The sequence below is a fragment of the Puntigrus tetrazona genome, chromosome 25 (assembly GCF_018831695.1).
Source record: "Puntigrus tetrazona isolate hp1 chromosome 25, ASM1883169v1, whole genome shotgun sequence".
NCBI lineage: Eukaryota > Metazoa > Chordata > Actinopteri > Cypriniformes > Cyprinidae > Puntigrus > Puntigrus tetrazona.
In genome coordinates this window covers 10,239,353-10,311,441 of record NC_056723.1, presented here as the reverse complement: position 1 = coordinate 10,311,441, position 72,089 = coordinate 10,239,353, and the positions used below count along the sequence as shown (strand labels likewise).

At 39.2% G+C, this 72,089-nt stretch overlaps 3 protein-coding genes and 1 long non-coding RNA gene across 4 annotated transcripts in view; 3 read left to right on the top strand and 1 right to left on the bottom strand.

Moving 5' to 3' along the window:
* The window catches only part of LOC122330469, a 10,892-nt gene extending 4,838 nt beyond the window's left edge, over window positions 1–6,054 (top strand). The window contains exon 3 of the long non-coding RNA XR_006248019.1: window positions 5,134–6,054. This is a non-coding gene — a long non-coding RNA (uncharacterized LOC122330469). The remainder of the gene's footprint in view (window positions 1–5,133) is intronic.
* An 18,393-nt stretch (window positions 6,055–24,447) lies between these two features.
* On the bottom strand, window positions 24,448–26,511 carry kbtbd13b (kelch repeat and BTB domain containing 13b). The gene has a single exon (XM_043227504.1). The coding sequence runs from the start codon at window positions 25,984–25,986 to the stop codon at window positions 24,631–24,633; it is 1,356 nt and encodes a 451-aa protein (XP_043083439.1). The 5' UTR covers window positions 25,987–26,511; the 3' UTR covers window positions 24,448–24,630.
* A 12,045-nt stretch (window positions 26,512–38,556) lies between these two features.
* On the top strand, window positions 38,557–42,528 carry pim3 (Pim-3 proto-oncogene, serine/threonine kinase). The gene is made up of 6 exons (XM_043228771.1): window positions 38,557–38,982; window positions 39,231–39,340; window positions 39,434–39,484; window positions 39,567–39,930; window positions 40,980–41,156; window positions 41,378–42,528. Exons 1-6 carry the CDS (start codon window positions 38,895–38,897, stop codon window positions 41,545–41,547), a joined length of 960 nt encoding a protein of 319 aa, XP_043084706.1. The 5' UTR covers window positions 38,557–38,894; the 3' UTR covers window positions 41,548–42,528.
* A 1,705-nt stretch (window positions 42,529–44,233) lies between these two features.
* Window positions 44,234–55,649, top strand: brd1b (bromodomain containing 1b). Its single transcript, XM_043227995.1, is given in 14 exon segments — window positions 44,234–44,575; window positions 46,766–48,130; window positions 48,216–48,372; window positions 48,494–48,625; window positions 48,836–48,964; window positions 49,305–49,617; window positions 49,738–49,998; window positions 50,272–50,745; window positions 50,828–50,957; window positions 51,037–51,167; window positions 52,519–52,628; window positions 52,972–53,126; window positions 54,249–54,402; window positions 54,404–55,649. Coding segments are annotated over 13 exon segments (3,756 nt in total). The 5' UTR covers window positions 44,234–44,575; window positions 46,766–46,784; the 3' UTR covers window positions 54,668–55,649.
* The last annotated feature ends 16,440 nt before the right edge of the window (window positions 55,650–72,089 follow it).

The following is a 72,089-nucleotide window of genomic DNA, read 5'->3' as shown; positions in this document are numbered from 1 at the left end:
CTCCAATCCAAGTAATATCATCAACAACATTGTCTCTTATTGTAATCGTCTAAAATGCATGTGCAGGTTACTTTATTTCCTGAACAAGTGTGCACCAGAGTCTGTGTTGCTTTCACATTCAAGCAAATTTATTCGAGTGCAGCCGAACTGAGACCACCGACTTCAGGTAGTCTTGGGTTCGGTACCCTGGTTTACACTGGCTTTCACATGACAGCTTTCATACTAGCCAAACGTACCGAACTCTGACAACAATCAAACCTGGGTGTGCACCAAACATGCTAACATGTGAAAGTGCTTAAAGACATCCTTTTTGTAGTGAATCATGTTACAGACTTGATGTCAATTAACTTAATTAGTTGCTAGACATTCTCCCAGCTGTCTTTCTTCCCTTTGTTGTCCCATTGCCAACGTTTTTTGAGAAGGCATCATTTGAAATTAACTCATTTAGTGGATTAAAAAAATTCTCAGTTTAAACATTTATGTTCTCTATGTGCTATTGTGAATAAAATGTTGTCTCATGTGATTTGAAAGTCTTCATTTTATTCAAATGTAAAAAATTATTAAATTTTATTATTTATTACATTTATTAAATGTCAACTTAACATTTTATGCATTACAAAGTTTAGAATAGTGTTTGGTACTTTTATCATGCAGAATATATTAAACTCTACCACTTAATTTCATCTAGTATTGTACATGTAAAAAAATTTTGCACCGCAAAATTAAAATGTTAAAAAAACAATTTACTAAACACTACAAAGACAGATTGCACTTTTCCCAGTCTGTACTCCAAGTATGCGTGAATCTTTTAATCAATCCTTTAATCAATTTTTCTGCATTTGCTTCTTTCTTGCATGTAAGACCTACTCATTGCCCTGGAGTATTGACACCAAGTCAGGATAATTAGTGAGCAACAGGGAAGAGGGGGGATTGACAGCCCCACATTCACTCCTACAGCTTAATTATCTCACCAGAGAAAAGCCCGGTGTCCCCAGCCACTTTCACCCCCCTCAAAACACATGGAAATCCACACACACACACGCATTTATGCAATCGTACACTCTTAGAAGGCCGCGTTATGCTCATGCTGTGCTATTGCACACCTATGACATCATAGTGTCATAACAGTGTTACAGGGAAACGAGGCTTCTGCATACAATCATAATGATGTAAGGCCTGATTAATGGCAGTGCCCCATATGTCTTTGGAATAATCATCATTACATCAGCATGGGATATCATGTTTCCAGCAGGGTCAGATCTGTTTATGCAATAAGGCCACAGATTTAGGTCCCGAAACAACGATGTGTTCCCCTGAGCACCTTCTAACATCACTATATTCTTACAAAAACTAGACATGTTATATTTCATATTTTGACTAAAAGGCAGAAGAAAAGCATAAACTGTTTAAAGAGCCTACTTTAGGGCAATTTGCTTGCACTAGATTTTGTAGATTTTTTTTCTAATGAAGCATAAACACAGGCAGATGCATAAAAAAACATTTTATTGTTTATTGAAAATAAGGGAAATATCAAAACACAATATTTATAAATGTTAAATATATTTAAAATATTATAATGTATACAGAATTTTGACAATTTTGTTATTTAAATGATTGTTTTAAATATAATTTGTAATATGAAGAACAACAATACAAATCTGCATCCATATTAAATCATATGTTGACATTTCAATCATAACACCTGCAAATTTTCTGAAACATTTTAAAGAGCATGCATCAGCTGAAGTTTGACCTTTTTACACAAAAATGTAGCAACATATATTGTCAAATATTTCTTTGAATGCCCTTGCTGAACCCGTCTCTGCAACATTTTTTGGGCTTTTCATTACATTTCCAATTCCAAGCGATGATGGAAAAAAACAAGGTCAATAATCTGAACACCCAGTCCTCCTCGAGTAGCATTAAATTACAGAAAAACACTGAGCAAATATTAGTTATGTAAAATCACACACTTATCTACATTTACAACGTTTCCAACAAACCTCACTCACGTTATCAAATTCTTTCCATTGAAAACTGCAAGACGAGAGGAAACTGATAATGTGGGAAAACACAGCAATTCAAGAAGGATTCCTCACCGCGAGGCTCATATGCGTCTCTGTCAAAAGTAAATATTTACCTCCGATAGCTGAGAAGGACTCATGCCAGAATAAACTGACCTCATTTCTGAACAATATAGATGTCACTGGACTCATTTCCTGCATTAAGTGTGAAGATACATAACGTGTATTATGTGCACCGTTTTATAACGGAATGAAGTTTAATCGCAATGCCTGAAAATTAAATTTCCGTGAAAGTAATCATGGTATTACCATGTTTTAGCCATAATACAGCGTGTTCCAAAAGGCCTTCACCATTGAAATTCTAGTAATGAGTTCTAGTCATTTGCCGTGGTGTTCTTTTGGCAGTAAGAAGGCAATCTGTGCTGCTGTGTGTGTCTGTCCGTCTCGTTTCTGGAGTCAGAACATGATGCACCTGGTGAGTACGTTCCATTTAGTTTCTATAGCAACCCCCAAAACTATCAGCTATGAGTAAGCAGCAGCTGTCAGATTTGTAAACAGCTTCTTCTGTTCCTTAAGAGTCTGTAGCATCTTCATCATCATAATCATTACAAAAGGCAGGTGTGGCAATGGTAATCATTTTTGATTGCAGTATATGGCAACAAAAACTGTACTCAAATGTACTCTTGTTCTCTCCAGCTGGGCATGTGAGAATGAGAAAATGCTCTCCCCGTGTTTTCTGTCACGGCCGAAGCATGAAGTGATTGATTTCATGTAATTCCTTGTGTCTTTAAACTGAGATACTGACTCTCTGAGGCATGCAATGATTGCACATATTGTTTATTTCTAAATATTGATTGGATTAATAAATTGGAATATTAGTGTGATTATGCAAAAAATGTGTTTACACGTATAAGGTAAAATATATAAAGTCTCTTCTCTATATAACGTATAATATTATGATGATAGTATAACTATATTAGAATTAAAAGCCGAGGGTTGAAAATCATTTGAAAGTAAGTTTCACTTTGTCTTCTGGGAAATGTAGTTCTCTCCATTCTGTTCAAAAGTTAATTACATAGTTAACGCATAGTTGTTTTTTCCTTCTGGAGCATCAGTGAGTGTTTGAACCTTCTGTAATAGTATTATTACATATGAGTCCCTCTGTTGTCCTCAGTGTGAAAAGATGCATCTCAAAATCATGCAGTCATTGTTGGAAAGTTTTAAAATACACAAAAATGCTGAAAAACCAAAGACCTTGTGGGAGCTGAAGGGGTTTTCTGGAGAACAGAAGGCAGATAAGCTGTTCAGGACAAATCACGAAACCAGGGGTGTCAAACTCAATTCCTGGAGGGCCGGAGCCCTGCAGAGTTTAGATTCAACCCTGCTAAAACACATATACTATGTATGTCTGAAGTACTTGATTAGCTGGATCAGGTGTGTTTAATTAGGGTTGCATCTAAACTCTGCAGGGCTCCGGCCCTCCAGGAATTGAGTTTGACACCCTGCACTAAACCAAACACACACACAACTTGGGATCATTCAGATAAAAACACAGTGTTACGAACCAAGGGGATGTAAACTTTTCAAAGTGATCTTTTTTTTTTCTGTAAAATAAAAAAAGTAATGTATAAAAGAAGGATTTTATTAAATATTTCTATTTTATATAAATAAAATAACATTTAATATAATTTGAAGTATTTAAATAAGGAAAGGTACATTTATCAATTACATTTATTGAATAAAAATCTATTAGACTGATGAATTGTGCTGGTAATACAAAGAATTATTGATGTGTGTGTGTTATTATTATTATTATTATTATTATTATTATTTTTTTTTTTATTTCTGTATTTTTCTTACATAATAAAACTTCCACTGTGGCTGATTTGCCAGAAGTGCCCTGATCCGCTCACTGTGGTTAAGACTTAGTTTAAAGCAAACATTAGTGTCCAGATGAGAGCCCAGCTGTTTGTGACTCACTGCCGCCTGCCTTTCAGGGGCATTTTCACTGAACCTATGTATATGAACACGCTTCCCTGCAGCCAGCTAAAAGAGCCCTGTATAATTTACAGAGCTTGTGAAGTCACATCTGTTGCCGCTGGCAGTGGGTGGGCGCTCATGTCAGGCCGTTTCTATACTTGGTCAGCTGTTGAGCTCGATTGATCTGTTTGTCCGTGAGGCAGAGATAGGCCAATCATGCCCTTTTTAGGGCCGAGAGGGGATCCGTGACCCCCAGATCGGAGCTAAATGTCACACAACCTGCTGCAGAGCTCTATGAGAGAATGTCCAGGCCTGGTTACTCAGTTGTTTGTTATTCTCAAAAATAAAGATCGATAAAGCAAATTGCTTTACTGTCCACTGTATAGGTATCTGCCGTATAAACTAGCTTGCTAAATGAAACTGAACCTCTTAAGTGACACTGTTTATAGGTACCAACTCAACAACTGCGGCGCAAAACAGACTGCGGGAGTAACTTACTGTTAGCATGTTGCTAAGCTAAGAGTTTGATAAAAGTCCCTTCAAGTTGCACTCTGTGGCCATCTTGCTGACATCCACAGATTGTTGTTTTCTATGCAAGCACCACATTTCGAATCACGCATAAAATCTGACAACTGCATCAAAAATGTAGCTTGGAACATGCTAACAATATGTATTTTTAAGACTAACAAAATTTCTCGTTCGACTGTGGCATTATGCTGTTCCCTAAGCAATACTATAATTAGCTTCCCCCCGATAGCACACGTACATCTAGGAGACTTCTATTTGATGTCTGCATTTACATCAGCAAGACGTACTATCAGTTTGTTTGCTCGTCTGCAATATGTCTATTGGACGTCTCCTTATAGATGTCAAATATTAGTTGTTTTTAATGTTTATGATTTACAATGCATGAAAAACTAACATCTGTAAGACGTCTGCCATACGTTTGTAGACAGCAGATGCTTTCCAGATCGAGAGATCTTTAACAGACATCTTGCCGGTGTACGTGTGCTATCTGGGTAAAATACAAACTGATTCAATACATAGAAAATGTGTAGTTCGTAGACACAACACCAGCAAGGTTTACCCTTGCGATTTTCAATTTTTAACGCTGGATTTCCTTCTCTAGGTTAATGCCACCCACAGCATGTTTGTGAAAGAGGCATTCCTCGCCGTACAGCGTGGGAACAACCTGGACCATCCATCCGGAATTCCGACGGAGCATTGTCACACCAGAGCCAGCTGTTGCCATGGAGACCGCCACAAGTGTTCTAGTGCGTGTCCCTTTTTAGAAATGAGTTCTGAGGTGGGAAGTGCCTCAGGAGAGCCAATCGGTAGCTTTCACCGTGCGTTAATAGCGTTCGCTGCTCTTTGAAGCCCTGAATTAATGAGGTTGTGCAACATTTTCCCAAACCACCTGCTGGATGGTCAGATGTGTGTGAAGCTGACTGTTCACCTCTGGTATAACAGCAGTCGCTTTAGCTTAAATGTCACTGTGGGAAATCGGCATTCCGGAATCCAAGAGATGCGGGCAAAGGGTGACAGATGGCTTAAATAACAGAAACAACTGTGAGAATAAGAGCACTGGCAGCACCTTTAAACACACAGGCAAGCGTATACACACACATAACCTCTAGTCTTGCACAGTGTCAGCGGCTCACAAGCACTTCGCCCCCTCCGCGCATCTGCTTTGAAGACCGGGAACACTGTGTACCCGACTTGTGCACTGGCATCAGGGCAAATGAAGCTCCAGCCTGAGGAGATCACATGCGTTCACACATTCACACGGCACAGATCTGACTGCAGCAAATGAATGTTTTATCAGACTCCATTTCAGCTTCATGCAGTCGAACTCAAGTGCATGATTTCTATGGATTACATGATCGCATATTATTTACACAATAGCAGTCATTTATTCAGAATGGATTGATTCTCTCTAATTCCTTGTTTTCTTATTTTAGCATTCCTTTCTTAAAATAGCCTGTCTTTTCTATACATTTCAATACATCCAGTTTTGTTGACCTTCAGAGATCAGTCATTTGGCAGGTGGCCGCAGCGCAGCATTGGATTTAGATCATTTCTGAAATGATCATAAATCATTTCAGGTTTATGAAGCGTTTAAACATTGGATCGGCTACTGATGAACACCTTTGTTTTTATTTGAATTTCAAACATTTGCTGTTTCTAGGGTGTTTCTGAGGGTTTGCAGTTTCTAAGGTGTTCTTGATGGTTGCTAGGATATTGTTGCTTGGGTGTTCTGAGTAACTGCCAGTTTTGAGTGGCTGTGGTTACCCAGGTGTTTTAAGTGGCTGCCTGGTGTTGCTTTGAGGTTGCTAGGGTGTTCTGATTTGTTGCCAGGGCATTGTTATGCGATTGATGTACTTGGGTGCCAGGGCATGGATTTGCAGTTGTTAGTGTTCTGGATGGTTGTTAGGGTGTTGCTGTGCATTTTTAGAGTGATTTAAATAGTTGTCAGGGCAACTGATGCATAGCTGTTTGATGAATAGATGAATAGTTGCCAGGGTGTTGCTATGTGGTTATTTGGCTGTCCTGAATAGTTGTCAGGGTGTTGCCATGCGGTTATTTGGCTGTTCCGAGTAGTTGTCAGGGTGTTGCCATGCGGTTATTTGGCTGTTCCGAGTAGTTGACAGGGTTTTGCTATGGGGTTGTTAGGGTTTTCCAAACAGTTGACAGGGCATTGCTCTGCGGTTGTTAGGGTGTTCTAAACACAGGGCTTTGCTATGTGGTTTTAAGGGTGTTATGGATAGTTGTCAGGGCATTGTTATGTATTTCGTAGGGTGTTCCCAGTAGTTGCCAGTGGTTGTTGGGGTGTTTCACTTGAGGCATTGAAAAATTGGTTGTTAGGATGTTCCAAATAGTTGAAAGGACACTGGTATGCGGTTGTTAGGGTGTTCTGTGGTGGGTGGGCCAGCTGTTGCTGTTTGATTGGAAGAATGTTCTGACTGGTTGCCATGCCGTAATGCGGTTGCTTGCATGATTTCAGGTTGTTATTTCGATTTCTAGGGTGTTATGGGCGATTTGAAGGCGGTTGTGGTTGCCAAGGCAATACTATGTAGTTTCTATAGTCTTTTGGATGGTTGCTAGGGCATTGACATCTCCTTGCTGAGCTGTTGCTGAGGTATTTCTATGTGGTTGCCAGGCCATTAAAATGCAGTTCACCTTGTGGTTCTCTGTGGTTGCTTGGGTCTTCAGAATGGTTGCTAAGGCTTTGCCAGGTTGCTAATATTCATTTGCTATGATGTTTTGGATTTTCTTCAATTGAAGTCAAGGAGTAAATTGTGAGGTAAGTGGACATTGCAAGTCTGTTTGCTTAAACGAAAACCCCTCTTCATAAAAACTTGATTTGATGATAAGTCAAATTGCAAAATTTCATAGATTGGGTTTGCTCTAAGCTTAAAAAGTGACAGAGATTTTAAGTTTGTTCATACAAACACCATTTGCAAGCAAGCAGGTAGACATGAGGACAGGTTTGCATATGCGTTCTGATTGCAACAGAATGAAGGCATTATGTACAGGTGTGTACCCGTTCTAATGGGTTTTAATGATGTGCAACGTACCGACAGCATAATGTCACAGACAACAACATGACACAACAGATCTTGTCAGCCGTCTCTTCAAATCCCATTCCACCTTTATTCTACCCGACCTTTCAGTCCAACTCATGAAAGTCTGTCAAGCACATTTTCTCTAACCCTGCTAATTGCAGCAACTCCCAATACAATGTGAGGCAGCCCGACTCGCTCTCTCGCTGGTCATCCAGACCAAGAGACAGGCCATCCCACATCTGAATGAAATTTGATTCTAATTCAATGAAGTCTGTAAAGTAATTACATTAAGCAAGCGGCTGCCCAGCAGGGTTAGATTCATTAGCTATGTTAGCACTAGGCCGGTGCCAAAGCTGCAGTCTGGCTTTATGTATGAGCTGGCCTGTGCGACTATTTATTTTCCATGGCCGTGTGGTTTGCAATGGAACTTATCTTTCAGTTTTAGCCCGCGCACATGGACAAGCATGAATTTTCCAGGGCAAAAACGAAGGCATTCGCGAGAGTCAACATTCATTGTACGAGCGTGCACACTGAGGCTTTTGTCCACCGACTGGAAAATGCTAAAGTTTTCCTTGAGATGGATAGACAAGCCTGAATTACTCCATGCAAGTGTGAATGCATGTGGGTGAGTCAGAGCTGGACGGACGGGGGAAATGGGGATGTAATAGAGATTTTGTTGTCCACTAGGACCCAAATTGTTCTGGACCTTTGAGGCTAAGAAAACAGTTTGTGTTTCTTGAAGAAAAGAAGCCCTGTTCAGGCACAGAGTCTCTGTGTTTCTGCGCTTTTCCACTGCAACTGTGGATTCTGTAAAGAAGATAGAGCGGGAGAGGGAGAGAGTAAATAAGAAGGTGATGCAAGTATAAACTACACTTGGATAACATTCAAAGAAGATGCAACAAAGAAGGAAAGCACAGATGTAGAAAACAAAGCACAGTAAAGGTGATTAACTGCCATTGTTGTCATACAATTGTGCTTAGAAGAAGAAAAACCCCTTGCAGAATCTGTATAATAAGTAAATTAAATAAAAACGTAAATAAAAATACAGTAAATAAAACAATTGATTATGAATAAAAATCAATATATGGTTTTAATTTATTGTTATATATTTATTACAGTATTATCTATAATTCATGTTCCCAGGAAACTACAGCCATTTTTAGATTTTCAAAAAAACTCACTGTATGATTTATAAGCTTTTTGAAATGTGGGGACCAAATGTAATTATACAAATTTGTGTCCTCATGTCACACACACACGTGTGTTAATTTGTAAACAAATGTTCAATATTGTACATATTATATATTACATATTCCATAATAATTTCATAGGGCACGCAATTGTATACACGCACGTTTAAATTAAATATAATTAAAATTAATGTTTAATTAAAAAACATCAAATTCTACAAGGCTCATGAAAATAAGAGCAAAAGTGTATATGAACAATATTCAGAGAGAAGTACATCGGAATATTAGAGCAACCAAAATATATGCATGTCTGCTTCAACTGTCTTGTTCAGTTCTGCTGATTCTGTGAAATAATATTTATTGAAAATGATGCATTTTCTCGAGAGGGGAAAAAAAAAGAATTAAAGGCCTAAATAAAAAGTAGAGCAAACTGAAAGTTCCATGTGTGTCCAGCAGGGTGCTCTAGTCTCTGTTGTGTGTGTGAACGTGTAGTTTGGGAGAAAGGCGTGGCTGTGTGTGCAGGTCAGTGGGTTCGTTGTGGTGATGGGGAATGCAGCTCCGGCAGCGCCACACAGACGCTCTGTTAACTCACTCCACGGCCCCATCTCTCTCTCTCTCTCTCTCTCTCTCTCTCTCTGTCTCTCTCTCTCTCTTTCTCTGACACAAAACTGAGGGCTGCACTCTTCCTCCGCCAGTCGCAAGTCTGCAGACATCCCACTGAGCCCTGAAGGACAGGGGACAAGAAAGACAAAGAGAGACAGAGACCAGAGGTCATATATCTCCACTACGCCCATTTAAATTAGAAAGATATTTAAAGAGTGAGACACAGAGCAAGACGCATATTGATTTCAGTCATATATATTTAATCTCGTAATGTTTAGCTAGGAATAAATTATCTTGGATATAGACTTGGGCATACAGTGACCCTCATTTAGGGTATGGGTGTCAGATTAAAAAGAAACCTTGGCATTTGAATAAATGGTAATACATTTTGTGTATTGCATCCATTTGTTTTACATAATATATGTGTGTATGCTGTATATAAATACAAATGCATGCATGTATATATTTAAGAAAAATATAAGTGCAGTCAAATGATTAATTGCGTAATAGGTTTTTGTATGCACAATATATGTGTGTGTGCTGTGTATATTTATTATTTACATATAAAAACATGTGGTATATATTTTAGAATTATATGTATTTGTGTATATATTAATGTGATTTATTTTTCATATAATATATATTGTGTGTGTATGTGTATATATATATATATATATATATATATATATATATATATATATATATATATATATATTACATTTATTCTATATACTACATTTATAATACATTTTTGTGTACACACACACACACACATATATATATATATATATATATATATATATATATATATATATATATATATATATATATATATATATATATATATATATATATACAGACGTGGACAAAATTGTTGGTACCCTTTGGTCAATGAAAGAAAAAGTCACAATGGTCACAGAAATAACTGTTATCTGACAAACGTAATAATAAATAAAAGTTCTATAAATGTTAACCAATGAAAGTCAGACATTGTTTTTCAACCATGCTTCAACAGAATTATTTAAAAAAATAAACTCACGAAACAGGCATGGACAAAAATGATGGTACCCCTAGAAAACACTGAAAATAATGTGACCAAAGGGACATGTTAATTCAAGGTATGTCCACTAATTAGCATCACAGGTGTCTACAACCTTGTAATCAGCCATTGGGCCTATATATATGGCTCCAGGTAATCACTGTGTTGTTTGGTGATATGGTGTGTACCACACTCGACATGGACCAGAGGAAGCAAAGGAAAGAGTTGTCTCAAGAGATCAGAAAGAAAATTATAGACAAGCATGTTAAAGGTAAAGGCTATAAGACCATCTCCAAGCAACTAGATGTTCCTGTGACTACAGTTGCACATATTATTCAGAAGTTTAAGATCCATGGGACTGTAGCCAACCTCCTGGACGTGGCCGCAGGAGGAAAATTGATGACAAATCTAAGAGACGGATAATCCGAATGGTAAATAAAAGAGCCTAGAAAGACTTCTAAAGAGATTCAAGGTGAACTTCATGCTCAAGGAACATCAGTGTCAGATCGCACCATCCGTCGTTGTTTGAGCCAAAGTGGACTACATGGAGACGCGACCAAGGAGGACACCATTGTTGAAAACGAATCATAAAAAAGCAAGACTGGAATATGCCAAACTACATGTTGACAAGCCACAAAGCTTCTGGGAGAATGTCCTGTGGACAGATGAGACAAAAATCGAAGTTTTTGCCAAGGCACATCAGCTGTATGTTCACAGACGAAAAAATGAAGCATATCAAGAAAAGAACACTGTCCCTACTGTGAAACATGGAGGAGGCTCTGTTATGTTCTGGGGCTGCTTTGCTGCGTCTGGCACAGGGTGTCTTGAATCTGTGCAGGGTACAATGAAATCTCAAGACTATCAAGGAATTCTAGAGAGAAATGTACTAGCCAGTGTCAGAAAGCTTGGTCTCAGTCGCAGGTCATGGGTCTTGCAACAGGACAATGACCCAAAACACACCGCTAAAAACACCCAAGAATGGCTAAGAGGAAAAAATTGGACTATTGTAAAGTGGCCTTCTATGAGCCCTGACCTCAATCCTATTGAGCATCTTTGGAAGGAGCTGAAACATGCAGTCTGGAAAAGGCACCCTTCAAACCGGACACAACTGGAGCAGTTTGCTCATGAGGAGTGGGCCAAAATACCTGCTGAGAGGTGCAGAAGTCTCATTGACAGTTACAGGAAGCGTTTGATTGCAGTGATTGCCTCAAAAGGTTGCGCAACAAAATATTAAGTTAGGGGTACCATCATTTTTGTCCAGGTCTGTTTCATGAGTTTATTTTTTTAATAATTCTGTTGAAGCATGGTTGAAAAACAATGTCTGACTTTCATTGGTTAACATTTATAGAATTTTTATTTATTATTACTTTTGTCCGATTAAAGTTATTTCTGTGACCACTGTGAGTTTTTCTTTCATTGACCAAAGGGTACCAACAATTTTGTCCACGTCTGTATATATAAGTACAGCTACAGGGCAAATGCTTGTTATGACAGGAGTAGCATCACTTAAACCCAAGCTGTTGCCAGTTTTGCAGTAGTAGGCAGCAGGAAGCAAAGCGTGACTGTCTGACTGTAGTAAGAGAGTGTGACTACATTTTGAAAAAGCCAGAGAGAGAGAGGGGCGGTGTTTCTTTAAGAGTGCTGCAGTACGGCAGACAGGTGAATCGAGGACACGCTGGCACTAGATGTTCCAGAGAGAATGAGAGAGAGAGAGAGAGAGAGAGAGAGAGAGAGAGAGAGTTACACCCCATCATTTTCAGACACGAGACTCAAACCACACTACTGCACAGAGAAAAGAGGGAAAAAAGAGACAGAGGACCATAATTCTTCATTATGCAGGCTCTCCACACTTTCAGGAGGGCCCCACTATAATTACGCTCCACTTATAATTTACATAAGCCCTAAATAACCTCAGCTTTATTGATGATTTCAATGTAAATGCAAGCCTATGCAAAGGCAGAGGTGTCTACGCCAACAATAGCAACGAAGTCTAACCTGCTCTGACAGACTGCCCTTCAAAGGGTTGCTAGCATATCAAACATTACACTATATGAATAACCGTTAAGCATCAAAATGGCATTAAGTAAAGTCCAATGAGCGCTGGACTCTTTCCACATCTATTCTATCTTGATTCAGTATAGAAATGAAAATAGGTGGAGCCTGCTTGTGTGTGCTAACTTAGTTTTAGCGAGAGTATAACTAGTATTTAACAGAATGTTGTTATTAACCAACATTTAGGACAGCAATCTCCCTTCATTTTGATGCAGAGTTCATTCTGCCAGCACAGCATCATGATTTCTTATTAAATGTGAGGGTTTGTGTTTCAGCAGCAGTGCTCTATACAGTGGGAAGGGGGTGTAATGTTTGGGTCTCAGTGCTCCACTCTGACATGCGCCCTGGATATCCATTGTGTTCAATGTTGTGAGATTCCACATGCATTGTGTCACAGAGTTACATTAAAGGCCAGGGATTGGCTTCATTCCTATGATTGAATGTTTTCCACCTGAATACTGAACTCGTGCTCGTCCGGCTGAGAGAAACTCTGTTGAAAAGAAAACTGGAACTGCTTAAAGGCAGATGATTATTTAATCATTGGTTTGCTTCCATTACAGACGTGTCACAGTTACAGTAAATTACAAACTCTCTCTTTCTCTCTGTTGTTCAGTGTTCTCTCATACAAATGTAAGTGCTCAATAGTCTTATTTACAGTTAAGGGGAATTCAACAGCTGCGATCCAAAACTAAAAATCATAAATCATTTTAATATCTCACTTGTTGATTGCCAACATGATCCCGTTAGTCTTCGATGAATAGAAAGTTCAAAAGAACAGCACTTAATTACACAAACAAAACAATTAACTTTAATCTTTAATCTTACTTTTCATCAATTTAATGCATTTATAAAGGCATAGACCTTTCCGTGTCTTGAATGTGTGAGTCAGATAGCTCTCAGATTTCATCAAAAATATCTTAATTTGTGTTCCTGAGATCAACAAAGGTCTTGCAGGTTTGGCGCGACATGAGGATGAGAAATTAATGATTTTCATTTTGGAGTGAACTGTCACTTTAATGCATTATTGAAACAAATCTTTTTGACCTAAAATATTTCAACAGTAGTGTATTTTGGATGGGGGGTTGTGATGGTGGTTGGGTGGTCAACATATTCAGCTTTTTTAGAAGGATTCAATAACTTAACCAAGTTACAGTTCATGATAGTAAACTGATACTAAAGTCTAACTATATTATTTAAAAATGTAATATAGAGATTTGTGACCCTTCGTAACACTTCAATTGCTGTACTCATTTCAGTACTTTTACATTTTAAGTTCTTCCGATATGCATAATGCACTTTCCATGATGTATCCAAAATGTAAACACTTCATACGAACGAAAACTAATGAGATCAGTCCATTCTTGCAGTAGACAGAATCGACAGAATGAGATAAAATGAAGTGCAAATTGAAATGTATGTGTCTCCTACTTCCCAAGCTTTTCATTTGAGTAAAAGATCACATTAATCTTAAATACGTCTACTTCAGAGTTTCAGAAGACGCTCTGCGCTCCAATTTTATGGAGATACTGGAGTCTGTGATCAAAAGTCACAGATTTTTAATAAACACTCAAACCCTCTTGTCAAAAGTTCCATTACCAAATGATCTTTAACTCTGTGTGCTTACTATGTCAACACTTGCCGCATTCATTTTTGGCAAAAGAAACATCTGAGACAGAGACGATACTTCAATGAAATATTAACACCTAACTATTACGTCTCAAAACAAACTAACAGAGCTGTTAAGTCTCCTGAGCTTTGACTAATGAGCAACAAAATGTTCCTCTTGAAAGTGCAAATTATAAGTGACATTATCATTAATAAGTCAAAAGTAATTAGCTAGCAGCTGATGCAGCTTGACTTTAAGCACAGACGGAGTAATTCAATAGAGCCTCGCTTGAAGCCATGAAGATCGACTTTCAAAAGCCATCAGTAAGACATCTCCCTTTGAACATTCTGACAGTGTCTTCTTCTTCACTGCCAACTTTGTAGCACATCAAACACGCCAACCGTAGTATCTTAATGCAACATTTGTTTGAGCCAAACGCATTTTCAGTTACCTCAGATAGAGCCTATAAATAAAGCCTTTCTATGAGGGAAAGGCAAACAGAAATGAACACTCCGCACATTGTTGTGAAGGGTGATTGCGAACAACACCGGTCTTGTCTGCAATACTCAAGACCGTGGAGAACTTGATGGATGAGGGTTTTATTTCTAAACTCGACAGGACCTGTCAGTGTAAAACTGCTGCTTGTTCCTCTGCGGAGCTCGCCAGACATTTTGGCTCCAGGGAGGTGGCTTTGCGCCGGGCTCCCTTGGAGAGCCCAAAGATTTAAGAAAACACACCATGTGAAAAGGGCATTTTAAAATGGACCCCGACACCCACCATGTAAGCGAGTGAGGTCATCGTAGTTACCTCAGAGAAACCTTTGTTAGCGGCTGGATGGTGAGGAGAATTTCTGGAGCTCTGCCGGAGCTCTGGTCCCACTCGTCTTGTGGGAAACAAACCTCATTAAAACGCCCTACGACGTCAATTGTGCATTGTTTCGCAGCCGAACAGACTTGATATAGTTGATTTTGCTGACTTGTCATAATTTAGAACGCTGGCCAATATGATTAAAGTTGTTTACTTGGGAATCGACGTGTCAGATTGTCAATTAGCGGGATGTCTGCGAGCGAATGCCAGCGGTAAATGATTGCCGGTGATGTGCGAGGTTGCTTATTGGTACAATAACTCTCCGCCATCTCTCCGGCTTCCCCTCCCGCCCTTTCATCTGTTGCCTGTCTGGGTGAGAAAAATTCCTGGGTGATTGTTGAGGGGCCCAGTGTGTTCACAAACAAAAGGCCTCCTCTCTCTCAGGGTGGCGAAGCGCTTGGTTTCCGGCATGAGGTCATTCTGTGGGAGAGCGAGAGAGAGGAAGAGATGTCATTCAGGGCTTGAATCGGAGATTATGCTGGTTTCTTGGGATGGAGGGAGGATGAGCTGGGTTGGAGAGAGTTCGTGTGTGTCTACATGTCCCAGCTTGGCCTGGTTAGCACAGTGTTGGGAAAGCTAATTTGAACTTGCCAAGCTTCAAGCTATACTCATAATTTTAAAAATAGCTACACAGTTGGCAATGATCTGATAAAGTGAATAGCTAGCCACATTAAAGCTGATGTTGATGAAACTGCAAAAAACTGTTATTTTAGTATTTGTTTTTTATACATTTTTGATCATTTTCACTAAAATTTTGAGTTTTGCATAATGCAAGTTTGAAGGTGAGTAAATGAGTTTTTGGGTTAGACATCATGACGATTGTTTTTGAACTTTTGAAATACCTGTGTTACTGTCCACTCAAACTGACTTCTTCATTACTGTTCAGTTTATTTTAAAAACATTTTCATTTAACACCATTATGTTAGGTTTTCCATTTAAACAATTGCATTGCGTTAAACGGATGTGGTTAAACTTAATATTTTCATTTTGAAATAACATGTTTCAATTAAGTAGGCTAAAAAATAATATCAAATGCTTGTTCAATTTACTTAAGTAAATGAAATTAATCTAAAACAAGTTTTAACAACCACTTTACCTAATTTATGATACTTAAGTTGAGAGTACATAAATGAGTGTATTTTCCCTTCCCATCATGCACAAGGCTGGATGAGGAGAGTAAATGTTGAAATAAAATGTTATTTTAAGCATTTTTATAAAAAAATATTACCATTGCTAACATAACTTAAAGTTGCTTAATATAAAAAAAATGCTTTGTGCATGGATGTAACAAAACTCATATGGTTATGCCATGCGTTGTTTTGTAGTCTTTAGATTTTGTACAAATTATCTTCTTGGAAAAGTCATAAAGATAATGTTGACTGTATTTACAGGATAAGCTCAGTGAAACTGTATTATCTGTTTTGGTTGAAGGATTCAACATAAATTTTAGAATAACTGAATTTAACAGCTTAAATTCAAGATCAAAGTCAAGAAAGTAGATTCAACTAAACAACATTGAATTGAAGTTTACTGAGATCAGTATTGTTACTTAAACGCAACCCTAAAAAAGTTGAGTAAAGCCAACATATAATATTTTGAGTGTGCAATTGAAAAATAGTTGAGTTAACAGTGTAGTTACCTTTAGTTAGCCACGGCTTCATGTGAACAAAAAGACAAACAATACGGTATGCTTTGAAACCCAGACTGGATAATGCTTCCTCAGAGAGCTGAACACCTCCTGGCAAACAACCTATCAGTTTTCAGCACAAAAAATAAAACTCCTGAGACTTTTCTCACAAAAGCTTCCCATCTGACTCAACAATATGCTCATTAAAATAAGCGCCGCTCCGGTATTTGACCATCGGTGCGAGTATAGTAGGTCGATATGTACCCATAAAATCTGACTCAAGAGGATTGTCAATGGATTGTATGTCACTTCCTCCTTGTCTGTCCCAAAGCTCTTAGCCCGTTTGATATGACAGGTTATTTAACTGTAATCCTCCTGCCTTGATCTATTGCCACACCACAGCATATGTGGAGCAGGCAGCAAAGCACAAATCCTCATATGGTCTGCTATCAGCGAATTGATGGCCTTGTCTAAGGGATACAGATCATTGTGCAGCGCTATAGATGGGTGAGTGAGTTCACGGCACTCTGTCAGTGTCGCTCACAGCCCGGCGGTGCCAGGCTGAGTCAGAATGGCCTGTTCTCTTTCACTGCACGCTCAGAGCCAGCTGTGAAAGGCTGCCACTCAGTCCAGTGCTTTTTCACTGTCTCTTTACTATGTCTAGGGATGGTAAACAAAGAACAAGTAAGTTAAAGTCGTATTAGCCTAATGAACCAGACTGGTCAGGCTGAGTTTGGATGTGGTCTAGTTTTGTGGTGAAATATCCAGGCTTATGACCAAGTTCAGCCGGTTCAGCCAGTGAGGGGTTCTCCATGAACTATCTCCATTGTGTCCTTGAGCGGGACTCTTAACCCCAGGGTGCTCCAGAGAGACTGACCCAGCAATAAATCAAAGTCCTTCTGAAAGCCAGTCAGTCCACTCAGAGACCATCTTGGAAACCTTGCTCCATTTCTAGTCCTGAAAGTTCAGCAAAGATACATTTCAAAGACTTTTTATTAAATATTATCAAATGATAAAAGTTAACTCCAATATGACTTAAATACTAAAATTATCTATCTATCTATCTATCTATCTATCTATCTATCTATCTATCTATCTATCTATCTATCTATCTATCTATCTATCTGTCTGTCTGTCTGTCTGTCGATCCATCCATCCAGCCATGTGTACTGTAAATACAATCTGTCAAATTTTTTTTTAATTTTTCTTTGCAAAGTGAAGAAAATCTTTCCCAAAATAAGTAAGGTAAGAACACAACAAACTTTCCTATAGATGCATATCTCTAACTTGATGACTGAGTCGTTTGTATGCGTGAAGAAAGGTGAATAAAGAGCCTCTTTTCTGGATGAACTCCAAACTACAGAGTTGGTAATGAACACCTTATGTATGTCAAAAGACGCACTTGAATGAAGCCGCTTCCTGACCCTCCCCCTCCTATCCCGTATGCAGCGCATTCGCTCGCATTTAGAGCCATTCATGACAAATGGAGACCCCTGCACCCCACCCATGTGTCCCATGACAGCTGAATGAGCAACTTTCTGGCAAAGGTAGAGAGAAGGAAAGCATAAAATCAGTTTGACACAGGATGTTGATCAGATATCTTTACATACGTTTCAAAATAGAAACATCCATACATTACACAAAACATCCATACATACACACAAAACTGTCTCTCCCAAAGTCAAGGTAAATAATGCATGTGAAATTATATATGTGTGTGTTTATGTGTGTGTGTGTGTGTGCAAGAATAGGCATTGCTATCACTCATAAAGTCAGTGTAATATCTCAGTGAAAAAAGGGGCAATTGGCGGCTCAAATACCATCAAGCTGCTTTTGACCTCTGTTAACACGTGACTCAACCTGAGGAGTCAGAATAGGGTCAACCCAGGGTGAATTTTGGAGTAAGTGTAACAGAAGCTGTAATGACCATGTAACAGCGTGACCTGTTCTGCCCATGTCAGTGACAACGGCTTTATTTAGTTTGACCCAATTCCCTACTTTGATCCCCACTGCAGCAGCAGCATTACTACACGCAAGCTAACATCATTTAAATACTTAGCAATAGTCACTAGTTCCGATGTAAACAAACACTGGGAAAACACACTGCATTTAATCAGTATTGTGCATCCAGACAAAACAACTTTTATATACCAATTCTATTTGCAAAAAGCCATTTTCTAGCATTAACAACCGTGGAATCAGATTCATTGTTTGCCTTACAAATCTACATATTAAGCAGCTTATAATGGTCATTGTCCTGACAAATACAAACTAGCCTGGACCAAGTGACTTCATCAAAACAGGGAGACTGACAAAACTGTCTGCTTCCCCCTGAACTTCCTGTTGTGAGGCATGGACCCTAAATCCCGCTTTACCGTCCAGCACCTCTTCCTGTTTTCCACACGCCTGCTGGGAGCTTGTTATTGTCATCTATCACAGCTGGGCTCTGGTTGGACACGTTCCCTGAAAACACACACATCCAAACACATGACACTCTCCTCGCTTAGAGTACAAAAAATGAGGGCATTCTTTCCTGTTGTGAGATTTTCCTTTTCGCAACCCTGTTAAAAAAATTCTAGCCCGTCGATTAACATAATAAAAATTATACTCTGAATGGAAATGTAAATTAGATTTCCCGTTTTGCAACCCTGTTACAAAAGTTTGGGCCTGGTGATTAACATAATACTAAAAATAAATTAATAAACAATTTAATGAGCCTCAAAATTAAACAGACAAATTTTGGAAGATGAAATAAATACAACCAAAAATGGGTAGCTGCATTGCGTGTTAAGTTGAGGTAACCTGTACACTTTTGTGTCAAAATTTACCCAAGCATGGGTTTCGAGAATTTGTTGATCAGCCAAAATTTGTGACCCGAACAGAAAGCAGTTTGTTTTTAAAGTGTCTTCTGTGTGAGCTCTTGACAAATTTCAGGCACAAATACAATATAGATAAAATGACTGAAGCAATCAATGTGGAGAACTTCTATAAATATAAAAATGTATAAAAAAAAAATCTGCTAATGTTACCCTGAGTGTCACAACCAAATTAATTATTCTAATTAATTAAAAACAGTATAAATTAAATTAAATATAAAAAATACCATTTTGTCAATATAAATAACATTTCTGTATAATTATAAAAAAAAAAAAAAAAAAACTAAATACTGTATACACTTCATTCATCTCTCTTAATGGCAGATGTTCATGTCTGGGAAAAGACAGAAATACAATGCTGATATTTCTGAACACTTCCTTCCCCATAAGTGGCGACCCTGACAGATCCTCAAATAAATATTTGAAATAGTCGCATCTGGTTCTCTATCCAAAGGAAGGAGGTCAATGAGGACGCAGCCCACTTGTTTTGACACGTCGCTCGTATGTGATGATGTCAGTAACATTTGACCCTGACCAATAGCCAGCATTTCCTGCAAGCCTCAAGGCATGTGTGTCCGCTCAGATCTGTCAGTGCACACATCCTGTGCACACATCACCCAACGAAGTGGTAGTCATTCAGCACTAATCTACCATTGTTAGCTTAAAAGCCTGGATATCGTTTCCCCAAAACAAAACTGGTAAGCTCTGCTGTGTGTTCAAATCGTGTCATTAAAAAAAGAACAGGAAAGCTTGGCCATTTTATTATATCTTAAGTGGGACTTGAGCAGCAAAACAATAAACAAGCTATATGTCATTCGCAAATAAGCTTAGCAGTCCAATCAAGAGCATGAAAAGGACTTTGTTTATTCTGTTGGTTCATGTAAGGCCAATTTTTCTGACCCTTAAAAGACTTGATCCCTATATTCTTGTTTTCCGTGGGCAACAGTGCTCACTGATGCAAACAATAAAGGAAATCAAGTAGAGTAGTAGGCCTACACGCTTTGTTGCTGGAGGGGCTTATATTGAAATGCAACACTCATAAGAAGCAAAAGAGATGCAAAGGCATATTCATCAGCCATTGTAATTGCCTATTTGCTGTTAAAAAAAACAAATGCAGAAATATGTTTGTGGACATCTGGACACACAAAGAGTGTATAGAGAAGTTACCATGAATAAGTTGCAATAAGAAATATTTTATTCATCATTAATGAATGAGTCTTAGAAAACCCTTCGTACAACACTAGCATATTTAGAATGCGGTTTAGTACAAAGGTTTTTGGTGAATCACCATTAGTTTGTTTTTATGAACCTTTTCTTTAACCATAACTGTTCTTTAACAATAAAATGCAATTCAAAACATGACAAAAAAAATTACAATTCTATATGGAAACTTGCTTCATGTTTACACAGTATTTTTATGGACATTTTTTTAGTATAGCCTACTAACATCTACAAAACACCATAGATTTTTAAGTATGGTGATTTGATGCCTATCCACCTCATTTTTGTGAGACATTTGATTTATTAGATGCTCCCGAAAAAAATAACAAAGTGCAGTAAACAGTGAAAGTATTTGCACTACAAAGAGTGTTTATCATTATCACAACGAATTAAAATAATATGAGTTGAATCATACGAACTCTTCCGTGCTGCTGGTCCAGCAAACCTATCGCTTCTTTCTATCTCAGCGTTCTAAGCTCAGTCGTGTCTATAGCCCTCCTCCTCCCCAGCACCACCTGTCAAAGTCTTCCACGAGGTTCTCTTTTATCATACAGTTTTGGGGTTCAGCAGAGCGTGCGTTCTTTCTTTGCTCTGCAGCATGTTTTCTTCACTGTATTTCTTTTGGTTTTTACATTTATGTTGCTCATTATTAAAATGTGTGTTGCAAACTACTGACTGAAAATCATGTAATGACTGAAATACTAGTTTTCAAAATCAAGCAGCATAACAGGCTAAGAATAACTGGAAGCGACTGACACCGGAAGCCTCGCGCAGTTACAAATAGCTGCACACTCTCTCGCGTTTAAAAAAAGGTGGATAGACTGATTATAAGATCCTACATGTGGGCGCTCACTGAAGCGAACGGTCCGACCAAAACACATCCTTGGCACATGTCTCCCGTTACACACAACCAATTAAGCTGTTGTGGTATGCTTTTTATTTGCTCATCCCCAAATGTTTGAGGTCACAAGGTGGGCGAGTGCATGTGCTTTCAGTACACGAGGCCGCCAGACCACTGCATACCATAGCTGAGCAGCTAAGCAAAAACGTTAACGCCACAAACATGTGCATCCAGAGCTGTTATTAGAGCAAAAGAAGCAATATTCCTATAAAAACACAAACTATCATTACCGACCTGACATGTCATTTAGAAATTATTTGAATAGGTTGAGACAGTCATGCTGTCTCACCCCGGGGCTCTTCTGGCTTGGCACAAATGGTGCTATATTGAGAGACCTCATGTGCCCTATGAGATATCTAGCTGCCACCTCTGGCACATAGTGGACAGATGCAGAGATAGCGTACACTTGAGAAAAGGCTGACCTCAGATGACTGCCTTCGGAGTTAACCTCCATCGACCATGGGAATGAGTCCATGCATTGTTTAGAGAGCAATTGTGGTCTGTCAGATGTTGTTTCTCTAAAACAAAAGGGTGAACTCACAGTAAATAAGTCTCATTTGTAAGCCTGCTTTGAATCAGCAATGATCAATAGGCTGGTTTTGAATCACCCCGGGGCGAAGTGAAACTAAAACAAGATTGAAGTGACTTTAAACTTTGGAGGCAAATCGTTTACATTAGCGGAGGTCCTTACAATTGAGAGCAGCTTACAATTGATATCATTTTCTGCGGCGTCATGGGAAAGTTGTAGGTGATAACGTCAACATGATATAAAAATTCAGCCTAAATGTATGTTATTGATCTTATTGTGAACAATCAGCATGACCTTCTGCTGACAGACTTCTCCAATCATTGTTTCCACTTAAACCCCACCCTTTTCTTTTCTTAACCAATCACCCACTGCACAGAAACAAGACTCCACCCTACATTTCTGTTTTTCAGTAATCTGTTTCCCTCAGAAGTTTGTTTCTGCCATAAATAAAAAGTAAAAAGGTAAATACTTGGTAATTTAAGTCACTTTTTGGTAGTGCTTTATTCTACAATCTTGTTCCTCATGTACATACTATTGTAGTAATTACAGTAACTAGGTTTGAATGATGAATTCAGATTCATTAATTCAAATTCAAACCTGGTCTCCAAACCTAACCCTTGTAGTTACTTCATATTACCAGTACTGTCTTGGATAAGTACATGTAAGTACATGTACTGTAAAATTAATATTTTTTCCCTCACAAACTTGCAAAGCTAAGTAGAAAATTTAGGATTTTAGAAAAATCTTAACTGTCTTTTATTCCCTGCTGGATAAAAACTCAGAATTCAGAGGAAAAAATCTAACTGCAAGATGTTAACTTACAATTCTGAGACAAATGAATTGTGAGAAATAAACAGAATTACTAGAAAAAAATAGTATTGTTTTCTCAAAAATGCTAACTGATTTTAAGCACAGTTCTAGGCAAGAAAATTTTTTTTTGTTTTTTGGAAAAAAGTCAAAATAGATCCATTTTTGGTGGGCCTCAGTTATCTTTAATTTTCTTAAAAACATAACCTTTATTTTGTAGATATTTCAAATCAGCAATATTAGTTTTTTATCAAACCAAGCGTGTACGTTTGGCATTGTCAAATGCTAATTTTAGATTCAGTCAACAAGACTTTTATTTTATTCATACAGTAATAGTAAGATGTCGAAATGCTACAAATCACCAACCTAATAATAAGTAAGGAGTAATAATAAGGTTCACGTTGTGAAAAACTGTGCCAGTTGTATGTGTGACACTGCTCCAGCTGTACTGACATTTCATCCCATCGAGTTCCTAGCATGGTTTGGATGAGGCGCTACAGGCTGGTGAAAACGTTTCTGTCCTGAGGTGACCCACATGATGTTATTTTCAGTCTAAACGTATTTAGCTCTTACCCATGGAGCTCATTCTACTTGGCAGTTGAATTTCTTGCTCATTGGCAGTTTTTCTATTCGTCCCAATAACTAAGGACCTCTGTGTCACTGCAGTAGATAAAAAGACCTGAAATTGTTCATTGTTACACCCTCCTTTTATGGTCCACCATCCATTATTTTTATTTTTATTTTTAAAAATGATTGCACTAAATAGTCAGAGGAAAATACTTTTGCATACTGTGCAATGGGTGCTTATGCAACTGAGTAATTTAATCCTATTAAGCCTTGCAGAGTCTTGAGTAACTCCACAATAATAGTTGTCTCAATCAAAACAAACAGAAATTAATATTTTATTAGAACATCACATAAGGAAATGGTCTAAGCAGATTATAAGAATCCAGTCTGCGTGGTGTAAGTAAAAATTTAAAATGATTTAAAATTGAGTAAAGGACATTGCTCTTAAAGAGCTCAAAGTTTCTCTTGTCTATTGAATGAAAGTGTCACCTTGGGTAGTTTTAAGAGCATGACACAAGCAAAATGTCACATGGATCTGACAAGCATCTGAATTCTGCCCTTTCAATCTTGGCAACTGCACAATCATGCTCTGAAAGAACTGTACCTAAATGCATTTCAAGATGCAAGGTGACTTTGTGCCATATAACATTTCATAAACCTGTCTAAACATGCTAAAACGAGATACAGCAATAATAACTTGTGATATGAGATGATTACTGAAAAGTATAAGATATTATAAACAAAAAAATAATAATTTACAACAAGAGATGATGGAAACCACTCAAATTGTTCTGGGCTAAAATTTTTATCATTCTTTGAGAAAATGTTGTAGTTCTTTTGTAGAACAAGATAGAGATGAGTAAATAATGGTGGAATTATCATTTTTGTGTGAAATATCCATTTAAATTGCTTTAATTGAAATCTATTAATGATTTACCAAAAAATAAAAATAAATAAAATAAATACATAAAAAGTAAAAATACAACCCCAAATATAAACCTCTACAATGCAGTAATAAAATAGAAATTAAATAAAAAGATTAAATTAGATTAAATGAAAGCGACTCTTACACCTTTTTGTGTTGTGAAGGCCATTCTAAAATTGTTCTAAAAATTCATGGCCACTAATTAGTCTGAAAAACTAGCCACAAATATCGCTAGTAAGGTTACTTCCATTTAAGATACTGTCACTTCTTTCCTCTCCTTAGGAATCCTGAGTAGAAACGTCCACACAGATCCATTCCTAGGAAAACCCTTCATCTGCTTACACGGTTTCCACATGTCCCCTGCGATGGCGTACTCCAGAGTTGCGGTACGGTTCAGCGTGAACACAGAGTCTCCTCTCACTACAGAAGTGAACAGTGCTCCTCTGCTGTTCCCATAGTGCCCAGGCATTGATGTCCACTGTCCAGTGGTGATGTTGTAGCAGTCCATCAAACAACGCAGGAAGTCATCTTGAGGACCATTGCGAATAACATAGAGGTTGTCCCTGTGGCCCACCATGCAGTGTCCGTAGCTTTGGTGCTTCAGAAGTGTACTCACCAAAACCCACACATCCTGGTTTCGGATGTATTCGTAGATTTCGTTAGTCTCCATTGGCTTCCACAGACACACAAAAATTCGGCTCATGGCTTTTGTGCATGCGACCCCAGCGACCGGTCGAGGCAGAGGTGCTGCAAAGCTCCACTCCTTTGTGAGAACATTATATATCTCAACCAAGGACATGGTGATTTTTCCAGACTCTCCTCCAATGACATAGAGGCATCCTTCTATACCAGTTAGGGTGAAGTTGTACCTTGGCTGTCTGGGACCTGGCAGCAAACTCCATGTGTTGGTGACGACATCATAACAAAAGCTAGCATCGACAGGTATCTTGTTAACACCGTGCACACCTCCAACAACATAGAGTCGGTTGTCCAAAACAGTCAAACCAGCTAGAGAGGTGCTGGCCTCCATTGGCAAGGCAGTGAGGACCTTCCATTCTTCATCATCCTCATCAAGGTAACATACTGTCCTTGTAGCGGCAAGAGGAAGCTCATCCACAGAACACGTGGAGTGTGAACCCACAGCCACAAATGCACTAGGAACCAGAGCCTCTACATGTTCAATCAGCTCATGAGGAAGTTTCTTCAAGTCCTCTTGCAGGTCACGATACATATTGCGGATGAACTGTGCCGAGCTCTCACAGAGTTCCAACAAGCCATAGGTGGCTGAGGCTTGGTACATAAGCAGGCAGTTGTCAGAGTTGAGAAGATCCCGAAGATGCCTCGCAAGAGGTTCAGCCTGGAAGAAAGCAGCACATTCAACGGCTTCCCAAATCTCTTCTCCATTTAGAATAGGTCTCTCACCACTGGCCACGGCGAGCATGATTATAAAGCCTTGAGCCTTGAGGTTCCTCACGTGAATCTCTTCTTGATGGCACTCTACCATTCCTGATCTGTAAAGAGCCCTGAAGTATTCGCATTCTCTTTGCAGCAGAGACTTGTTTGTTTCAAAGACACTGTCTCCAACTCTTACCTTGACAGTATCCATGTCTCGCAGCCTGCTTGATCATTGGTCCTGTGCTCTTTGTTTATAAATACTCACAGTTGTTTAAAACACAAGACATTTAGTTTTGGTGAGCAATTGTCTACAAAATATCCATCAAAACTCTAACCTTACCCTGGCATTTACACTGAAATGTCCCTCGCGTTTCAGCTAACAAAACTGTCCTCCCTCCAGCTGGCGCATGATGTGCTGGGGTCCGGTTTTGTTACTAAGATAGCACTGCCTATAGATAGTAGCAGTGCCTCATGACAGACATTAAACAGAAATAAGCTTGAGTGAGGAATAACATACTTATTCATAACACATTTAAGGTCAATAATATGAATAGTGCTACATCTGTGATTAATTGTGCTGATTAGTTGTGGCAGTGTCCAATAATTTAGTTCATTCGAGCTGCTTGATCAAGTTTTTGAGGCATTTGAGAAGAGCTTTCTAAGACGCAGCTTGTGCTATATACGTGAAGGACACCTCAAATTGTGTAACATGCAATTGGATATTTAAAGGGAAAGTTTACCCTAAAATAAATTTGCTGTTATTTTACTGCCAAACAAGATTTAGTTGCCTTTTTTCTTCAATATAACAGTAAAGAATTTTTTTTCTCCCTAAAACTGTGGTCCTTGGGATTCTTAAAATGCAAGTCAGTGGCTGCCTGTTTTTAAAAATCTAGGGACACAAAATTAATACCCCTGGCTCCTTAAAAAATATTCAGGTCTTATGAAGTGAAGCAATTGGTATGTGCAAGAAACTGAACATTTATTTAAAACTGTTTGCACCCATCCTTTTAAAAACATTGGATGGACGACAAAATAAATGTAAATCTCTACATAAATCTCACAGATTTTTGCTGAAGGAGTGACATATATCAATGGTGTGCCATATCCATTTTTTCCAAAATGCATATATTTAAAGTGGACTAAGAAAAGCTGAAAAGAAAACATACAGTTTGTTATGGGTCATCAAGTGAGCTGTTTCAATTTGTAGCTGATTTCTACACAGATAGCTAGCTATTTCAATATACACTGAAATGAGTCGCAGAGCTGTTTTAGAAACATTTTTTTTTTTCATTTTATTTAATTTAGTAAAGATAAAAACTGTAAAAACTAATCATATTTACCCATTTTTTGCACATTTTCAATTCAAATCAAATGAGTCATTTGATTTTGCCTCAAGTCTTGTGACTGCATTTACTCCAACGAGTTACTCACATAGTGGTCTAATTTCTGAACACAATTTACAAACTCCTTGCCTTATTTTAAGTACATTTTATTTAGTATTCCATTACCTCCTGTAAGCACGTTGTGGGTACAAGTTACTAAGTTGTTGCCTTGTGCACAAGATGTACTAATTCATTACATTGTTTTAAGTCAAAAATGAGCATGATTTACTAATGTATTACTATCATTTAAATTAATTTACTAATTTATCTCATTTGAGGTAAATTTTAAGCATGATTTTGTAATTCGTTACCTCATTGTACTGTGCACACAATGTACTAATTTGATACCTTGTTATAATTTTTGCCTAATTAATAATCTCGATGTAAAGGTTTAAAACTACAATTTTGGTACTTTGCTATTTTGAGCCCGTCTAAGGGGGATCAGCATTAATGTTTTGTTGAGATTTAGCTCTCTGTCACAGTAGATCAGACGCAGCAGAATACACCCCAACATGGGTCCACTCTCTGCTTTAATAAAAGGTAATTAACCCTCCTGCAGTGCAAGTTATGAGGTAATTGCAGGTCAGTGGTCATACTGAGAGGCTTTCATATCTCTGTGAGAGATCAACCTGGGTTACCCAGAGTGTTCAGATTCATTATCTACACACACCTAGACACAGGGGCTCGGCGGGTGCCCTAATGGCGTTACTATGGAAACCGTACCGTCTGACTCTGCCTTGTCTGTCTTGAACGTCAAGAATTCAACCCCAGTCTGCCTAAACGCTTAGAGCACTAATAGTGTCTGCGTGACTGTTGAACTTTGACACACACACACACACACACACGGGACACAGACTATAGCCACGCTCACGTGTCCTAGTCCTTCACAGCTGCTTGTAATGTGAATTTGCACTTTAAATGGCCGCACGTGATGAGGACAGTGGAAAGGCTTGAACTATGTGACCTTTTTTACTCATTCAACTATTGGTGATGAAAATGATTTATAGGATGAACAAGCCTTGACTGCAAAAGTCACGAGTAGAATCTGGGTCTAAAATTAACCACACATGCTTCAGCTAATGTAAGCTGAATGTATGATAACATATTAGTGAAACAAAGGGAGCAGCTTGATTTCTAACCATAACAAGTGAAAAGGTCAGCATGTGTTTATATTCCCCGTGCTGAGTCATGGTGAGCCATGTGCTGGACCATGTGATCCCTTTGTTTTGATCATGTGATGGCAAATCCAACGGGAGCAGGGCTAGGTAACAGTTTTCGGGCAGGATTGTGTTCAGTGTTGTAACCTCATTGTGTAAGTTAGCTATTATGAAAGCCTGCAGCAAATGTACCGGACAGATCCAGAAAATACCAATTCTGTGGTTTATTTCTCTCAGTGGAGTCACATGTACAAGACTTAAAGTGGTATTTCATACAAAAACCTTGCATTCTTTTATCATTTACTTATATGACTTACATTCTTCTTTGGGACACAAAAGAAGATATTTTGAATAATGTACTGGTTGCACTCATCCATGCAAACTGAAAAGCCATTATATTCAGAAATAAAGTCGCGTAGGTTTGGACCAACAAGTTGGTTATAAGTTTCCTTTTGGAGTGCTTTAAGTGTTGGTAACAGGGAACTATTTATAGAGCTGTGCTACTATGTAATGTTAGGTTTTATCTTTCTCTTTCCCTTACAGCTTGTTTTATCTAATAAATAATAAAGTGAGCAAGGCAACCTAAAGAAAGGGAGCTTGAAATATCTTCTTTGTGTGGGTTACAATAGCTGAGTCAGGCATCTCATTGAATCCTATAATTTTATCTGAGAGCGGAGGAAGTGAATGGAAGAGTAGGAGTGAATTGAAAGAAGTGCGTCTGACTTCTTCAGAGAAAGAGAAAGGTTGAAAAGGTCCAATCGAGCCTGTTGTGCAACCGGCCTGATGTTACACAAGCGCGCTGACTGAAGTACAAAAAAACTGAGATCAAAGAGCGACCAAAAACTCACCTCAATCAAAAACGGATCGATCACAATTAGAAACCACATCTACTACGGCGTGAAAGAAAAAAGCGTACACATCCAAAGAAAGCACAAGCTTAGAACGCTTTAAAAGGAGGTGTGTGGGAGGATATAAAGATAGGAGGTGAAATGCTCTATCAAAAGGAGAGATCGTGTGTTGTTGTTCCCTACCAAAACACATGCTGGGACCTCTGCAGGAACCAAACCACATCAAACCGTTTGATTCCCAGCTGCATAAAGGAGTTCGTGACTTCCACAGCCCACTACAAAGAGGGCAGAATGAATGCTCTGCCAATGGTAAAGAAGATGTGTACATTCAGTCCACGACAGCAAGACCTACAAAGCACATTTGGCAGGGCACTTGAAACATGACGACATGTGTTTCTGGCGTTCCATTTGAGTAACGCTGCCACCTGCTTCTTTCCGCAAGTGACCTCTGAATGCTAAGCTGCCCAAAAACTCAGATCTAGTGCTTCTGGGCTCCTACAAAAGTCAATACAGCAATTGACAGCCTCTGTACATTAGGTCTCTACGGCTAAACATTGTTTATGCAGTGTTCTTCTGAGGGTTGACTGTCTGTTCCTTATTTTGCTCGTTTGTGAAATTACACCCCTTAAACGCTCAAGAGTTAATCATTCTAGCTTTTTAATTAAAGAAACAAAGCGACAATCATGGGCCCTTGATGACTGTGCTAATTTCTCCATTGATTAGCAGAGGAACTAAACAGTGGGTCGCTTTTTAATTGCCATCTGCCTGACTAGCGTTTTGGAGTGACAAGCAGATGACAGTGGGAGATGCCCCCGGGGTCTTCACAGTAGTGGCCAAAAATCTATGCCTGCCTACCTCCCAAAAAATAGTTTCTATACATAAATCACAGACGAAATAGAGATTTTTCAAATATGAAACAACTTACTAAATAAGTATACAAACATTTCCATTATATTGTCAGACCGTAACTCTTAAGATATCGGCCCCCTCTCCCAAAATGTAAATAAATTAATGAAAATGAGCAAAACTTGCTTAAATTAAAGTTCATAATATCAAGTACATTGCCAGAACTTATCTTTCTTTTTGAAATCGTAAAAAGGTATATAAATAAATTACATTAGTGACATAATTACAAAATTTTCACTTTTGTAACAAAATGTCATGTTTTTCTACATTTAAAATAAATTAATACACATAAATACATACACTCAAAATATTGGTGCAGGATTCAGTAAAAACATTGACTCAGAAATTACATGTAAATTTATCAATAATTACAAAGAAATGGCCGGCAACACACACACAAGTATCATGTATGTTGTAAACTCTAATAATCTTACAATCTTACATATAATCTGTGGTTTAAATAATATTGCCACAACATGAGTGTTTAAAAATCGTTTGTTCCCAAATTTTTTATGAACATATTCCACTTTTAGTTGTATTAAATAAATAATAACTAAAAAATCTACCACAAATATCCATACGTGGAAGCTACCATTATTTTGTGTAATAAATAATGAATGTGGAGGTGTGTCAAAATCTGTCTAGCAGAGTAAATGTCTTGGGAAAGTAATAAAACTCGTCTTTGTTTACATGCACACTACTAGTGTCAATAGAATTGATTTCCTCCAAGTCAGGCTGACAACAATTGTTAATTGTACCACTCTGGGGAATTCAAATACGCAATTCATTCATCTTTAAAGAGATTCAGCCCCAATGGCACGCATTAAAAAAACAACAGCGCGTCCCGATACACAGGTTCTCATATATCGTTTACTACCTCTTTTGTTTACTCTCTGTGGCCATATGTTATGTGCATTATAAATATTGAGCTGTCACCACGGTGTAGTGTTTGAGGGGTGGGCTGAGGATGGGGGGTAGAAGCACTCTAGATGTGACTGTCAGATTGATTGACAGTTAAATTAAGGGCTAAAACAAAAGAATCAGCGACTCTCAGAGCATTTAATGCGAGGTGTCAGATGCTACAGACCACTGAGCATCAGTGTGTGAAAGAGCATTTTCATTGGCTGGTGTAAGTCATGTCAGTTGAAGAGGGGAGTCAATAAAAAAAACGTTCAGGATTGATTAATCTCTATGATGTAACATAAAAAGAAAAGCTGTGTTATTTGTTGCAAGATAAGACAATTATTCGGTAGGATGTTTTTGTAAACATTATTGAAATAAGTCTCTTATACTCATCTAAGAAGCATTTTTTTTCACCAAATAGAAAATTTAAAACATATCTTCTATTTGAATACATTTTTTAATGTAATTTATTTCTGTGATGTAAAAGCTAAATCTTCAGCATTATTAGTTACATGATCCACCAGAAATCATTCTAATATGATGACATCTGTAGAAACGTATTATGATTCTGACTGATATCAGATAGCCGGTAATTACAACACAAATTCCGGAAATGTTGGGACGTTTTTTTCCCCCAGATTTTAATGAAATGAAAACTAAAATCACATGAGCCAAAATTGTATTCACGATAGAACATAGAGAACATAAAACTGAGAAATTTTCCACTTAAATACACTAAATGAGCTCATATCAAAATTCTTCGGGCCCTCAGACAATTCTATCAATGACATTACTAAATGGGCCCAGGAATGCTTCCAGAAGTTAAATTTTTATTTTATTTAAATTTAAAAATGTCCCAAACTTTCCAGAATTCAGGTTGCATTGTTATGATGCTATGGTCAGTAACCGATAAAGAGCCGACATCAAAATTCTATACTATTTAGTCCAACTAAATAAAAATGTTTTGATACAGATATTGTGCAACAATAATAGATTTCATAATAAAAAAAAAACAAAACTCATCACTCTCAAAACTTGTATTTCTAATATGTTGCTGTACAATGGTTTATCTTTAGATCATCTCCTAGAAGTTGCATACAATGCATGTTTCCCCCCCCCTTGCTCTCTTCATCCTTACATACATCCATCCTTCTAGGGCAAGAGATAAAAGAAAGTGTGCTCGGAGTGGAACAGTGTTATAAGAGCAGACCGAGCTTTCTTTTGGGAGAGCTCAGAGTGACCTACATTCCTCAGCCCCCAGTCATAACACTGCAGGGTCATGTGACTACTGCCCTCAGTCAAAACAATAACATGAGGAGCAGCGGCTAAGGCTGGGGGCGGGGCTCCAGGATGCTTGCGTGCAGCAGAGACTTTGATGTCCTAACTCTTTGCAGGTGCTGAGAGAAGATGGCTGGGTGATAAACTCTCTCTTTACTTGGCAACCGCAAAAACACAACTGCTTCTTATTTTGGGGCAAAAACTAGCAAACGTCAGACAGGAAACTTTAAAGCGAACATTTTTTGGTGTCACGTTCTCATGACTCGACAGATTTCCCCATTACAGTTGGGTTGATGAAATTTATATGACACTGTTAAAGCAGCAGGGACCAAAGGAGATCTTAAAGGAACGCTTTACCATTTACTCACTCTAATGTCCAAGTTGTGTGGAACACAAAATAATATCGAGTATGTTAATGCAGCTCTTTTAAAGCGTGTCGTTTTTTAGTGGTGTATTTCAGAAGATAACAGAACAAAGAATATTAACAGATAACAGAATGACAGAATTAAGTATAAGTAATCTCTTATGACTACATGCAATTAAATTTTTAAGTGTTATCACATTTTAAAATAATGTTTTTTTATTAATATATTTTACATTTTAATTGATTCCTTTGATCAAATGTGAATTTTCTGCATCATTACTACAGTCTTAAGCTTCACATGATCCTTCAGATATTCTTCTAATATGGCGATTTGCTGCTTACAAAACATTTCTGATTATTATCAGTGTTAAAAACAGTTATGTAGCTTCAGATTTAGGTGGGAATTTTTACATTCTTAGATAAAGTTTCTTAACACTCTGTTATTTTTTGTTCAATTTATGCATCATCACTGAATTAAAAAACCTTACTTTTATTACTTATGCACGGTATTATATTAATTAATTATATTTATTTATTTATTTATTTATTTACTTCAAGGATCAAACGCTTCAAACAGTGCATTACTGGTATAACAAATGAATTGCTTTACTGTGGTGGATACCAAGCTGACTCAAGTTTCCTCATAAAGTCTTGATAATTCTCAGCTCTTTCTAAAACAGGTATTTGGATTGCACTGACAGAAAATCACAGCTCAACATGTTTCAAGGTCCAAGTGACACCATTTGCATTTTGCTTGTCTTGTGTTTGCCAACTGGCATTGGTAGGCCGTTATGGATGATGCACTCTCACAAAAAAAAGTGCCAGTATTTGGTAGAAATCAGAATGTGTGCTCACAGAAAGCTGTCTGACCTTGTGCTGACCTCTGATGTGACAAAAGGAAGTATAGGCACAGGTTGACCCTCTATAAGGTTTAATTACATTCATGCTTTAGGTGTAATACGCTGTAATGCTGCACTCTAGCATATTGTCTATTTGTTATCCTGCGATTCCCACCCATATGTCATCTGATTGGACTGTTTTCCTAGAATGCTTTAATCCATAGAGATTAAAAACCCTAATTTAATGCTCCCAGCCCACCTGTTTAAAGTGCATGCCTTTCATTTTTAGTGTGTAGTCTGATTTCTCAGTTTCTGGGAAACAAAAATGTTCCTTGAATTATGTCCTCCTGAAGTTATTCTGGTCACAGTGACTACAAAAAAAACATGAATGCATAATACAATAAATACATCTATTAAACAATTTTTAGATATATACATAGATATTAATCATGCCTGAATAATGCAATGGCTTTTAATCATCTGCATTTGGGGAGTTTTCTGAACAAATATTGGAACGCATTATGCCATTATGTGATTAATTTCATTAATTGTCATATATTAATTGAAACACATAATTAAGTATGCTTTTTATATAAATTGAGAGCTTTAGTTTCTATAAATGAATACAAATTGTCTCACTATATACATTTCAAAACAATATAAACAATTTTTATTTATTATAATATACATTATTTGGGAGAAATAATAATTATGATTCATTTCTTTAATTAATGGAATAAGCCAATCAATTAACACAATTTACAAAATGTGTATTTACATGTTTTAATTGTTGTACAGCTCTAGTTTTTATAAATAAATAAAAAAAACTAGTCAAACGGTTTATATTTTAGAATTATATGAAAAAAGAAGCTATATAGCATTTCAATAATTAATGGACTCAGTTAATTAACTGACACATAATTTAATTGCATGCTTTAAATTACTGATAGATCCAAACAAATAACAAAACTCATCCAACAATACTTTTTTCAAAACTATATAGTCAGATGTGCAACCCAAATTCCAAAAATGTTTAGTATAAAATAAAACTAAAAACTTTCAAATCACACAAGACAATACGTTATTCACAATAGAACATAGAGAACATAAATGTTTAAATTGAGAAGATTTAACACTTTTATCCATGCACTAAATTAGCTCATTTCACATTTGATGCCTGCTACAGCTCTTGAAAATGTTGGCCCAGGGGCAACAAGGGGCTGAAAAAGACATTTTGAAAAGATTCACCTGGGAGAGCATCTAGCAACTAAGTTAATTGACATCAGGTCTGTAATGTGATTAGCTATAAAAGGGATGTCTTAAACCCCTGTCAAACTGCACTTTGGTCCCGGAAATTTGCCAGAGTGCCTTCTGTGTGAACGCAAACATGTCCTGTGATTAATACCAAGATCTTTTCTGGGTTGGGGACCTAGTAACATTGCTGCGTTCAGTCCCGGAACGAGCTCTGTGTGAACCAAAGCCAAAAGTAATACTAATACTAATTATAGTGGTGATGCACGTTTTTGCGTGACTACCGATTGTTTCGAGTAAAGATCAATGTTTACCATTAAATAATATGTATCTGTATATAATCTGTAATCTGTAATAAAGCAGCTATCCATGCTGAAGATGGGATCGTCACATCGTAATGTCACCGGGATCTTAATGGGATTTGTGAGAATGCACAGTGTGAATGAACACCAATCTTTAAAAGAGTGCGTAAAAAGATTATGGAATACCTTAAAAACAATGTTCCTCAACATCAAATTGCAAAGGCTTTGCAAATCTCATCAGTGCATCAATCATCTACAGTCCATAACGGCATTAACGGATTCAGAGAAACTGAAGAAATCTTTGCATAAGGGACAAGGCCAAAGATCTTCGTGGTCCTCAGACAACACTGCATCTGTCATCGGCATGATTCTGTCATTGACATTACTAAATAGGCCCAGGGATATTTCCAGTAACCACTGTCGATGAACACAATCCGCCATTAGCTGATGACTAACTAAAGCTCGATCATACAAAACGGAAGCCGTTTGTGAACATGGTCCAGAAACACCATTGTGATCGTGGGCCAAGGCAGATTAACAATGGACTGTTTCAAAGGGAAAAAGTGTTCTATGGTCAGAGAAGATGCTAAGTCTAAAATTGACATTCTTGTTAGAAATCATGGACATCCCGTCCTCTGGGCTAAAGAGACCTTCCAGCGTATCATCGGAGTTCAGTTCAAAAGCCAGCCTCTCTGATTGTATGGGGTGTGCAAGTGCACACAATATGGGCAGTCTGCATGTTTTGGAAAGCACTGTGAATGCTAAAAGATATATAAAGGTTTTAGAGCAACATTTGCTCAGATTCCAGGTGAAGGTCTAGTGTATTTCAGCAGGACTATGTAAAAACCACATACTGCAGCTATTACAACAGCATGGCTTCGTAGTAGAAGAGTCCGGTGCTGAATTGGCCTGCAGTCCAGATCTTTTACCACGTGTGCATCATTAAACAAAAAATACATCAAAGATGACCACAAACTTCAGCAGCGGCAAACCTATATCAGGCAAGAATGGGACCAAATTCTAACACCATAAACTCATAACCTCGATGTCTTCAAGCTGTTTTTAAAAAAGTAGAACACAATATTGGCTCATGTTATTTGAAATTCAAGTTTTTTATTCGGATTTAAAGAACGTCTGAAATTAGTAACATTATGGTTTTGAAGAGTCAAGGACGCCGTGTGGTTTGGAATGGGTGCATTTCAACTAATACATGTAATGATGATTTCATTCTTCCTATCTTTGAATGTGCTTTGGATTTGACCATATGTTCCAGATCACTGAAAAGGTAAGTGATTGTCTAGCCCTGCCCTCCAGATAACCTCTGAAGAGGATTCAGAACTGTGCACTGTAAGCCCCTCTTGTCAGCGAAAACAGCGAGGGTCTGTGATCAGTCCGATTAGACGTGTAAAGCGGCATAAAGCCACTTTTGCTACAGGTTATCACATTCTCTTCAGGAATACGGCAGACAGGGGCCATGACGACAGAGAATAGGCCACTGCCGTTGAGACATCTGAACCGAGTTTAACCTGGCATGACAGACACGCTAGGATGTTAGGAATAATCAAGTGTGAATTTAAACTCATACACTGTGGGTCCGTGGAAGCTTTTTGTTCATTTGGACACATGTTCTTTGGCCTTACTTCAGGTACCTGCTGAAAAGCTTGAGGGATTTCCCTCCTGATTGCTCCGGTGTGTCTCATAAAAGCTCCCCAAAGCCTTGATGATCTTCTCAGGTATGACCTAATGAATCTGGCACGAGATGAAAGCGAGGTTATGCTCTTTTTTTTTCCCGGGAGAGTGTGGGAGAAGAATGACATGTAAGAGGAGAACGATCGTCGCACATTCACTGTCAGATGTAAGATGTTCAGCCATGCCTCGTTACGTTTTAGTCTTAGCAGCCATTTCAAGTCCTTTAAGTAAAGTGCAGTCGGAATTTATGAGTAATTGCACATTTTATTAATCTCTGTCTGAGATGTAGTTATTATTTTTGAGACGGCTATGCAAAGGCTAGGCTAGGTTTGAGATCAGTGTCTAATGGGTCTGGGGCACACGGCTGGAAATGAAGGGAGTCTTGTTTGCAGGGGTCGTCTTATCATATGAATTTTCATAACAACGTTCATCCTCTATCACAGCAGGGGATCACTGTTTACCTTGTCTGCCTTGTCTTTGAGACATCCTGTCTGTGTACTTCCATCAGCCTCTTTCCAAATTACCTCCTTAGATGAGCGAAATGATGAGGATTGATCTGGACAAAGAGATAATCCCAGAAAATAAATCTGAAAAGCTCCAGTCATATGCTTCATGTAATGATCTGTCCGCTTATTTTATGTAGACTGCCGTATAATCTTATACCGTATATCCAGAGAGTAGTAAATAATGTATGATGTTACAGCATGCGTTTGGACTATATGATCATTCATTTTAAATCACACAACTGAAACCTGATGATGTACACAACAGAGTCTACCTCGTGGATTTCAATGCCCTCACCAGATGCCTATAGCAAATGTAGAGCAGAACTGTATGACTTGAATTATTAATTTATTATACACAGACACAACAATTACAGCTTCACACACACAATAATCATTTTTGTAATGTCTTTAAAGACATGTTGTCTGCTAATAAAAACCAAATAAATAAATTTGTACTATTTAAAACTGTTAATTATCATGTTATTATTACTGTTATGTTTTATAGTGCAAGTTATTCTTGTCATTTCAAAGCTGACTTTTCAGCATCATTACTCCAGGCACATGATCCTTCAGAAATCATTCTAATATTATGATTTGTTGCTCAAAAACATTCATCATCATCATGTTAAAAACAGTAGTATTTTTTACGGGTTCTTTTGACGAATGTAAAGTTCAGAAGAACAGCATTTATCTAAAAATAGAAGTCTTTTGTAACATTATAAATGTCTGTATTATCACTTTAAAGCATCCTTGTTAGATAAAAGCATTATCTATAAATAAATAATACATAAATTAAATAAGAAATAAGAAAAAAATTAACCCCCTCTCTCTATTAAAAGCTTTTGAATGGTATAGCTAGTTATTTAAGATAAATGCTGATCTTTGGATATTTTTTTCTTCATTCTGTTCATCTTAGCATGTTCATCGGTTCATCAATTATACATAATTGCAATATGTTTTCTTTAACTGTATGTTTTGTAAATGTATCAGCGTTATAATTGTGACACGTTAGTTGCTAAAACCGCATTATTAATATTATTAGACAGGCACAACCCAGCAATATCACTCCAATTAGTCACAGCGCAATTATATAAACTGTGCAACGTGGTTGGTCTTGTTATATAGCCTAATCGCAAATCTCTCAGACGAGGTATCCATGGGCGTCTCGCACTATTCACCAAAGCAATATTTATCACTGCTGATGAATGCTCGCTCGTTCACGGTGTAATGCTACACTTTATCGCCTCGTGTTTTTTTTCTTCTCGAAACGCTGAAGAATCTTGAGAAGTGCGCTTGTTTTTGATTTGATAGTAGTGCGTCTGTCCGTCGCGGAGGGATCTGTGCAACGCGCCCAGCGCCCAAACACGGGAATTAAGAGTTAATACGGTCTCCCCGCTCTCTCTCGCACAGACACATCAACCGAGCGCACCGAGCAGACCCGAAAGCGCAAACGTGTGCAGTTCTCACTATGGGTGCGCGGGGACGTTTGTGAATAATTACCGGAGTCTGGCACCTTTGTAGGCGAGGAACCGGAATCGTTCGTGGGATTTTCGCGCGGGGTCCCGCTCCCAAACGCATTTTTTTTCGAAGGGAATCCGCTGTTCTCGGCGAAGGACGGAGTGCCGGTGTTTTCCGGTCCGAAGCACAGTTACGCATCGCAAGGACTGGGGATCGTTTTGAGAAGGCGACAAAAAATGTTACTGTCCAAGTTTGGATCTTTTTCTCATATTTGCAACACGACCAACATCGACCACTTGCCGGTGAAAATTCAACTCCAAGCAGGTAACGTTAGACGCCGTTCTTCGATATCACCTTAATAACATTTTTCCCTTAAATCGCGTGTCTTTCCTCCGTTATTTACTTCTGGTTTTCTACACGCGACGCATGCAGCCGCTTAATCGGCACGCGCCTAGCCGTGACCTGCGTATGGAGCCATTTTGTTGCCAACCGTGCATTGTACACATTGGGTTTAAATCGCCTTTTTGTACCAACGCACTAACTCACACTGCTTTTCCTTCTCCGTTTCACAGCCAAGACCGAAAGGGAGCCGTTTGACAAGGTCTATCAAGTGGGCTCGGTGCTGGGAAGCGGCGGGTTTGGGACGGTCTACGCCGGTACTCGGCTCTCAGACGCGTTGCCGGTAAGCGCTGGCTTTGTTTTGGTGGCAGCACATGGCCGCGTTTGGCGCCACAGTCACACGTTCATGTGCGCGGTTTTCTCTTTTTGTCTCTAGGTCGCGATAAAGCACGTCGCGAAGGAGAGGGTGACCGAATGGGGTACGATTGTAAGTAAACAAACCTTTTTACCCGCGCGTCGTTCTAATTAACAACGCTCGGTTGTTTCTAAAACGCGTGCTTGTGTTTCAGAACGGCTCGCTGGTTCCTCTCGAGATCGTTTTGTTGAAGAAAGTCGGGAGCACGTTTCAGGGGGTCATTAAGCTCATCGATTGGTATGAGAGAGCCGACGGCTGGCTGATCATAATGGAGCGACCGGAGATGGTGAAGGATTTATTTGACTTCATCACGGAGAAAGGCGCGCTGGACGAGGACTCCGCCAGGCGCTTCTTCAGGCAGGTTTTGGAGGCGGTGCGGCACTGCTACAGCTGCGGGGTGGTTCACCGGGACATCAAAGACGAGAACCTCCTGGTGGATTTACGCACTGGGGATCTCAAGCTCATTGACTTCGGCTCCGGGGCCATCCTCAAGGACACCGTCTACACGGACTTTGATGGTGCGTCCTTGACTCTTACCCGTCCTGTTCTGCATTGGCGCACCTGCCGATTCTAGTCAAACGAATGCTTAAAGTTTTAGACTCTGACTTGAAAAAATAGATAAATAAGACTCAATAATTAGCAGTAGAGGTAACACAGAACTGCTTTCATGGCTTTATGTGGTCTGGCTTCAGGGGGTTTTGGGGAATTCCATTGGAAACTGTATTTGGAATCTTTGGAAGTTTTTACATTTTTAAGTGAATGATAACATAAGTTGTTTTTTTTTTAAACAAATTTATTCTTCAAAACAATGTTCAGGTATGAAGTGTGTGTGTATATATTTATATAAATATATCCTACAAAACAATGTACAGGTATGAAGATCTGTACGTTGTTTTGAAGGATAAATTTGTTTTGACAACACATTCAAACTAATTTAATGTAACTTAATCCGTCGAATCTGAGAGATAAGTTAGTGGAAAGGATCAGCTGTTACTGCGTAGCATCTGTTTGTTGTGAAACCTGAGTTGCGGCACCACGTGATTCATCGCGGATCCCTGTTTTTGTTTGGTATCCAGGCGACTCCTAGCCTTTGGGGGCCTGTCACACCACCCCTAGTGAAGGGGCTTTTGTTGGGGGACGTGACTCATGCTGGAAGCATGCGGAGTTGCCGTAGCTTGTGACTGTTTGTACCTGAAAGTCTGCCTTTTAGATCGCCCTCCTGTTTCAGCTTGCTTGTATTTTTGGATCGAGCCGAGCCGTTCCTCCGGCTCTCGGGGAGGAGGGTTTGCGCGAACGCCAGACCGCTGGCGCCCCCCTTGCTAGAGTCAGCTGACTGGAGTCGGCTCATTATACAGTGCTGCAGTGTAATCAAAATCGCCACTTTTTACGCCAAAACAAGGCGATTATGAAACAAGCGTTGTGTCGTGCCAGAAATAAAAATCACAGAGTAGGTTTCGAGACAAAAAGAAAAGGTGCTATCTTTGTGCTCTTGGCTTGCAAATAGATGTTTTGTCAGTCTCCGAGGTTAATTCTCACTGGATTGAAAACTCAATGTTTTATTTTGTAGGCACGCGAGTGTACAGTCCTCCTGAGTGGATACGTTACCACAGGTACCACGGACGCTCGGCAACCATTTGGTCCCTCGGTGTCCTACTGTACGACATGGTGTGCGGAGACATCCCGTTTGAACATGATGAGGAGATTCTGAGAGGACGGCTGTTTTTCAGAAGAAGAGTCTCTCCAGGTATGTTCTGAACCAGAGATGCACCAAACCAGGGACTAAAAGTGACACACAGTGACCTTTTGATTATCATATAAAGAAAGGAAAAATGCCATTGAACAATTCCTTTTTAATATTTCACCTTGGAAAAGCCAATTGTTTAATGCAAACAGTCCAGACTTTCACTTTTAATTGCTTTTGTGGGTGACGGGTTTAACCTTTCTGGCTATTTCTTTTGTTATCAGTGTGTCAGCAGCTCATCAAATGGTGCCTCTGCCTGAGACCTTCAGACCGGCCCACTTTGGAGCAGATCTTTGAGCATCAGTGGATGAGGATGGAGGAAAGCCCGAAAGCAGAAAGCAGCGACATCACACTTCATGCCATCAGCACAGAATCGGGCAAAGAAAGCCTTTGACGGATACGGGGACGGCGAGTGAATGGACTCTGAGACCTTTTTGCTCTTGTTCCCAGTCTGTTGGTTATCAGGACTTCGGGTTATGTTGCATAATGTCTTTTTTGTTTAGTTTTTTTTTGTCTTTTTTTTTTTTTCTTGCTAAGGGTGAGTTGTTACCCGTAGGGATTGCATGAGCAGCAATGCTAGTGATCCTTTGATCTTACTGGTTGCTCTTATAGAGCTTGGACATTATTTTCCTTTTTTAGACTATCTTTTTAGTTTTCGGTGCCTTTTTTGGAAAGCTGCTTTTATGGGATTCAAGTCACGACAGACACCAGGTGGATTTTCATGGATTTTAGGGGAACTCCCCTGGATTCATGGGAACCTTCAAAGACTGTATCTAGTTATGTGGTGGGTCTCCCTTGCCCTCTAGTGGTCGAATACTTGAAGTACACACTTACTACTCTCTTAACAGTATCTCTCTGCTGCTCTGCCATTCATATTCACTATTTCAATGGTTTTCCCTTCTGTTGTTGGTTTCTGAATGTCTTCCACTACTTCATCTCTGTTGTCGTCACTTTTTAGACTTTGCTTAGCAGAGACTTGAGTGATGTGCACAATCAATGCAATATTCATGGACTCACTTATATTTCCTTATCTTTTTTTTTAAATACAAGTATTTGTATTGTATTTATGTACTTTTTTTTTTTTCTTCCATGTATCTTATTTATTCATGCAATACAAACATTCCACATTCAGTGGCTATTTATTTATTTATTCATTTTATACCATCTGCAAAAAGTAAATTGAAATTGTTAAATGTAAAGAGTTCTTGGGCTTATCTTTAGTTTAACCTAAAGGATCATAGACACGCTAAAGCTATCTAATACTGATACAAATATACGATTGAGATGTTTAGTGATGCCATTTTCTGATGTAGTGTAAAATTTAGAATCAGTTTTCTCTCCATGTGAAGTGGAAGTAAAAATGTGTTTGTCCTTCCACTGTGACCGTGTGGATTTTTTTTTTTTTTTTTGAACTGGTGAAACATTTATTTTTTTATATTGGACACAATAAATTTCTTTCATATGTAAATTGTGGTATCTTTGCATTTAAATGACATCCTTGTGCTTTCGTGTGCTGTTATACCCAGTGAGGATGCTGCCCCCTACAGATAGTAAAACGGGACTGATGGGTAGAAACATGATTGATAGCTTAGAACATTAAATACGGAAAAAAAATCCTTTTTATAAATAAATTCTTAGTTCCACAGTTCACTTCAGCCCATCTTTTTTGAAAATGAAGTAGCTATACAATGTATCTGACTCATCGCTTACATGAACTGCCCAAACATCCTGCTGAGTAGTTAACATTACTCACATTAGTCAATGTGCTATGCAAATGTGATGACACACTGGCGTTAAAGCATTACTGTCGGAGAGCTGTATACGGCTTAATCATTCATTGTTATGTAATGCATGATTCAGATGTAGAGTCACCTGAGATTATGTTCTACCTTCTGTTACTAAGGTTTCAAAGACACCAGCTACAAATGCATTTGACACGGCCATTACAGTAACAAAAGGTGGAATTAAAATTAATACATTTCCAAAACAATAATGTTTCCTCTACGGAAAGATCAGTTCAGGTTATTTCTTCATTCTTCACCATATGGCCTGCTGAACTGATATGGGGACTTGTAACTGGAGCAGTTTGCTCAAGATAACTTATTTACTACAGCCCAGGGTTTACATTAACATGTGAGTCCATAATCATAACCATAAACTTGATAATGAGTTGACAGCTGATAGTTCAATAAATCAAGTTGCCTAACTAACTGCGAGTCAGAATTTCCCATATTTTTGGTCGGTGACTTTTCCATGATTTGTAATTATGGTACACCCAGCTAACATGAAATGTTCTCAGAAAGCTACGAACCAACATTCTTCTGGTAACTTTAATAAAACATTTGCCTAAAAATACCTTGTATATTAATATTAGCACAAAACCATGTTTATAGAACTTTTTTTGGAAAGATTTTAGTTGGATGTAGGTTTTTAAACGTTGCTGCTTATTAGTATGTAAAATGTTCACAATATCAAGAGCGTTTTCTTTTTTACATTTAGTATGTTTTGAATTTGAACGTTCAGACAACATTCAGAAATAGCTATTTACAGACAGAACAGACAATGAATCATTCAATCACATACTTACTTTGGGACATATAGTAGCCTATATTTCAGATAAGTATATTATTTTAAGAAAAACACCCCGAAAACATGAATAAATATATTATTAACGATTATGTATCTTTTTTAATAACTGTTATTAAAATAAAAAAGTGTATTACTTTCAAAGGACATCTTGTTTGGAAAATAATTATAAACTAAGACTTGAGCACTACAGGTTCCCAAACACAAAGCCGCGTGGAGCTCTTTCGGTACAGCCCTTAAAAGTCTGCACCATAGAGTATACGTGTGTTTTTTGTACTTCCTAATAATACTAATGTTCATAATCTGTGGGTAAAACAAATAACTGGACAATTTCACACAACTAGATTACACAATACACAGAGCACCCATTAAGCATCTTGGCTAAAAACAAGCTACTGAGGGCTGCCTGGAGCCTACTTCCTTGTTTTTGCCGCGGAACGTAGTGACGTTGCGCGTATGGCGCCGTGCGTGATGACGCAACGCGTAAGGCGATGGAGAGCTGCAGCCGCATTGTTGTGGGGGGAAGAGAGGCAAGCTAGCCTGCTAGCATAGTGCCCATACGGCCAGCCCAGTAACGAGCAAAAACAGGCGCGTTAGTATGGTCGAGCTGCTGTTATCCTGAGCGTGTGACTCCGGCTTTTAAATGCTTGTTTTTGGATCCGGCAGACCGTTACGGATACCTCTTATTACCCTCGGAGTACAGCGGAGAAGCGGCTGGTGGACGGTAGCGCGGCTCGTGCACGGATTAAACCTACTGCCGTTCAGTAGGCCACAGCGCTGCTGCTTTTAGCTCGGCCGTACTGCCTTTAAAGCTTCTTTGAACGTCGACGGCGAAGGTAAGACCGAACCGCAGTGTCTCTTGGGGTTAATTTATGTTTTTGCAGCTTTAAAGGGCGTTTGAATTCACGTTTTGCAGCGCGTGTTTTGTTTTGTTTGACGCCATGTTTGCAGTAATGTCGGTGGGTCTTTCCAAACAGCATTAGCTCACTAGCACGGCCGCCAGCAGGCCGCCGGATCCAGTGTGTGTCCTTGCTGCTCAGTTTGCGTGTGTTTTCTTTCCAGTCCAGTGTGTTTGGCCTTGTTCTGCCCTGCCCCCCTCAAACAAACAAAAGCCTGGATGTAAACCATGGCTGTTATCTGTTAAACGCCACTTGCTTCGTTAAATGGGTTAATGTGTCAGATTGTGGAGCTTTAGTAGTCAGGTATTGGGTTTTAATAATAATAAAAAAAATCAATGACACTGAAATTGTCAAGCACGTTCTGTATTGTTGTGTTACTGGTTTAATTTTTTTTTACATTTTAATCAAATAAACCTACGTCAGATGGCGAAACGTCAAAAATAGGAACCCAAACGCTTTTTTCTGTTTCCATGCCAACTTGGGTTTAGGTTGCTATGGATACCAGTTAGGATGCGCTATGCCGGTTCACACCAAGGACATTAACCAGAAAGTTTAAAAAATATTCTTTATGAAATTCATGACACGCATGCAACGATAAAAAACCAAAAGGAACGATATCGTTGGAATCATGTGCAGAAGGTTTTTTCAGGTAAAAAAACATTGACGGCCAATAAAATGTTATGTATCGACGATAGATAGGGATATTGTCAAAAGCATCAAGTAGTGTCAGCATTTGTAATTTCCAGTCAAATTAGGATTTAAATATTCTTTACTAGGGATATTTATTGTTCTTGAGTTACTTATATTGTTATTTTGTCCCGCGATTTCATAGTACATCACTGCATAACTGACACACTGTGAGGATAAAATTAAATTAAAGAGCTTGCTGAAAATGTTTAGAAAAGGGTTTTTAAAATGATTTACAATGAATTATATGTTAATTAAAACACTGCAGTTATCGAGGACATTTAAAAATGGCTTTATTTCAAGCACTGACTTTCAAAAACAAACTAAGACAAATTAAAACAAATGAACACAAAATGCATTACTTCTCATTTATTCAGTGTGTTTAGGCCACAAGACTAGTTATAGCATGAAATAAACATGAATGAACATCAGAAGGTAACTTGTTTCAGCTGTGAAAAGATATCAATACACACCATCAAAAAACGAACATGCGCTCTTTTTTGTTTGTCGGACAAAAACGTCAGTTTTAGTGCTATGATTGGTCATCTGTCAATTAAACTCCTGTCGAAGAGTCAATTGCATCACCTGCTTAAGACCCTTTAACCACCCCGAACAATAGGTATATTAGCAACCACTCAATTACCTTATTTTTTGTTATAAACATGCTGCAGATTTGTCCTCTACTGGTTTAAATGCTCCAGCTCTTTAAAGTTGTAAAGATGCATTCCTTTTGTTACCTACAGCCACTTTATGTGGTCTGGTATGATTTGCAGTATTTGTTTAATTCTGTAATCTGTTTTGAAAAATGCTGTCATGTATCGGGTTATATCAGTAAAAAAAAGTTGATTCTGATAGGCTTTTTTATTGTTCATCAGCTACTTTGTTCTGGAAATATAGTTCTGAAACGATTTGCAATGATAGTTCTTTCTGTATAGTTGTGGTTGTGGATTTCACTAATCTCAAAGAATTAAAAGCATTATTAAAACTTGATTGTTATTATTGGCTTATACCTTATTACTATACCTTAACAAAAACAGAAATTTTTTTCCAGCTGATGAGCAATACATATGTTGACAGCCAGTCAGAAACATTATTAAGCTGCCGCATTTAAAGCAACTGACCACATATCTGCAGCAAGTGCTTAAAAGAAATAAGGCATTATATCTTATGGTTTGATGCTATAGTTTGTGCTGCAGTTGCTTAATTTGCTGTATAGCATCAGTTAGGGCTGCATGATTATAACAAAATTTGTAATTGTCAATTATTCCCTTAAAATAGTAATTCTGTTTTAAATTTTTATTATCCCAGTTTACACTGAATGATGTTTATACAATTGCAACGGCATGCAATATTTTTACATTAACATAAACTGAAAACACATGCAGATAATGGCTTTGACTGTGGTTTTGAAAGTTGACGTGTGCATTGCTTTTACTTCAGTTCCTCTGTGGCATTCAAAATGAGGAAGAAGGTTCGACATAATCGTGTCGCCACCCCGCAGAGGCCTCCCTCGCCTATCAAACCTTCACGTAACCGAGAGACCTTGACGTATGCCGAGGCACAGCGTATGGTTGAGCTGGAAATTGACGGCCGTGTGCACAGGCTCAGCATTTACGACAAACTGGATGTCATCGACAGCGACGACCCTTTAGCTCAGGAGATCAGTGAGTGCACCAGCAACAAGGAGAACACTGAGAAGCCACAGCAGGTCCTCGTGCGCTCGGTGCGGCTCAAAAACAACCAGCAGAAGAAGAGCGCCGCATTGACGACTGTGCAGGGTTCGCCAGCTCAGGGCAGGCTACCGGAGCCAAAGATCCGAACAGTTGAGTACAACCTCCCGGCAGTGCCTCGAAGGCCTTCAGCGTATTACACCTATGTGGAGAAGACGCTGGACGAGCTGGACGAGGAGGTGGAATACGACATGGATGAGGAAGACTATGCATGGCTTGAGCTGATCAATGAGAAGAGAAAGACAGATGGCTACAGCCAGGTCTCTCAGAACGTCTTTGAGTTCCTCATGGACCGCTTTGAGAAGGAGTCTTTCTTTGAGAGCCAGGGCCAAGGAGACCCTCAGTCGCTTATCGACGAGGACGCCGTGTGCTGCATCTGCATGGACGGTGAGTGCCAGAACAGTAACGCGATTTTGTTCTGCGACATGTGCAATCTTGCCGTGCATCAGGAGTGTTACGGAGTCCCGCACATCCCAGAGGGCCGCTGGCTTTGCCGCCATTGCTTAAATTCTCCGTCCCAGCTCGCCGAGTGCATATTCTGTCCGAATAAAGGTGGTGCGCTTAAGAGAACGGACGACGATCGCTGGGGGCATGTGGTCTGCGCCATCTGGGTGCCCGAAGTTGGTTTTACCAATACGGTTTTCATCGAACCCATCGACGGTGTGGCAAACATTCCTCCAGCTCGCTGGAAACTCACCTGTTACCTGTGCAAGAAGAAAGGAGTGGGTGCTTGCATTCAGTGCAGCAAGGCTAACTGTTACACGGCTTTCCACGTGAGCTGCGCTCAGAAAGCCGGCCTCTACATGAAGATGGAGCCCATCAAAGAGGTCACCGAATCAGGAGCTACTACGTTCTCAGTGAAGAAAACGGCGTACTGTTGCTCTCATACACCTAATGGTTGTGTGAGGAGGCCTCTCACTATATACGAGGACTCCAAACCCAAGAACGGTTTATGTCAGAAGGCTGCTCACAGGGAAAGAGCAAAGGGATGCCAGAAGAAGAAGAACAAGAAGCCTGAATCGGAGCCTGTCGCAGTGGTTCCGACGGTTTCTGGGCCTAGTATCACACCTAAAAGGTAGGTAAAACGGTTTCCTGCAAAGATCTTCTGAATCCTTGTTTTTAATGGTTTTAACACTCTGTGATTCCTTCTGTCTGTACAGTTTCAACACAATCCTCAATCAAGTTTCTGTCCAGAAGAAAAAGGTTTTCGTGGAACGGGTTCTGAGTTACTGGATGCTCAAGAGGCAGTCGAGGAATGGTGTCCCACTAATAAGGCGCCTGCAGACTGCTATACAGACGCAAAAAGAACCAGAACAGGTAATGTAATGACTAAAAGCTTTATAGAACAGGTGAGACTTTTTTTTTGGACCACAGTGACTGACAGCTTTAGTCATATGCAAAAGAATGCTGAGCGAGAATTTGTGTCTTTGAATGACAGGCACCTTTCGTTGAGGACCGTCAAGCTCTGACAGAGCAGTTAAAGGACTGGCATCGTTTACGGCATGACCTGGAGCGCGCTCGCTTGCTGCTGGAGCTCATCCGCAAGAGGGAGAAGCTAAAGAGAGAGGAGGTACAGTAGTCATCCTCATGGTGTGAGGTCAGGTGAAAGAAAATAATAAAAGAAATAAAGAAAGAAATAAATGTTTAAACTTTTTTTTGTGTAACTTACTGTCAACTTGGTATCACAGTTCCGGTGCTTTTGTTATTCCCAATGTCTGCAGCTACATGAAGTGTATAAGTGTATTTTGCTACGGTTAATGTAATCCTTCCCCACATGCAGATGAGGATGCAGCAGTCAGTTTTGGAGATGCAGCTCACTCCTTTCCCTGTCCTGCTGCGAGCAGTGCTGGATCAGCTGCAGGAGAAAGACCAGGCTAAAATCTTTGCCCAGCCTGTCAGCGTCTCAGAGGTACGTCTGTCTCACATTAATCATGCTGCCTTCATCAAAATTGATTACAATTTTAAATATACGAAGAGTTTTATAATAACTCATATTTTAGTGATTGATTTTAGCTTTAGTGCAATATTAATATAAAAGCCAGTTATTTGTTTTTGAAATGCTTGTTTTTTTTATTATATAAATAAATGGGTTTCTATACATAAATATATTAAGCTGCCGTTATATTTTAGGTGTTAATATAAAGGTGTTTGCCGCAACATTGCCATCATTTGTTTTTGGCATCAGTGTTTAAAAAAGCAAATGTAATTCCTAGTTTTATTCCATGCTTGATTTTCTCTCTTATGTACAGGTTCCTGATTATCTAGACCACATCAAACGCCCTATGGACTTCTCCACAATGAGAAAGCGCATCGACACCCATGGGTATACAAACCTGGATGAGTTTGAGGATGACTTCAACCTCATTATCAACAACTGCATGAAGTACAACGCCAAGGACACCTTTTTCTACCGCGCTGCTGTGCGTCTGCGAGATCACGGTGGAGCAATCCTCAGGAAGACTCGGCGGGACACCGAACGGATAGGCTTTGACTTCGCCAGTGGAATGCACCTCTCTGAGCCTCCTAAGATAGAGCAACCTTCAGCATTGACCTGGGATGAAGGTAAGGACAAATGTTACTTTCTCCTATCTTTCAGGTTTTAGACTACTCAAAATTGCAAATCACCGATTTGTTTGTTTTTTTTGGTGAACCATCATGGATTTTATTCTGCCTTTGTTCCAGTTGACCGACTGTTAAACCCAGCCAATCGTGAGCACATGTCTAAGGAGGAACAATTGAGTAAGCTGTTGGAGATGCTGGATTTAACCACTGCCATGAAGTCATGCCCTTCCCGGAGCAAACGGCTCAAGCTGCTCAAAAAAACCATTAGTGATGTGCGAATGGAAATGGGTCACAAAACAGAGCCCCCTTCATTGGAGCAGAATAATCCCAAGGAAGAGGAAAAAACACCTCTTATTCTCCCACAAGCCACTGAGGAAGAAGGTGCATTCTCTTGAATCACATTGGGATTTTTTGTTGGCTGACAATAACTGAAACTACTTAATTTAACAAACAATTTTAGCAATATAAATGATGAGATCGAAAATAAATTTGAGACCTCTTATTATTATTATTATTATTATTATTATTATATATATATGGCATTTATATTAATAGGATAATAACTTTGATTTCTTTATTTACTCATCAAAATGGGTTTGTATTAAATATTTTGTAATTTTGAGAGATTTAATTGTATTAAATCTCTCATTACAGGTGACAAGTCATTACCTCCAAAACTTGAGCCTTCAGACTCCGTGCCACTCCTGAAAAGCTCAGACAGTCCCTGTGAACCTCCAACACTGAAACCCATAGAGCCCAGCCCTGAAAAGTGCCCGAAAAAGGTCAAATTTGACGGGGAGACATTCTCTACCTCACTTCTAAATGGTCTCTCCTCTGACGTTATGCCCTCTGAAAACAACGTTATGGTCGCTACCTCCACTCTTACCGAACCAGCGAATATGGTCAACCGGCGAACTGCTGTGCTGTTTCGAAAGTCAAAGAGTCCGCAGAAGCCGTCGAACACGAGTGAATCCTCAATTGACTGCCCTCAGCTGGGCACTAAGACGTTCCTGTCAGTGGTCATCCCTCGCCTCGAAACCCTGCTCCAGCGCAGGAAGAGGACACGCAGTGCTAGTGGAGACAGTCAGGGAGACGAGGATGAGTGTCCAATTAAACGCTTGGATACTGGTAAACAGCTTTCTCTTTTGATTTCCTCAAACAGTTTCCTTGACTCCCTGGGCATGTTGTAGACATTGTTTTGTACTTGCAGGCTTGTCCAATGGCTTTTCTGAGTCAAAGAAAGGGCTAACTGTGAATCGGCCATCAGAGCCTCGTCGCCGCTGTGCTTCAGAGTCCAGCATTTCCTCCAGCGGAAGCGGGAGCATACAGGAAAACACGAGGTGGAAAAAGAGTACACTGAATAAACATTTACCGCACAGTATATCCATGGCCTGATTAAATGAAATCCCTGTCTTTCAGTGATGTCAGTCACGCAAAGAGCGGGAAAGGGAAGCTGGCGATGACGAGACGAAACACGACGGACGATAAAAAAGAATTGGTCAACTGCGTGGAACCAGGGAACATTTCCAAAGCCAGCAAGCTGGCAGCAGGTGAGTGTCTAGCTTTTTGCAGCCGTGAACGGGTTTGTGGGATTTTACACCAGCCCCATCCTCCAGTTCAGAGAAACGGGTCGGACCCATTCTGGCAGCTGCATTGGTGTCCCGTCAGCTCTGTGGAAGCTCGCTGTTCTTCTTTCTGCTTGCTTTGCCACTGACCTGCTCTTCATGGCTTTGTCTAACACAAAGACCGCTGCGTACTGCCTTAGTGTCTGCATGTGTGAAACCCTCATGTTTTAATAATCATCACGGCTTATCCTGTCCTTCTGGGTAGTTGCTGCTTATGTTTGCTCTTTAACATAGCACTTAAAGGGACAGTTCATCTGAAAATAAAAATGGTCATCATTTATTCAGCCTCATTTTGTTTCCAAATAGTTTTTTACCTCGTGAAATATTAATTTAGTTCAACTTTATAGTGATACAAGCTATAAAGTCAGATTAGCATCCAAGACATTGCCCAGTAACATTGTATTCAAAGTGTGCACCAGTTTTTTTTTTGTTTTGTCTTGTCTGCCACTTTAAATGGTTGAGCTCTATAAAGTCAGATGGATTCTGATTGGTTGTCAGTGTTTTTATTGCTCATCAGCTGAAAGTGATTTTTTTACTAGCTACTGATATATATGTATGTGTTGTTGTTGTTTTTTTTGCTATATCTGTATTTATTATTTTAATCTACATAGATTTGGACAATAAGTTCTTTACCCAAATCTATTGTGTAAATTCAGAAGAAACCTTGTGTGGATGATTTTATGCCTTTTTGGAGCTTGACACTTCCTGTTCTTAGAAAAAAGCAGGAAGAATCAGTGTAGCCTTTTAATAAAATAAGTGGTGGTGAGGGTGAGTAAATGATGATAAAATTAGATTTTTTTTTTTTTTTTTTTTTGTGGATGAACTAACTCTTTAAAAGTAAATTCATCCCAAACTGTACTTTCTGATCGATTTCCTTGGTTGCTTACCATTAATATGCTGAGTGAAATCTTTTGGCCTGCCACGCGCTTTCCCAGAAATACGAAGCTTACTTCTGCATTCTGACTCGCAAGCATGTCAGAGTCTGAGTGGGGCTCGATAGTCACATGACATGTTTGACCTTTCCAGACCAAATCAGAACTATTTTCAGCACGTTTTCTTAATTCTGTTTTAACTGAAATAACACAATTAATTTGTCTTTGAAAATAGAATTAGAGGCATAATAGTGTCTGGTGAATGGCTCGGCATGCTTCCGTTAAAGAAATGACCCACTGCTGCCGATTTCTAATTGGCTAAATACTGCCGTGGCTCTTGAGGTGTTCTGCACCATTTTTTACGGTGAACCCCTCATAACTTTCCATTATTCCTACTTTCATAGAGATTGACAGCAGCAATATTTGGATGCCTGCTAACACTACACCACTAAATCTGGAGCCCCTTAAACTAGTTTGGGCCAAACTTAGTGGATATCCTTCCTATCCTGCCTTGGTGAGTGTGCATGTGTGCATGCCGTCAGAGACTGGTTCTCCTTCTCTTCCTCTTCATTATTTCATGCATCAGCCTCCTCAGTGGCCAACAATCAACCATAACATTATTGCCAGGTGATACAACCAGGATGTGTTTGTGCATACATTTGTTTTGTTTGTGTGTGCGTGAACGAGCGTGAACGTAAGTGTGCGTGCGTTCCTGTGTTTTGTGGCAACCATTCCCATTTCCAACAGTTTACACATTAGCAGTCACAGGCACACTCTGAGTTACCAGGTTACCAGGTCTTTCGAGATCCGCGTTGGAAGAGTACTGTTGTGTTGATGGCCTCTCTGCCCACATGTAGATCATAGATCCTCAGATGTCTCGGGCGGGTTGCCATCTCAACGACGAGTACATTCCCACCCCTCCACGGGACGTGCTCAGGGTCGGAGAGCTGATGCAGTTCAGGTCCAAGGAGAAACTCTTCCTCGTCCGCTTCTTCGACAGCAAACGCAACTGGTGAGAAGTCTTGCATTCAGAGATACTTTTCACAACTACGACAAAATGTGTTCATGTGCCTGACATCAGTGGTCTTGTGGCGTTTTTTGCTAAATTTTTTTAAGGTATTTAAACTTGTTTAAAATATTTAAAAAATAAATAAAAATATTTAAGCATGTTTTAATTATGTAATTAAATATTATTTTAACATTTGAAATTAATATTTCTGGCAATGTGATATATATTTTCTCCTTTAACTTACCTTTTAAAAAGTAGTATAGACATATTATTACCGTATTTTAAATAGTTTTAGTGGATTAATTATATCATATATATTTTTTTTTTCACATTTGTTTACTTTTTTTTTTATTTAACGCAAACTGTGTATAGCATGTTTATTTTGTAGTAAATGAAACAACCTCTCTTTATATTGGTTATTTATTTGTTTAATTAACTATAATGTTGAATATTGAATTATAATTATTGATCTGATTCTTTGGTTGTGGCCTCAGTACAATGACAGAGTAAGTTTAAAAATATGTAAGAATAATTCATTTTAAAAAGAAAGCTATATTAGCATAAATATTTTACAAATGTAATATATTAACAGGGTTTCCGCAATCTTTAATGGTTCTTTTTTTTTTTTAGCAAATGAAATCATTAAAACATCTTACATTAGAGAAGGTCTTAAATTGTCAGTTACAGCATTAAATGTTGCATGCATTGTTAAATTTATCGTCGAATTTGTATCTTCAATAGAAATAGCAAACCATCCTTAAATCAAGCTACATTTGTGTAAAATTAAGTCTTTTGTTTTCTGAAAAACAAAACCAAATGAAGTGAGTTTGTTTAAAACATTGAAATGAAAACTTGGTTTCCATTGAAATTAGAATTAAATGTCAGTTAAATTAAGTCTACTGGTAGGTGTTAAATATCATTTTGATCAATTTGTCATTTTGCTTCTCAAGTAATTCTGTATTGAGTTAAGAATCTTTAGACGTTTGCACTGGTAAAACAAGACTATCATTTTTTTGTGTGTATTCAAATCCGTTTTATATTCTAGTGGTTAAAAACAGAGCTTAAAAAAATCTTCTGCTTCTAATAGCATTTTACGATAACTGCGTACACTTGAATCTCCATCAGGCAATGGCTTCCTAAATCCAAGATGGTACCGTTCGGCATCGACAAGACCTTAGACCGAAGCAAAATGTTGGAAGGCAGAACGTCAGGCATCCGTAAAGCTGTGCAAAGCGCCTTCAACCGTGCCATGAACCACTTGAGCCTTGTCCAGGACTTAGGCGCTGGAGATTAACGGAGGTCCATGTTGGAGGGTTTCATCAAGCCCCACGTTTACCCGACGCTACGCTCCCGAATCAGACTGGCCCTTCCTTCCCAATTCTGTTAGGAGCCGGCGAGCTTCTCAACGGACGAATGTGAGAGCGCCTTCACTCTCCTGTAATGTGCTGCAAGACTGCTGTGAACTCACACACTGCCATCTACTTTCCTTTACACTTCCATCACCATCCACGAAACGCCTCGTGTTTAACTCTGGCTGTATATAACATCATCCTAAATTATCCAACACTAATTTATTATTTTTTTGGTTTGTACCGCATACGACCTCCTGGAAGATTTCTACTCCAAGGTAATTTCTCAACCGCACTGAGGTGCGAACCCATCTGGTGCTACATCACGTGCAAAGCCTTGATTTTTCCATGCTAGAGACTTTTGGAAGGGGCTGTCGCACTTACTGTATCAAACTTTTGTTGTTTTCTTCTGTTTTTTAACGGTTAAGTTATTGTAATGTCAATGCAAGCTTCTCCTCCTTGGCATTAACATGTTATCTACTTTTTTATATAAAAATATTCTTATGGGACACAACTAAGTGATGTTTGTAAATATTTATATAAAGCTAAGAAATTATATACATGTAATACTTTAGAGTGGGTTAAAAAAAAAAAAATCGGAGAAGAGGAAACAACAGTAGCGATGAAAGCCAGAAGTGCATCACTCATGCAAAACCAAAAATTTTGCTGCCCAGTTTTTCTTCTTTATTTTGGAATGTTTATCTCTTTTTTTCATATTGGTTTGTGTGAATGTTTCAGGCAGATAGTATGAAGAAAAAAAAATTCCCCAAGTTGCTTTTTATTTTTATTTTTTATTTTTACTGTGCTCTCGGGAACTGTATTGTAGGTCTGAATAAAGATGTGCCTGTACAAATGTGTTGTATTAGGACAAAGAAAAGTATGCAAAACTTTATATTCAGAGTAGGCATATTTTGGTGGAAGCTGTGTTTGCCTATTTTTGCTTTGTGTGTGGGTGTTTTAATCATAGCCATCTGTTGTGACTGTTTAACTGTGTCTCTCTCCAGTATGGATTCTGGGTAGCATTCTGGGTTAAAAACACTTTTTGTATGAATGTCTTGTATTGACCGGTACTCTTGTTTCTTTTCTCTGGGAGGATCACATTATAGCCAATGATAGTGAGTGCTGGCGAGATCCAGTATTTTTTAAGTACACTGAAAATAAACACAAAAAAATTACAGATGGTTGTGTTTGTCTTTTTGATGCCATTTTTTCCTCTTCTAAATTTTATGTTCATTTTTTGAAAAGGTCTGCTTCTTCTTCTTCTTCTTTTTCTTCCGCTTATCCGGGGCGGGTCGCGGGGGCAACAGTCTAAGCAGGGATGCCCAGACTTCCCTCTCCCCAGACACTTCCTCCAGCTCTTCGGGGGACACCGGCGCTCCCAGGCCAGCCGAGAGACATAGTCTCTCCAGCGTGTCCTAGGTCTTCCCGGGGCCTCTTCCCGGTGGGACATGCCCGAACACCTCCCTTGGGAGGCGCCCGGGAGGCATCCGGAACAGATGCCCGAGCCACCTCAGCTGGCCTCTCTCGATGTGGAGGAGCAGCGGGTCTACTCCGAGCTCCTCCCGAGTGACTGAACTCCTCACCCTATCTCTAAGGGAGCGCCCAGCCACCCTACGAAGGAAACTCATTTCGACCGCTTGTATCCGGGATCTCATTCTTTCGGTCATGACCCAAAGCTCATGACCATAGGTGAGAGTAGGAACTAAGATCGACCGGTAAATCGAGCTTCGCCTTGCGACTTAGCTCTTTTTCACCATGACAGACCAGTACAGCGACTGCATTACTGCAGAAGCTGCACCGATCCGCCTGTCAATCTCTCGCTCCATCCTTCCCTCACTCGTGAAGCGAGACCCCAAGATACTTAAACTCCTCCACCTGGGGCAGGAGCTCCCCACCAACCTGAAGGGGCAAGCCACCCTTGTCCGACTGAGGACCAAGGCCTCAGACTTGGAGGTGCTGATTTTCATCCCTGCCGCTTCACACTCAGCTGCAAACCGCCCCAGCACACACTGTAGGTCTTGGCCAGATGCAGCCAACAGAACAACATCATCAGCAAAAAGCAGAGAAGCTATCCTGTGGTCACCAAACCAGACCCCCTCCGGCCCCTGACTGCGCCTAGAAATCCTGTCCATAAAAATAATGAACAGGACCGGTGACAAAGGGCAGCCCTGTCGGAGTCCAACATGCACTGGAAACAAGTCTGACTTAATGCCGGCAATGCGAACCAAGCTCCTGCTCTGATCATACAGGATCGGACAGCCCTTAGCAAAGGGCCCCTTACCCCATATTCCCAGAGCACCCCCCACAGGACACCACGAGGAACCCGGTCGAATGCCTTCTCCAAATCCACAAAACACATGTAGACTGGTTGGGCAAACTCCCAGGAACCCTCCAGCATCCTGGAGAGGGTATAGAGCTGGTCCAGTGTTCCACGCCCAGGGCGAAACCCGCATTGTTCCTCTTGAAGCCGAGGTTCAACTATCGGGCGGATTCTCCTCTCCAGTACCCTGGCATAGACTTTCCCAGGAGGCTGAGAAGTGTGATCCCCTATAGTTGGAGCACACCCTCCGGTCCCCTTCTTGAAAAGAGGAACCACCACCCCGCCTGCCAGTCCAGAGGCACTTTTCCCGCGCCCACGCGATGCTGCAGAGGCGTGTCAGCCAAGACAGCCCCACAACATCCAGAGACCTGAGGTATTCCGGGCGGATCTCGTCCACCCCTGGTGCCTTGCCACAGAGGAGCTTCTCAACCACCTCAGTGACCTCAGCTAGGTAATGGTCGAGTCCCCCCCCGGATCCCCGGCCTCTGCTCCCTCAGTGGAAGACGTGTTGACGGGATTGAGGAGGTCCTCAAAGTATTCCTTCCACCGCCCCACAATATCCCCAGTCGAGGTTAGCAGGTTCCCATCAGCACTATATACGGTGTTGGCAGGGCACTGCTTTCCCTTTCTGAGGCGCCGGACGGTTTGCCAGAACCTCTTTGAGGCCGTTCGATAGTCATTTTCCATGGCCTCCCGAACTCCTCCCAGACCCGAGTTTTTGCCTGCACAACCACCCGGGCAGCAGTCCGCTTGGCCCACGGTACCTGTCAGCTGCTTCAGGGGTCCTCGGGCCAACCATGCCCGATAGGACTCCTTCTTCAGCTTGACGGCATCCCTTACTTCCGTGTCCACCATCGGGTTCGGGGTTGCCGCCACGACACGCACCGGAGACTTTACGGCCACAGCCCGGACGGCTGCGCGTCGACCAAAGAGGTAGAGAACATAGTCCATTCGACTCAATGTCTCCAGCCTCCTCGGGATCCGGTCAAAGTTCTGCCGGAGGCGGAGTTGAAGATCTCCTGACAGGGTCTCTGCCAAACGTTCCCAACAGACCCTCACGGTACGTTTGGGCCTGCCAAGTCTGTCCGGCCTCCTCCCCGCCAACGGATCCAACTCACCACCAGGTGGTGATCAGTTGACAGCTCCGCCTCTCTTCACCCGAGTGTTCAAGACATGCGGCCGGAGATCAGATGATACAACCACAAAGTCGATCATCGACCTCCGCCTAGGGTGTCCTGATGCCAGGTGTACTGGTGGACACCCTTATGCTTGAACATGGTGTTCGTTATGGACAGACCGTGCCTAGCACAGAATTCCAACAACAGAACACCACTCAGGTTTAGATCGGGGGGGCCGTTCCTCCCAATCACGCCCCTCCAGGTGTCACTAGCATCACCAACGTGAGCGTTGAAGTCCCCCAGCAGGACGATAGAGTCCCCGGTTGGAGCACTTTCCAGCACCCTCCCAAGGACTCCAAGAAGGCCGGGTACTCTACACTGCCATTCGGCCCGTAGGCACAAATGACAGTGAGAGTCCTCCCCAACCCAAGTCGCAGGGAGGCGACCCTCTTGTCCACCGGGTTAAACTCCAACACATGGCGGCTAAGCTGGGGAGCTATGAGCAAGCCCACACCAGCCTGCCGCCTCTCACTGCGGGCAACACCAGAGTAGTGAAGAGTCCAGCCCTTTCGAGAAGATGGGTTCCAGAGTCCAAGCAGTGCGTGGAGGTGAGCCCGACTATCTCTAGCCGGTATCTCTCAACCTCACGCAACAACTCAGGCTCCTTCCCCCAGAGAGGTGACGTTCCATGTCCCTAAAACTAGATTCTGAGTCCAGGGTTGGGTTGTCGAGGTCCCCGCCCGACTGCTACCCAAACCACAAGGCACCGGCCCTCACGGTCCCTCCTGCAGGTGGTGGGCCCACGGGGATGGCCCCACGCCGCTGTTTCGGGCTGAGCCCGGCCGGGTCCCGTGGGGCAAGACCCGCCACCAGGCGCCGCATGCGGCCCGGCCCCAGGAAAAGGTCTGCTTTTCAATTGCAATTCAATTTACAATCAAAAGATATTTAAACGTTTTATTATATATATATTTTTTGTAACTACAATGCTGTGATCTTGATGTTGAATTAGTTTAGTTTTATCATTTCAAGAGTATTTTGATAGTTTTTTTTTTTTGTGCGCTTTATCTTAGGTCCTAGCTACTATGTGCTTACATTTAAATTAATCATGTGGTAGAATGCGCTTATTGTGTACAGGTTTTTACATTGTACTTATATTTAAAAAATATGTAACCTTACCTGTATCCCACCTAAATAGCAGCATAAGTGTTATGATATGCAATATAAACACAGTAAGTGAATTACTTTGTACATGTTTTTACATTATTTTATTTTTTTGTTTAAGTTACTTTAGTACTTCAATCTAGTAAATGAAACTTGATCGTGGCGGTATCCTTGCTGTCTATGCAGGGTCTGATTTTATCAAAAACATTTTAATTTGCGTATTGAAGATTACGGATTTGGAACAACATGATGGTGAGTAATTAATGCCAATTTTCATTTTGGGGGTAAACTAACTGTTTAGTATGATACAAAGAAAAATAAGCATTTTCACACGTATATGGTAAGGTCATTGAAGTATATTCTCAAATGTGTACACCGATCAGAAAATACTTTAACCCTTGGGCAACGTGCACCACATGATACATAGGCTCTAAAATTTTCCATCCAGTACTGTCATCATCATCATAGTCGAGGTTGTTTGGAGTATGGAGATCACGTGACTTGGTTCAAATGTTCTGTGCTTGTTTTAACAGTTTGACCTAAAGCCAACATGTCTGCCAGTGGGGCTGGAAAATTAAATGTAAAAACAAAAACGTTCAATACAATAATTGTGAACATTGTCTTGAGATGTTGAAAAGATAAATAGGAAATATGAAGTACAAATATAAGCACCTTTGGAAATAAAAGTGTTAATTTTACATACAAAAATACAAATAAATAGGGAAATATTAAATCATTTTAAAAAAATACTCCAGATGTCCAGAAGGAGGTGACAGATCCTTGTCTTAATAAGTGAATCATTTAATCGATTCGTTCAAACGGCTGATTCTTTTAGAAACGAAGTGACTGGCCGTTTCCCAAACGCACGACTGCGTCCTAAGTCGATAAAGATGCTTTCTTTTTAATGTATGACTGCTCAAAAGAAAATACAGGAAAATATATCATAATGCTTTCTTTTAGCTAAATTTCATATCCATAAATAAAAATGTACTGCCTCCAAACCTCCGTTTTCTTTGTTTAAAGTTGATTTGGACAAATATTTGGAAACTATCCATACCTCTACTAATGTGAAAGCTGTGAAAACAGTATTCATCCTTTGTGTCTTAAGATGCACATTTATTGTTTTATGTTTTTTTGGCTAATCCTGGCAAATCTGAATGCATATTCGTTTATTAGTAGTATTATTATTTTTGTCTTAATAATTGTATCTATGTTGTAATGTTTGTACTGCTTAATAATTTTAAAAAAACAAAACAAAAAAAAATCCTACGGAAGTCGAATTTGTAGGCTGTCTGCGTCATAAAGAAGATCTTATTTTAAAATATTAACAGTTATAAAATTGACAATTATTCTTAATTAAGTGTGAAGTGTTGTTATTGTGCTTATGACTATAATATATTATATTATAATGCTCATAAACAGGGCTGGATGGCGTATGCAGCCTGTATGAACGGTTCACTGAATCATCGATTCACTCGGTTCATTTAAAAATGTTGATTCATGTGGATGAAGCACCGCCGTATAAGCTCTCAGCCTTATTTTCGTCCACTCTTGCCTGTATTATAGTTAATAGACAAACATAAACGACGATTTCTGGTTTTACATCTGGCAACATATAAAGCATTTATTTTAATGCGTGGTTGAATTGCCTTATCAATGATCTCTTTTTTTGTTTCTAATCCTCGGCTGTTATGCCGTCAAGAAAAGAAGAAGAAGCTTGTTTTGAATATATTTCACTAGCTATTATTAACGTTTGAGGTCTCCAGACCTGAGCATTAGATGGGCTCGGTTTAAGCAGCGGGTCACTAGATGGCGCTGTTGAACCGGACACAGTGCTGAGGTGCTCCGGGCGAGACCCTCGCGGGTGAGCGCTGACAGAAAGTGATTGTAAAAGATCTCTCTTCCAAAGTTTAATAATCTTCCAGCAAGGTCAGCATTGTCGGTTGTAAAGCAGATTAAATAGGCCTTTTATTCCGGATCAGCACTACCTGTTCCAGAGATGTCTGGCTTGTCAGCCAACAAGCACTGCTGTGCAATTTCTCTTTCCGTTTGTCTCTTCTTCATCTCTCTCGTTCTGTGTCTCTGTTTATCACAGTTTGCGTTTTCCACTGGTGTGCTTTCATCCCAAATAACAAAAAAGTGCCTCTATCTCCTCAGTCTGTGGAAACTCCTTTTAAACTGCCTTTATGATGCTTGTGACTGGATATGCTGAAACAATCATCAGCCCGTTTGATCCTGTCTAAGATCATATACTGTCTTTTGTATTTTAATATCGTATGAATTTGATTACCTGACTGTATAATTTTGCTTATTACACGGTCACTTGACGATTATATAAATACAGGGACATTAAATATTAATTTGAGTTTAGTTTATTACATTACATTGAAGCAAGCGACCGCGTGCTTCGCTCGAAGGTAATGTGTGGGAAATTGGTTGCCAGGGACAACGGTCAACATTCGACTAATAATGTAAATGTAATTGTTATTAAATTGCCGTCTATATGAAGATGTTTATTGAATTATCCGGAGAAAATTGTCTCATTTAAAATACTAAAAGGCATTGATAGTGATGTATCAGCCCTATAACGCGAACACCAAAATAAAATCGTGTTCGCCGCTCGCGAGTTTTTGCTCTTCAATCATTTTGTCCATATATGGAAATGGCGGAAGCCCGACAGCGCGTTGAACTTGAAGCGTTTTCAGGACTTTGAGGTGAGCGAAATATGAACGATTTCTTCTCTGCCAACTAAACTGTACAGCATAAAATTAACGATAAGATCACATACAGACGCAGGGGAAAAAAACTGTTACGCGCTAAACTGTGCTGAAAGATTCAGCGCGCGTGAAAGACGCCGACGCTAAGGTGGTAACGGTAAATATTTACTCTATAAATCTCAGTTGTTAAATTTCCAAAACCGCATATAGGTAATTTATAGTTTTTTCAAAGGCTTTCTTAAGCACCATTCTTGCCGTTTTTGAAACATTTTAGAGTTTCAAGAGTATGGACTTTTCACCATCTGTATCACTCCGCGTGACCATTTTCCCCTAGTTCCTGATAAATCTGCATCAGTGTACAGAGTTTTTGAGTCAATTCGTTCATAAAAACGATTCGTTCATAAAAACACATTCTGGAACAAAACCGCTGGAGTCCTACAGATGCAACAGTTAATTCTGATGTGGCTTCAGCCACGGATCTATACATTTTTTTAGGGAGGCAAGGGGGGTGAGAGGTGACAAAACTGAAAAAATAAAAGATAAAACCTTGTACTCGGACCAAATAAACTACATTTATCTATCTTATATGTACTAAGCTATGCCTTGATTCAACCTCCCAGCTTTTCTCTCTTTTTTTAACAAAATGTGCTTTTCACCTTGAACTATATAATATAATTTCAACTTTAACAGCATTCAAGATTTTTAACATTTTAAAACACATTGTAATGTTAGCAGACGGATTGCACTTTCACATGTGATCAGCAATTCCACAACAAATATGAAATATCGCAATAAAATATAATCTCTTGGAGGTGACATGTGACGGAGTTGATGAAAACCTGAATTTGTAGTTATTTAGCTATCAAATACATTAAATCAATCAATTACTGTATGAAAACAAACGGAACAAAAAGCTTTATAAAGCTTTTATTCAAGAGTCGCATTTAAGTATTATTATATATCACTGGAAAACAAAACCGTATGTTGTTGACGTGACAGTTTCGCCATTTTTTTTCACAAAACGAATAGAGTTGATGTAGTAGCCATTTTGTTTTTTCTGTTGATGCTAGATGCTAATGGAACCCGCTTCAGGAGAATAAAATGATCTAAATGTTTGAAATCATCAATCAGAAATTGGAAGACGGTGGTGGTGACAGAGGAAATATTAACATTAGGATTTTAAATATTCTAAAACTATAAAACGTAACAGAGCCTGTCTGACAGCAATGCACTCTGCAGAGGTGAACTGTGGCAAAGGGGTCCTTTAGAGTGACAGCTGCCCCTGAGATTACCTGATTTTACTACATTTTAATGAATGTTGACAAAAAAGTGGGGACACAACTTTGAAACCTTTGAAAACAGCCTTGCTTTGATAGGAGAAATTATGAAGTGTTACTTTTCATAAAACAGAATACATTTTTTAATCTTAAAAAACATTTAGATTATTTTTAAAGCATATGAATGATTGAACGCTTCTCTGTGGACACATTGTTTTAGAGGTAGTTGGAGGACAATAAGTGCTGTAGAATTGGTATAATAAAGAGAAGATTAAATTGAAGGGGATAATTGCGTTAAATACGTTCTATTATTAATCCCTGGTAACATTTAACATCGAAAAGATTCGTATTTTTTAATCTGACAGCAGTTACACTTGCTGGACCTGTTTTGTCCCATGTCTCAAGGATGATAGCTATCAAAAAGGGTGCGTGACTTTCAAAAGAAATCATGTACTTGTTACAGAAGTCAGAAATGGCTCTCCAAATATACTGTCGTAAGCTGTGTGCTCGTAATGCAGGCTATGTGCTCTGTGTGTGGACGTATATTTTAACATTTTATAAAATCCCCCTCACATCCGTCAATACAACCAACGTGAGTTGCCTTACATTATATTTATCTTTTTTATCCGCTTAAAAAATCGCCACGTTTTATTTTGTGCCACCATACCCACTTGTGTAACTGTTCATGTAACCGTCTTTAAATAAGGAAAACACGGAAGTGTTTGGAGGCTTTTAAATACACGCCTGTTTGGTACAGAAGGTATTAATGATATAAGCTAAACGCTAATACAGTGGCGCCATGTGCTGGAGCGATTATGATTACGAGATGGGACGCCGAGGTAAGAACGTAGTGAAATATGGAAAAACTGTGGTGTTTTCCTTTAAGAAACCCTTCCATAAACAATGGGTTTCTTTACATTTACGGCTGAGGTTCTTTTCTGGTGTGTGCAACTGGGCACAAGCCTACAGTTGAGTCTCTACAGGGTTTCCGGAGTTAAAAGTGCGAAATCAAGCCAGCCTTCAGTACGCGATCCAAGCCTCGCTGCACCTCAGAGCAACAAGAAGTGCTTTTCCCCTCAAATCAGCAAAGGCGCTGGAGAGCCATGCCTGATTAGCGATTATCTGTTGTGAATAATTAAATCTAAATTAATATTTTAATACACGTAAATGTATTTACTAAGAAACAAACTCCCCACTGCACTAAAGAGCAGAGCAGAAGTGTAATCAATCATTTATTTAGCAGCGCTAAAGTGGGTATCTGAATCTAATTTGGAAACGTCCATAAGCATGCAGTCATAACCAAATAGTTTAAAAGGATGTAGTCAGAGGTTCTGTCTTAAAACAAATCTGGATGAAACTGCCCTAAAGCTGATTTAAACAAGCTGGATAGAAGTTCATATGTAATATTGGATTAATCTTTACTTAAGGTGAGGCAATACTAACATCAGATTTAGCAAGAACGAGGTTATGAAAAATGTAGGTTTTTAGATTTTTATGATGGATGGTCTTTGGTTTAATTGCAAGTATTTATTTAATTAAGAAAGCCTTTTAAATAGACTTTGCCTTCGCGTAAAAGTTTTCCCCTTCAGCGAATAATATAAAAACAACCGCGGAACAATATTCTTGTAGCTCCAGACACTTCAAAATAACATCAATATCCATGAGTTCAGATGTGTCCTATTAACAAGGCCGGACGCCTGTTGTTTATCGTTGAACAGATTTGCATTGATGTTTGTTTCCATGACATTCTCCAAGGTTAGTATTGATTTCCGAGGCTTGATTTAGAGAAGAACAAGATAAGTTTGACAATATTATTGATCACAGCTCAGTCAAATGTACAGTATCCTATCTTTACAACCATTCATCTATTGACAAACCCAATGAGAACGTTTCGCAATCCACATACACACAACACAATGATCAAATCAAAGTGTCGCTTCCACACGCCACAATTTTTAAATCCGTTTTCTGTTCGATCCTCGGTGGGCTTTGTTATGATCTTCCAGAGCCTCGCAGGAATTATTTAATGTTTTTTCTGTTTAACATGGATAAACACCGTTGTAAATGATTCAATATTAATACATGAAACAACTTGAGCTGATAATTTCTTCTTTTGAGTATATATATATATATATATATAATAATTTTTTTTTCACACAATGCTGAGTTTTAATGCAAGATGTTTTTTTAACATGAAAATTGTGTTGTTTGTAGTTCCTTTGTAATGATTTGGGAAGTTTATGACTGAAATTGGCTTTGAAAAGTAAATCCTAGACCTTTTATAATCAAATATAACATCAAATAAAACTCAAATGAAATGTGACGCGTATATATATAAAAGATATATTATATTTTAATCAGTATTAATTTTCCTGAATTAATTATAAGGTAAATATTAATTCCTAAATTCAGAATAAAATAAAAGTTTCAACTGACTTGACTTTACTACCACACTGTGACATTTTCCGATGTGAAACGGCTATTGAACAAGGAAGAATAGGCTTTGACTTGATTTTATTCATCGAGTGCTGATTGAAATGTAAAAAGTGAGCATTGCATGCTAGAATGGAGGCATGTTGAATGCAACTGCCTTAACTGAAGTGTGGTATTGCATACATTAGCACAGAGAAGTGAGCATATTACAGAAATATTTTAGAGTGAATGACATCCTTTTTTTTTTCACGGTGCATTTAAAAAATGTAAAATCCCTTCATTAGTGTTTGTATTTTGTATAAGATTGTCTATGTAATTGCCCTTAATTTATAGTATTATCTACATCTTACACTGAGCATTATAGTTAAGCTGTACTCAAACCCGTTGTTTTCAGCAGCTTGTCTTAGGCCTCTTATTTATCGGCCTTTCTTGGAAAGGAAGTATAATGAGCATCATCAGAGTCTGATGAGAAATATAATTAGTCAGATGAGGAAGATTTCTGACATAATTACAGTGGCTGTTTCTGTCCGCTCAAATTAGGAATCAAGGAAATTTGTTAATAGAGTCTGAAGCGATGGGATCTCATCGTGCTCAGAAAGTTGGACGTATTCCTGGAACAAAACAGACAAAAGTTTAAAAAATGACACGAGGCTGTTAGAAGCGGAATGCAGAGGTAATGCAGCATTAAAAAGACAAATGAATCAAACCATTGTAGGTTTCATCAGAAGAAACACCCTGTAGAATTGGTTTGAATTCATTATTTAAATTAAATGCAGCCCATAAACACCTATTTGAACTGGAGAACAAAATACATACAGTGTTTTTTAATTATAATCCCTACAAATCTCATTTACCTTGTAATTCACATCTTCATCTTTAACGTGGGCTTCTTTTTTGCTTCTCTGTAAAGGGAAACTTAACCATTCGAAATGCTGCAGAATGACTCACCATTAATATCTCGATCTTTTTTGTTCTGCTTGAAACCGTGAAACGCTATTTCATGGTTCTGTGTTAAATAGCCTATTTCCCCTATAGTGACTCATCCTGGATTATGATTGCTTTTAACTTTACTAAATCAACACCTCCTTCAACCAGTTCGGTATTGTACACGTCTGACAGGTTCTTGGGTAAGAAATTTGATGTTTTTATTTAGTAAAAGGTTCATTGACAGATATATGGCAAAATCAAACTTTGGGAATCCAAGATATTGCAGTTTTTTTTTTTCCCAAACATCCATATTAGCAGCAGGCACAACAGCTCCCCGCTGAAATTTCCTTCTCTTTGATTGGTCATAGCTTGTGTCAGTAGCATATCTCTGCACAACACATTGTAACTTAAAAAAAAACCCATTTGGTTTTTCAACAGTAATTCCAGCAGCTTTAAAATCTTTTTTTTCCCCCTTTTGTTGATAATTACACCCATAGTTTTTATGACCTTGCTTGTTTTGTTTTAAAGGTTCCAGTGGGTTCCAGTTGATAAGTAACTATGCATAAATGCTGAAAAACAAATAGGTAGGCAAATTATAAAACATTTAGTAGTTAAGCATACATTTTAAACATCTCTGTTTTACTATAATTATGCATTTAAGTAAAGGACTCACTAAGGCAAGCGTTAGTACAGAACTCTGGCAGGAAAGTCCAGACGGTGCAGTAACCCAATCTGACCTGGCATTATTATCGCATGATACAGCTGATTAGTTCTCTTCCGTATCAGTAGCTAATGAGCTCGCTGCTCAACAATCAAATACACGATTAGAGCTTGCTGTAGTAGTTTACAGTGTGCTTCAGAGGCCCTCCACCTTCCCCAGCTCCACCTGTGTAGCTCTGCTACGAGGTGATCATGTATGATGTATGGGCGGGAGCTGTCTTAGATTAAGCAATTGAGGTTTTTTGTTGTTGGATGCAATAATGAATATAGCAGTTCCCTACATCTGAGCCATTGAAGACAAAGATGGTTACTTTTTTATTAAGGAAATGTGCTGAGCTCCGTTCTGCCTAAATGAACCTATGCTTATGCAAATCATCTACAGAAGAAGTGAGTATAAGAGGTTTTTTTATGAATCTTTGCAAATTGCCTTTTCTAATAATGTGCCTAGTTAGCCAGTTTGCTCGTCACTCGATGGAAGAGAGGATTTAAAGTCAAGTCAAGTCAAGTCAAGTGGCTTTTATTGTCATTTCAACTACATATAGCTGTGCAGTACATAGTGAAATGAGACAACGTTTCTCCAGGACCTGGTGCTACATGGAGTCACACATACAACACAATACAAAAGAATTCACATATTGAGCTAATATAAAGCAACATGGACTAGAATGGCTTGAGCAAAACAGTTGAATTTGACAGGATAAGGAAGGTGTTTTTTACCCTGCCATTGAGAAATTTTAACCAGAGTGTTATAGACTTTTCCTTATGAGTCATATCAACTTGTGGAAAATGCGCGTCCAATGACCATTTTAAAGAAATTATTCAGCAAGAATGTATTAAATTGATCAAAGGTTACAGGACACGTTGAAAGCTTATATTTTAAATCAATTCTGTGCTTTAAAAAAAACGAAAAAACAAAAATCCTAGAAAAATTGGTACGTTTTTGAAAAAAAAAAAAAAAAAAAAAAAGATTGCTTGTGGCTCGTTGAGAAGAGGCTTCTTTTTTGAGTGATCAAACTGATGATTTTCCCATGGCAGATGATAAACTGGACAAGTAAAACATCCTTGCAATCGTATTGCAACATGCATAGAAAGAACATTTGAAGAACACATCAGCCGCTGCATAGCAATGTCCTCGCAACGTCACGCCTGCGAGTTTCGATTGGACAAATGCCACTCACGTTCACTTCAGAATATGTGAAAATTTGGTTATTGACTCGAAATAGACTTAAAAACACGTTTTGCCACTTGATTGCTCTCCACTAAAAGCTGTGTGCTGAAAAAACACAATATTCGGTGGTTTGAGGCCCGGAATTGTGGTCACAACCTGCTTTGAAGTTGTCAGGCATTTGGGACAGATGCGAGGGGGATTGTGACTGGAATATATTTCTTCTCTCCTCTTTCATAAACCCATAAACACCCAAACATTCGACGACTCTGAATTCACAAAAGCATACCTGATTAGCATTTAAAATCAAATCCCAGCTAATATTCCTTCAGCTCAGATGAAGCATGGAAAAACCTGATTTTAGATCAGCACTTTGCTTCGCCTTTCTGTCTGACGGTTCACGGATGTTTGGATTAGCGGAGTTATTGTTTGAACTTGAACAACACGAAAGGACGAAACTGTCAACAAACTGATTAATGGTAATGGAATGCAAGCCTGAAGATTATCTCGCTTTTTTGCGCTTTTTATCTCAACAATAATTTACGTCGAGATTGCAAAGACAAAGCGGAATGATCCCAGTACAAATAAACAGCTGAGCTAGCCATCTGAGTTCTCTAACATCACTTCCAAGGAGTCTGTTGAAAGTCTGACTGGGATACTGTGTGAACCTGAGAGCCGCGTGCTTTGAATCCCAAACAGTTTTACAGCAGCCCCTTTGCGGTTCTGCTAGATTTTATCGCAAAACACACCCACCTTATTACCATCAGTCATGCTACCCAGTTTCAGGGGTGCAATATTTCTCCCTTATGTCTCTTGTCGAGCACAACTGTCACGGATTTCGCAAAACAGATCGCGTTCGCTCATTTAAGCACCATTTGTTTGTCAGGAGACGTCTTGCGTGACCAAGAACAATCTGGTTTATCCCCCCCCCCATCCCCGAATTTCCGAACGCACATCTGCACGTGTCCGTCCGCGTCGGGAGGTTGACCCGGGAGGCCTCTCGCCCCTCGTGCGCGCCTTTCTTGTCTCTCCGTCCTGTTTATTCGACTCATTAGCCGTCTCTAAGGCCTCCCGTGGCTCTCTCCCAGATGCACGACTGGATCAATGGACTCGGGATGGGTGGAGCTGAATCGTAATGTTCGGCAGCATGCGCACCGGCACACACACCGTAGTGGGGCGGATCAATGGAAACTCCGCCGCGTGGAGATAAGAGAGGGCATCTTGTAGCGACTGCCCTCTCCTTTATCACCCTCCTTTCCTCACTGATGAGCTTTAAAGTTGCACTGTGTTAGCAAGATTTAGCCACACGGCGTAAAGCCTGAGTTTAAGGGCTTAGGGCGGCCCAGGTTCAGAATCCATTTATTTCTGCGGCATAAAACCCGCAGCGTCCGGTTATAGGACTTATCTCGATATCTCGAAGAGGAGATTGCCAGAAAACATTGCGTTTTAAGGGAAACGCCTGCTTATCGGATATTACCATCATGACAGCACACAAATACCGCATCTTTTTCTTGTCCACCAGAGAACATTGGCTGCGGGGAGTATTTCTGAAGTTAACTGTTTAATGCTCACTGCCTCGTCTCATAGCAACTGAACGGAGGCTCATCCAGGTCAACAAAGTGCTTGATGGTCAATGTATTCAGGGTTCGGACTGAGAATAGGTGAATTCACACTAATAGCCAAATCGGGGGTGCATACGAGCACAATTCAGTAAAAAAAAAATTGCTGTATTTTATTTTTGTCCTGAACATCTTGAGGAAAGGATTAATGTAATACAGTACATGTCAAAAGTTCATACGATTAAAAAAAAATTCTGTCTAAAATTGCTAATATTGAAAACAGAACGATTTTCAGATTTTTTTAAAATAGAGAGTTCAGTGTCTTTAAATACCAATTCATAGTAACATAATAAATTGTTAGGTGCAATATGTGTTATGTGCAATATGCACTACAAACCAGTCATGAGTAGCATATTTGTAGCAATAGGCAAAAATACACGGTATGGGTCGAAATCATAGATTTTTCTTTTAAGCAAAAAATCATTAGGCTATTAAGTAAAGATTATGTTTTATGAAGATATTTAGTAAATTTCCTACCACCAATATATCCTAACTTAATTTTTGATTAGTAAAATGCATTGCTAAAAACATAATTTGGACAGCTTTATAGACGATTTTTGTTTTGGACCTACAGGGCCATATTTTCAAATTTAGACAATGAAAATCTTAAAGGAATATCTTTTGTATTTTCTTCTCTGTATTCTCTTAAGCAAACTATCCCTTTTTGTACCTTTAGGTTTTAAGACTACGAAAAAAACAAGAAGTCTTCTTTTGAATGTCACTTCATTACTTAGTGACTATAAGAAAGCGTACGTTTATATAGTATGAATATGTGTAGTAGAATGAATGAAATCTGGACAAACTACATTTGTCATGCTGTCACTTTCATGCGAACGATCAGAGTCAGCTGCACCGCTCCACTGCCTTTCACCAGTCCTCCCCCATGGCCTTATGGGATAGTCAGGCGTCCGGATACACACTTCAGAATCCCTTCAGAAATAGTAGGTCACCTAGAGACTTTTTGTCTACAGTATTATGAATACTGTACATTCAGATCTACGATTCTGTACACATACCGCCTATAATAGTGTAGTACGTGATTTTGGATGCCACCAAAGAGTTTACGAAGCAAGTCCTCAATCGCCTCTTCATATAGCGAAATTCATCCTAATTACAACACAATTTCCAGCAAATACATAATGAGTTAATTAGCCAATCATAAATGGAGTGGTTTGGACACCTGCGTGGTCAGTAACGCTGTCTGTCTCACTTCTGCACATTACAGCCAATCTGTCACTGATTGAGAGACTAATGACTTTATAATAAGACAAGACCTGAGAGTCTATCTTAATGGAAATCACCAAGAGCCCTTGTACCAGTCTTATTTTAATGTTGCCTGCCCTTTATTTACGGCTTCTTGGTTTCGAATGAGAGTTGCACAAGATGGTGATGTTCTCAGGTGATTTGCAAGCGTTGCGCAGCAGATTGGCACAGACATTTGAATCTGATAATACTTTCAAGTCTAGATAGGAGAACTAAAGATAGACGTACCTATTCTCAGATCAAATGGATGAATCATTGATAGACGTTCATGGATTGTCAGTGGATTTATGAAATATGTCACATTTTTGCAGGAACTCTCATTTTTAATACATTCGGTGTCTGTTTTTCTTAGTTTTGGTTCGCTTTGAAATAAATGAGACATTATGACTGAATATCTTTACATTTAGTCATGTTGTTATATTCAAAGTGTTATGGGGTTTTCTCAAAAATGCATTTAATGTTTGAAAATGATCATAAAAAATGGATGTCGGTAAAAATGTGACTTTTTAAACGTCGGTTTAATTGTCGGTTTGAAAAAGTTCTTTATTTTTTATTTAGAGTAGTAATTGCTTGTTGAAATGTCATTTTAAATGTAATATATATATATATGAACAATTTACCTAGATAAATCCTGTTTTCTTTCTCCTCTGTTCCTCTATGAAGAAATGTATGTGTTCAGCGAGGACTTGACCTAAAACACTGGCTTTAAATGATAACAGGCTTCTCACAGAACTTGATGCTTTTATTATTATCTGTGATTGTTGTGGAAATGAATCACTCTCGAGACTCATATTGATTTAGAGCTGTGTACACAATAATTTGACACTTTAGCATTTAAGTGCTTGGAAAGGTTCAACATCACAAAGCTGTGATTAGTGGTCTTCGAGAAATATAACC

Bases quoted from the DNA above. Each gene is read 5' to 3' on its own strand.
- kbtbd13b (XM_043227504.1), bottom strand. From the start codon at position 25,986: ATGGATACTGTCAAGGTAAGAGTTGGAGACAGTGTCTTTGAAACAAAC.
- pim3 (XM_043228771.1), top strand. From the start codon at position 38,895: ATGTTACTGTCCAAGTTTGGATCTTTTTCTCATATTTGCAACACGACC. The intron at 39,931-40,979 runs GTGCGTCCTTGA...TTTATTTTGTAG, and splicing joins CGTCTACACGGACTTTGATG to GCACGCGAGTGTACAGTCCT. The intron at 41,157-41,377 runs GTATGTTCTGAA...TTTTGTTATCAG, and splicing joins CAGAAGAAGAGTCTCTCCAG to TGTGTCAGCAGCTCATCAAA.